Consider the following 72,089-nt stretch of genomic DNA (forward strand, 5'->3'; position numbering starts at 1 on the left):
CCCGCCTCTCCTCGACTAGTTTAGACCAGTTTACAGGCATTGCTGTATTCTGGGCTGTGGTGTAGTTCCTGTGTTGTCCATTACCTTGCTTGGATAGAAGGAAGTTTCTTTGCTCACCAGTGGGAGTGGGGAGCCTTGAGCAGCCTACCTGTCCCTGTAGGAAGTGACCTCAGCACAAGAGCTATAGTAATTGGTTGTTTTGGACCATTTCTAGCTCTTTTGTAGTTCCCTGTTTAAAATCCATCTCTGGGCAGTTTTTTCTGGCTATACTGCTCAGACAAGCTCCTTGTGGTCCTGCAGAGTGGTCCTAGCTACAGAGAACTCAGAAAAGTGACTACTTTCTGGATTTAAGTATCTTTGCTGTTTTTTACTTGGAATAGCTTCTCTAGCTTACCCTAAACAAGCTTAAACCGTTTTTAGCTGTTTGCTGCATTATTTTAAAATCTGCACTTAAAGTTACTTTTTAGTCGAATTTGATCGAAAGTTTGTTTGTTTGTTTGTTTAATTTAACTGTTGAGGCTGCCCACTAAAGTGTGCTAGCCTGTGTAACTGATTTATCACCGTTTCTGCATTTTCTGTGTGTTTCTATCAAAAAAACAAAAAAATATTCCTTGTTTTCCGGCCTCTCCTTGACTATGTTAGACCAGTTTACAGGCATTGCTGTATTCTTAGCTGTGGTGTAGTTCCTGTGTTGTCCATTACCTTACTTGGATAGAAGGAAGTTTCTTTGCTCACCAGTGGGAGTGGGGAGCCTTGAACAGCCTACCTGTCCCTGTAGGAAGTGACCTCAGCACATGAGCTGTAGTAATTGGTTGTTTTGGACCATTTCTAGCTCTTTTGTAGTTCCCTGTTTAAAATCCGCCTCTGGGCATTTTCTTCTGGCTATACTGCTCAGACAAGCTCCTCGTGGTCCAGAAGAGTGGTCCTAGCTACAGAGACCTCAGAAAAGTGACTACTTTCTGGATTTAAGTATCTTTGCTGTTTTTTTTACTTGGAATAGCTTCTGTAGCTTACCCTGAACAAGCTTAGACTGTTTTTTTAGATGTTTGCTGCATTATTTTAAAATCTGCACTTAAAGTTACTTTTTAGTCGAATTTGATCAAAAGTTTGTTTGTTTGTTTAATTTAACTGTTGAGGCTGCCCACTAAAGTGTGCTAGCCTGTGTAACTGATTTATCACTGTTTCTGCATTTCCTGTGTGTTTCCATCAAAAAAACAAAAAAAAATAATCCTTGTTTTCCGCCTCCTCGACTAGTTTAGACCAGTTTACAGGCATTGCTGTATTCTGGGCTGTGGTGTAGTTCCTGTGTTGTCCATTACCTTGCTTGGATAGAAGGAAGTTTCTTTGCTCACCAGTGGGAGTGGGGAGCCTTGAGCAGCCTACCTGTCCCTGTAGGAAGTGACCTCAGCACAAGAGCTATAGTAATTGGTTGTTTTGGACCATTTCTAGCTCTTTTGTAGTTCCCTGTTTAAAATCCATCTCTGGGCATTTTTTTCTGGCTATACTGCTCAGACAAGCTCCTTGTGGTCCTGCAGAGTGGTCCTAGCTACAGAGAACTCAGAAAAGTGACTACTTTCTGGATTTAAGTATCTTTGCTGTTTTTTTACTTGGAATAGCTTCTGTAGCTTACCCTGAACAAGCTTAAACTGTTTTTAGCTGTTTGCTGCATTATTTTAAAATCTGCACTTAAAGTTACTTTTTAGTCAAATTTGATCGAAAGTTTGTTTGTTTGTTTGTTTAATTTAACTGTTGAGGCTGCCCACTAAAGTGTGCTAGCCTGTGTAACTGATTTATCACTGTTTCTGCATTTTCTGTGTGTTTCTATCAAAAAAATAAAAATAAAAAATAATCCTTGTTTTCCGCCTCCACAACTAGTTTAGACCAGTTTATAGGCATTGCTGTATTCTGGGCTGTATTGTAGTTCCTGTGTTGTCCATTACCTTACTTGGATAGAAGGAAGTTTCTTTGCTCACCAGTGGGAATGGGGAGCCTTGAGCAGCCTACCTGTCCCTGTAGGAAGTGACCTCAGCACAAGAGCTGTAGTAATTGGTTGTTTTGGACCATTTCTAGCTCTTTTGTAGTTCCCTGTTTAAAATCCGCCTCTGGGCCTTTTCTTCTGGCTATACTGCTCAGACAATCTCCTTGTGGTCCTGCAGAGTTGTCCTAGCTACAGAGAACTCAGAAAAGCGACTACTTTCTGGATTTAAGTATCTTTGCTGTTTTTTTACTTGGAATAGCTTCTGTAGCTTACCCTGAACAAGCTTAAACTGTTTTTTAGCTGTTTGCTGCATTTTTTTAAAATCTGCACTTAGAGTTACTTTTAGTCAAATTTCATCAAAAGTTTGTTTGTTTGTTTGTTTAATTTAACTGTTGAGGCTGCCCACTAAAGTGAGTTAGCCTGTGTACCTGATTTATCACTGTTTCTGGATTTTCTGTGTGTTTCTATAACAAAAAACACAAAAAAATAATCCTTGTTTTCCCACCTCTCCTCGACTAGTTTTGACCAGTTTACAGGCATTGCTGTATTCTGGGCTGTGGTGTAGTTCCTGTGTTGTCCATTACCTTACTTGGATAGAAGGAAGTTTCTTTGCTCACCAGTGGGAGTGGGGAGCCTTGAGCAGCCTACCTGTCCCTGTAGGAAGTGACCTCAGCACAAGAACTGTAGTAATTGGTTGTTTTGGACCATTTCTAGCTCTTTTGTAGTTCCCTGTTTAAAACCCATCTCTGGGCGTTTTTTTCTGGCTATACTACTCAGACAAGCTCCTTGTGGTGCTGAAGAGTGGTCCTAGCTACAGAGAACTCAGAAAAGTGACTACTTTCTGGATTTAAGTATCTTTGCTGTTTTTTTACTTGGAATAGCTTCTGTAGCTTACCCTGAACAAGTTTAGACTGTTTTTTTAGCTGTTTGCTGCATTATTTTAAAATCTGCACTTAAAGTTACTTTTTAGTCGAATTTGATCAAAAGTTTGTTTGTTTGTTTGTTTAATTTAACTGTTGAGGCTGCCCACTGAAGTGTGCTAGCCTGTGTAACTGATTTATGACTGTTTCTGCATTTCCTGTGTGTTTCCATCAAAAAACAAAAAAAATAATCCTTGTTTTCCGCCTCCTCGACTAGTTTAGACCAGTTTACAGGCATTGCTGTATTCTGGGCTGTGGTGTAGTTCCTGTGTTGTCCATTACCTTGCTTGGATAGAAGGAAGTTTCTTTGCTCACCAGTGGGAGTGGGGAGCCTTGAGCAGCCTACCTGTCCCTGTAGGAAGTGACCTCAGCACAAGAGCTATAGTAATTGGTTGTTTTGGACCATTTCTAGCTCTTTTGTAGTTCCCTGTTTAAAATCCATCTCTGGGCATTTTTTTCTGGCTATACTGCTCAGACAAGCTCCTTGTGGTCCTGCAGAGTGGTCCTAGCTACAGAGAACTCAGAAAAGTGACTACTTTCTGGATTTAAGTATCTTTGCTGTTTTTTTACTTGGAATAGCTTCTGTAACTTACCCTGAACAAGCTTAAACAGTTTTTTAGCTGTTTGCTGCATTATTTTAAAATCTGCACTTAAAGTTACTTTTTAGTCGAATTTGATCGAAAGTTTGTTTGTTTGTTTGTTTAATTTAACTGTTGAGGCTGCCCACTAAAGTGTGCTAGCCTGTGTAACTGATTTATCACTGTTTCTGCATTTTCTGTGTGTTTCTATCAAAAAAACAAAAAACTAATCCTTGTTTTCCCGCCTCTCCTTGACTAGTTTAGACCAGTTTACAGGCATTGCTGTATTCTTAGCTGTGGTGTAGTTCCTGTGTTGTCCATTACCTTACTTGGATAGAAGGAAGTTTCTTTGCTCACCAGTGGGAGTGGGGAGCCTTGAACAGCCTACCTGTCCCTGTAGGAAGTGACCTCAGCACATGAGCTGTAGTAATTGGTTGTTTTGGACCATTTCTAGCTCTTTTGTAGTTCCCTGTTTAAAATCCGCCTCTGGGCATTTTATTCTGGCTATACTGCTCAGACAAGCTCCTTGTGGTCCTGCAGAGTGGTCCTAGCTACAGAGACCTCAAAAAAGTGACTACTTTCTGGATTTAAGTATCTTTGCTGTTTTTTTTTACTTGGAATAGCTTCTGTAGCTTACCCTGAACAAGCTTAGACTGTTTTTTTAGATGTTTGCTGCATTATTTTAAAATCTGCACTTAAAGTTACTTTTTAGTCGAATTTGATCAAAAGTTTGTTTGTTTGTTTGTTTAATTTAACTGTTGAGGCTGCCCACTAAAGTGTGCTAGCCTGTGTAACTGATTTATCACTGTTTCTGCATTTCCTGTGTGTTTCCATCAAAAAAACAAAAAAATAAAAAAATAATCCTTGTTTTCCCGCCTCTCCTCGACTAGTTTAAACCAGTTTACAGGCATTGCTGTATTCTGGGCTGTGGTGTAGTTCTTGTGTTGTCCATTACCTTGCTTGGATAGAAGGAAGTTTCTTTGCTCACCAGTGGGAGTGGGGAGCCTTGAGCAGCCTACCTGTCCCTGTAGGAAGTGACCTCAGCACAAGAGCTTTAGTAATTGGTTGTTTTGGACCATTTCTAGCTCTTTTGTAGTTCCCTGTTTAAAATCCATCTCTGGGCATTTTTTTCTGGCTATACTGCTCAGACAAGCTCCTTGTGGTCCTGCAGAGTGGTCCTAGCTACAGAGAACTCAGAAAAGTGACTACTTTCTGGATTTAAGTATCTTTGCTGTTTTTTTACTTGGAATAGCTTCTGTAGCTTACCCTGAACAAGCTTAAACTGTTTTTTTAGCTGTTTGCTGCATTATTTTAAAATCTGCACTTAAAGTTACTTTTTAGTCAAATTTGATCGAAAGTTTGTTTGTTTGTTTGTTTAATTTAACTGTTGAGGCTGCCCACTAAAGTGTGCTAGCCTGTGTAACTGATTTATCACTGTTTCTGCATTTTCTGTGTGTTTCTATCAAAAAAATAAAAAAACAAAAAAAATAATCCTTGTTTTCCCGCCTCTCCACAACTAGTTTAGACCAGTTTACAGGCATTGCTGTATTCTGGGCTGTGGTGTAGTTCCTGTGTTGTCCATTACCTTACTTGGATAGAAGGAAGTTTCTTTGCTCACCAGTGGGAATGGGGAGCCTTGAGCAGCCTACCTGTCCCTGTAGGAAGTGACCTCAGCACAAGAACTGTAGTAATTGGTTGTTTTGGACCATTTCTAGCTCTTTTGTAGTTCCCTGTTTAAAATCCGCCTCTGGGCATTTTCTTCTGGCTATACTGCTCAGACAAGCTCCTCGTGGTCCAGAAGAGTGGTCCTAGCTACAGAGACCTCAGAAAAGTGACTACTTTCTGGATTTAAGTATCTTTGCTGTTTTTTTTACTTGGAATAGCTTCTGTAGCTTACCCTGAACAAGCTTAGACTGTTTTTTTATATGTTTGCTGCATTATTGAAAAATCTGCACTTAAAGTTACTTTTTAGTCGAATTTGATCAAAAGTTTGTTTGTTTGTTTGTTTAATTTAACTGTTGAGGCTGCCCACTAAAGTGTGCTAGCCTGTGTAACTGATTTATCACTGTTTCTGCATTTCCTGTGTGTTTCCATCAAAAAACAAAAAAATAAAAAAATAATCCTTGTTTTCCCGCCTCTCCTCGACTAGTTTAGACCAGTTTACAGGCATTGCTGTATTCTGGGCTGTGGTGTAGTTCCTGTGTTGTCCATTACCTTGCTTGGATAGAAGGAAGTTTCTTTGCTCACCAGTGGGAGTGGGGAGCCTTGAGCAGCCTACCTGTCCCTGTAGGAAGTGACCTCAGCACAAGAGCTATAGTAATTGGTTGTTTTGGACCATTTCTAGCTCTTTTGTAGTTCCCTGTTTAAAATCCATCTCTGGGCATTTTTTTCTGGCTATACTGCTCAGACAAGCTCCTTGTGGTCCTGCAGAGTGGTCCTAGCTACAGAGAACTCAGAAAAGTGACTACTTTCTGGATTTAAGTATCTTTGCTGTTTTTTTACTTGGAATAGCTTCTGTAACTTACCCTGAACAAGCTTAAACAGTTTTTTAGCTGTTTGCTGCATTATTTTAAAATCTGCACTTAAAGTTACTTTTTAGTCGAATTTGATCGAAAGTTTGTTTGTTTGTTTGTTTAATTTAACTGTTGAGGCTGCCCACTAAAGTGTGCTAGCCTGTGTAACTGATTTATCACTGTTTCTGCATTTTCTGTGTGTTTCTATAAAAAAAAACAAAAAACTAATCCTTGTTTTCCCGCCTCTCCTTGACTAGTTTAGACCAGTTTACAGGCATTGCTGTATTCTTAGCTGTGGTGTAGTTCCTGTGTTGTCCATTACCTTACTTGGATAGAAGGAAGTTTCTTTGCTCACCAGTGGGAGTGGGGAGCCTTGAACAGCCTACCTGTCCCTGTAGGAAGTGACCTCAGCACATGAGCTGTAGTAATTGGTTGTTTTGGACCATTTCTAGCTCTTTTGTAGTTCCCTGTTTAAAATCCGCCTCTGGGCATTTTCTTCTGGCTATACTGCTCAGACAAGCTCCTCGTGGTCCAGAAGAGTGGTCCTAGCTACAGAGACCTCAGAAAAGTGACTACTTTCTGGATTTAAGTATCTTTGCTGTTTTTTTTACTTGGAATAGCTTCTGTAGCTTACCCTGAACAAGCTTAGACTGTTTTTTAGATGTTTGCTGCATTTTTTTAAAAACTGCACCTAAAGTTACTTTTTTGTCGGATTTGATCAAAAGTTTGTTTGTTTAATTTAACTGTTGAGGCTGCCCACTAAAGTGTGCTAGCCTGTGTAACTGATTTATCACTGTTTCTGCATTTCCTGTGTGTTTCCATCAAAAAACAAAAAAAAAATAATCCTTGTTTTCCGCCTCTCCTCGACTAGTTTAGACCAGTTTACAGGCATTGCTGTATTCTGGGCTGTGGTGTAGTTCCTGTGTTGTCCATTACCTTGCTTGGATAGAAGGAAGTTTCTTTGCTCACCAGTGGGAGTGGGGAGCCTTGAGCAGCCTACCTGTTCCTGTAGGAAGTGACCTCAGCACAAGAGCTATAGTAATTGGTTGTTTTGGACCATTTCTAGCTCTTTTGTAGTTCCCTGTTTAAAATCCATCTCTTGGCATTTTTTTCTGGCTATACTGCTCAGACAAGCTCCTTGTGGTCCTGCAGAGTGGTCCTAGCTACAGAGAACTCAGAAAAGTGACTACATTCTGGATTTAAGTATCTTTGCTGTTTTTTTACTTGGAATAGCTTCTGTAACTTACCCTGAATAAGCTTAAACTGTTTTTTTAGCTGTTTGCTGCATTATTTTAAAATCTGCACTTAAAGTTACTTTTTAGTCAAATTTGATCGAAAGTTTGTTTGTTTGTTTGTTTAATTTAACTGTTGAGGCTGCCCACTAAAGTGTGCTAGCCTGTGTAACTGATTTATCACTGTTTCTGCATTTTCTGTGTGTTTCTATCAAAAAAATAAAAAAACAAAAAAAAATAATCCTTGTTTTCCCGCCTCTCCACAACTAGTTTAGACCAGTTTACAGGCATTGCTGTATTCTGGGCTGTGGTGTAGTTCCTGTGTTGTCCATTACCTTACTTGGATAGAAGGAAGTTTCTTTGCTCACCAGTGGGAGTGGGGAGCCTTGAGCAGCCTACCTGTCCCTGTAGGAAGTGACCTCAGCACAAGAACTGTAGTAATTGGTTGTTTTTGGACCATTTCTTGCTCTTTTGTAGTTCCCTGTTTAAAATCCGCCTCTGGGCATTTTATTCTGGCTATACTGCTCAGACAAGCTCCTTGTGGTCCTCCAGAGTGGTCCTAGCTACAGAGACCTCAAAAAAGTGACTACTTTCTGGATTTAAGTATCTTTGCTGTTTTTTTACTTGGAATAGCTTCTGTAGCTTACCCTGAACAAGCTTAAACTGTTTTTTAGCTGTTTGCTGCATCATTTTAAAATCTGCACTTAAAGTTACTTTTTAGTCGAATTTGATCGAAAGTTTGTTTGTTTGTTTAATTTAACTGTTGAGGCTGCCCACTAAAGTGTGCTAGCCTGTGTAACTGATTTATCACTGTTTCTGCATTTTCGGTGTGTTTCTATCAAAAAAACAAAAAGACAAAAAAAAAATCCTTGTTTTCCCACCTCTTCTTGACTAGTTTCTAGCTCTTTTTGTAGTTCCCTGTTTAAAATCTGCATTTGCGCGGCTTTGCGCATTTGTGCGCATAGCGCAGCACCGGTTAAACAAGGTTAAACTTCTTCTGGCTCCGCCAAGTCTGCTCTTCAAATTTTCCCTTAAGGAAGCTCTACTCTCATACTAAGTAAAGCACTACATCCACCTACCACCCCTGTGAATATCCACTTCCCTTAAAGGCACAGCACTCCCTTATACAGTTCTAGCATGTCGAGTGGTAGATTACTGGCATCCTCTACAGTTCAGCTGGTTAATCTGGGTATCTTGAGACAATGCTACAATTGTCTCATGTACACAGACAACCCTCTCCTCCTCCCAACAAACACAAATACATGTGAGAGATGCAACTATATAGCCAAACTGGAGGCTGAACTCTCTCAACTCAGGGCTGGCATGACCAGACAGGAGGAGATGGTAACCACACACACAACAAACCCAGTCCCACATAGACCTACCACAACTGCAAACCAAACACATAGAAACACAAAGACATACTTGGAGGCTCTAATAAAAAACTCTCCAAAACAACAGAGGCTCCCAAAGCAGACATCCAAAAATCCACCACCTCAAAACAAAACACATGCAACACATACTTCAATAAATCAGTGTGTCAGGCCAAACACCATGCCTGATACACTAGCAATAGGTGACTCTATAGTCAGACACACTGATGTCCCGCTTACCAGGCTGAACAAGGAGAGGGTGACTGTGAGCTGCCTATCAGGAGCTAGGATCCGCCACATAACACATGCACTCAGGTCACTCCAAAGCAAGTACAAATATGACTCCATCATTGTCCATGCTGGCGTGAATGACCTGAGACGTACCTCCCTGAACTACATGAAAAGAGACATAGAGGAGGTCTCCAATTATGTAGCCTAGGCTGGTATGACCCTGACCCTGAGCAGCATCTTGCCCTCACCAAGAATGTTGCCACAATACAAAGACAAGATGATCAGCTTTAATAATTGGCTTAAGTACTGGTGTCATTCTAAGGGGATCCAATTTCTGTCTGCCTGGGATGACATGTTGGACAAGCCACGCTGCTTTGCAAGGGATGGCTTACACCTGTCACCACTGGGCTTCCGGATATTGGCTAAGGCTCTTGCCACCCCCATAGTGCCTTTTTTAAGCAAGGCTCAAAAGACAAACCCACCTCCTTAGAAAACAAAAATGGAAAAAAACTAAGGGTAATGCTGCTCAATGCCAGAAGTCTAAATCTCAAGATGCAGGCACTCAATGCACACCTCAGCATGGAGAACATCGACGTCTGTGCAGTAACTGAAACCTGGTTCAAGGCTCCTGAGAGCACCCCAGCACTACCAGGCTATACCTCGTATCATGCTTTTTGGCCCCAAAACCCGGGCTGAACCACAAAGGGAGGGGGAGTGTCCATATTCATCAAGGACACCCACACCTCCAGGTTAGTAGCAACACATGAAGCATCAGAGACCATACAGGTGCAACTAACCATAGGCAAAACTGCTATACAACTGGTAGCATGTTACAGACCACCCCCCAATCTCAGGAACCCCACTCAGCCTTCCTGAAGACATTGGAGGATATGAATGTATCACAAAATACCATCATACTGGGAGACTTCAACTATCCAAACATAGATTGGGTACATTATTCTAGCCCTAGCACCCTAGCCCAAAGGTTCCTGGAATTCATAAATTCAAATGCACTGGAACAACTAGTCACCTCTCCTACTAGGGGAGATAATATACTAGACCTGATCATCACAAACATGGGGACAAAATGCTCCATACCGGAGGTATACCCCTCACTAGTGAGATCTGGCCACAAACTAATCACCCTGGATATACATATCCCACCTCCACCCCCAGCACAAAAGACCACAGTGAAAAACTTCTCAAAAGCAGACTTCACTCTTCTTAAGACTGAGATGGTATCCTTTAAGCCCACTGGGCCAGTGGATACCACATCCCACAATGCCGAATCCTTCACAAATGCTTTCTATGGGCATCTCCAAGAATGCATGGATCATGCAATCCCAAATAAATCCAAGTCCCTCTCCACCAAAGGCAAACGTCCTGTCTGGTGGACCTCAGCCATTAACAAATTGTATAACAAAAGAAGGAAGCTACTGCACGTCAGAGCAAAATCCCATAAAGGGAAGACATCTCTGATCAACATTAGCAGAAAACTATGTTCTCTCATAAAAACTTCCAAGGCCAACTTTGAGAGAAAAATCGCTAAGGACACTAAAGATAACCACAAAGCCTTCTTCAGCTATGTTACAAACCTGGGTGGAAACCCTCAGATATGCTCAGAGTTAGTTCAAAACAACAGAAAATACACTGAACCCACAGATATTGCCAACATTCTGGCTGACAGGTTCAGTGCAAATTTCTCCCCTCCCTCACCCCGAAAAGAAGAAATACTTATCCCAGCTGAATGTAATCTCCCTGTCATCTCAGATGTCCAAGTGAGAACCGCCCTCAACAAAGCTAAAAACACAGCATCAATGGGACCTGACGGTATCCCGGGTTGCGTGCTACGTGAACTCCAAGAGGAGCTAAACCCGCACATAAAAATGCTATTTAACCTTAGCCTTACTACAGGATATGTACCTGAACACTGGCATACAGCAACAGTGGTCCCACTCCACAAAGAGGGTACTTCTATACAGACCCTGGGAACTACCACCCCATAAGCTTAACCAGCCTGGTCTACAAAGCTATGGAAAGAATCATTATGGAACTCATAAACAGAGACATAGGGGACCTACAGACACTTGACCTCACCCAGTTCGGCTTTGTAAAGGGCAGATCCTGCCTTTTGAACCTGGTTGACTTTTTTGAAAAAGTCACTAGAGCCATTGATGAGGGCAAAGCAGTCCATACAGCCTACCTGGACTTGGCTCAGGCCTTCGACACAATACCCCACTCAGGCATCATAGATAAGCTCAACAGCTTAAACGTAAACCCTTATGTTACTAGATGGGTTGCAATCTGGCTAAAGGACAGAACCCATAAAGTTAAAATCACTGGAGCAATGTCAGACTCAAAGCCAGTCACAAGTGGTGTCCCACAGGGATCTGTCCTGGGACCCCTCTTGTTCGGCATTTATTTCTCAGATGTTAAAGCAAACATGGGAGGGTTGTGGCTGACAAAGTTTGCAGATGACTGCAAACTAGGCGCCATAGTCGATACACCAGCGGACACATACATCCTACAAAAAGGCCTCACAGAAATGGACAACTGGTGCCGGAGTCATGACCTTAAACTAAATGCCAAAAATGTATAGTCATCCCTTTGGGAAAAACAAAGTACCCACAAATTATCACATAGACAGCAACCCACTGAGTATGGAAAAAGTAATCAGAGACCTAGGGACCCAAGTCGACAGTGACCTCTCATTTGACACCCACATTGCCAAAGTGGTTAGAAAAACATTCTACCTTGCACACCTCATCATGAAGGGATTCACATCCAGCTCCAAGGATGTCATTGTACCCCTATACTCCTCCCTCATCAGACCCATGATTGAGTACAATGCCCCATTTGGTATGTACCTCACCCGGCATTTGCAACAGCTGGAGAGACCACAAAAGTACCTCACCAAGAGGATCAAGGGTCTCCAACATATGTCTTATTCTGCCAGACTAAAGAAACTTCAGCTCTATTCAGTAGCATACCGCCTGCTCAGAGGTGATCTCTGCCTGACGTACAAGGCCATGTCCAATCAGAATCTGATGGACATGCTCCACCTAAAAAAATTCAAATCCATCATGACCATGAGAGCTAAAGACTTAAACCTCGGCACAAGTATGAATAGGACATGCTGGAGGGATAGATTCATAACCCAGAGGCTTCCCATGCTTTGGAACAAGATCCCAGTTCATATTAGGCAGAGCCCCTCACTGACTCTCTTCAAGAGAAATCTTGATGAGTGGATGGGAGATCGTAAGTTTACCCTAGGGGTCACATCTGTGTCACTGCTAGACAGGGGCACAGTAAACTAATTCTATTATATAAGGGGACCTTCATTGTGTCACTACTAGACAGAGGCACAGTATTCTAAATTTATTCTGTACATTTTTGTACCATTTCATGGGGTGGCAAAAGCCACATCACTATGGCTAGGCTTACAAATGCCCCAGGGCAGATAGCCTAGTACTAAACTATGAAACTATGAAACTTGGAAATGTTACTGGATGTTTTAACTCAGAAATAGATGTGTTTGCTAATGTTCATAACATCTCATCAGTGTCTTTGAATGAAACACAATTCAAATTTCTTAATAAGGGGTTATCTTTTGTTCCGGGTTTTTTTGTTAGTGAATATAGTTTTGTACAGGATGTTTTGACATTCTGTAGATCACTTAATCTGAAATTGTTGTTTTGACATACAGATAACTCACAAAGTTCCACTGGTTTTCGGTTTCATAAATCTTCATTTCAGCCACCAATGGATAAATATGTAGCTATTTTTCAGGAAAAGGTGATCAAAGATTTACATTTTAAACAGGAAGAAACATCTATGTTAATTAATAATTTGTCAGAACTAGAAATGCAGTCCATTGAGAGTTTAAGGACTAACCCAAACATTGTCATTACTTCAGCGGCTAAAGGGGGTGCTGTGGTTATAATGGATTCAGAACAATATATGATTGAGGCATATACTCAACTTAATAATAAAAAACACTACATGTTCATGCATCTAGACCCTACTGATATGTTTAAAAAACAGATTGATGAATTTTTGGAGGAAGCGTCGAGGTAGGGATTATTGATAATAGCACCAAGATGCATTTAACAGTGGTGAATCCAACCAAACAAATCTTTTACTTATCACCAAAAATTCATAAAGATTTATTAAAACCTCCAGACCTATATTTTCAGGTCGAGGATCACTAACAGAACCACTCTCAGAATTTTTGACTTTACATCTTAAACCACTATTGACATTAGTTAGATCTAGATTAAAAGATACTATAGAGTTTTTACAAATAATAACAGACTCCCAATTGGAGCCAAGCTGGCTGATGTGTACACTTGATGTTAAGTCATTATATACTAATATTCCCCATTGGGCCGGGCTGCAGGCTATAGAATATTGGTTGAGATGAAGTGATCTCTATCCATCTGGTCTAAATACCTTAATTATTTGCATGGTGGAGCATGTATTAACAAAAAATGAGTTTTATTTTCACCAACAATGTTATCTACATGTCCAAGGTACAGCTATGGGGGCTTCCTTTGCCCCCATATATGCCGACCTCTTTATGGGATATTTAGAAGAATGTCTTATTTATGACAAATCTCATAATATATATATAGAGGAATTGGACATATGGCGAAGATACCTAGACGACTGTTGGTTTATTTGGAGATGTGATCAAGAATATTTGTTAGAATTTGTACAGTATCTCAATGACAATGTTTGGGGGATTGAATATACTCTCAATGTACAATATCAGCAAATTCAATACTTGGATGTATGTGTGAACAGAAACAATGACCACACTTTAGATTCAAAAATTTATAGAAAACATCCACAATATAATATGGTATTGGAGGCTAGTAGTTTACATCCCCAACATATTTTTAAAAATATCCCTAAGTCTCAATTCCTAAGAATCAAAAGAATTTGTTCTAATAAGGCCAACTATGAATTCTTCCAGGAGGACCTCAGGAAGAGATTTTTGGCAAGGGGTTTATAAGTATGGGGATATAATAGCCTCCAAGTGGGTGCAACAATTTAGCCATGAAGATTTATTGAAATATAAAGAGAGAAACACCTCCACAGTGACTCCCATTAGATTCATCACAACATTTGGTAGAAATATCAATACTATAAAAAGGGTGATAAATAATAATCGGAACATTTTAATGACTAACCCTAGATTAGTTGATATGCTACCTCAAGAATGTTTATTTTCTTATAGAAGAGGCCGTACATTGGGTTCCTACTTTAATTGGTACAAGAAAGGTACAAATCCTAATGCTGGTAAAATACAGCATACATTGTCAGGAGTGGAACTGAGGGGTTGTTTCCCTTGTGGTCATTGTTCTTTTTGTTCTCATATCAAGAAGTCCAAAGAATTTTCAACTAAAAATGTTACCAAAATTTTTGATATTAGATGTTTTGCTACCTGTGGCATCATTTGGGTTATCTATTTGGTTACCTGTTCTTGTTTGACTTTTTATATAGGCCAAACATCCAGACCATTCAGAATTAGGATATCGGAACATTTAATTAATGTTAGAAATAAACATTGTACTAGCACCTTATATAAATATATGTTGACCCACACAAATGCCAAATTTCAATTTCAAGTTATTGATGTCATCAAGGGGGATTATACTAATAAATATTTTTGTCATGATTTATTGAACCAGAAAGAAAAAGCATGGATTATTAGATTAGGTGGATTGTTCTATCTAGGTTTAAATGAACATCTATGAGTTTTTGTATAATTATTACAATAACAATATATAATCTTATATATTGGTTTAATGGGCAGTTCTATAATGGCTTCATACATAGGCATTAATGGGTGAATATATATTAATCTATTTTAAATTTGTACTCTGTCACTTTAAATGGATTCTCACCAACTTGTGAACTAATTAGTTTTTTAACTATATATATAGTCACTGAATAACATGATTTGGTATCACCGAAGAAGGCTATATGCCGAAACCGGTATGATTTTGTCTTCACACTTTATGGTTTAAGAATGAACTGTGTTCTATAGTGCTGGCGTCTTTTTGAAGTATATTGAAGTTATTCTTTGCCGTTGCACTAGTCCTGCGTGCCACGCTTTTTGTGACGTTTCACACTCTTATTTAAACCTGATAAAATAAATGTCTTCATCTTAAAACTGAATAGTTCATCAGACATAACATTTTTTTACTTAAACTCAATTTAAATAGTAATTAATTCCATCACGTCACAGGAAAAATGCATGACCCACAGCATTTAATTATGAACTTACATATTTACATATAGCACTTAAAGATAAGCATTGTGACACTGCCAGCCCAGCTATCTGGAATTTTGTAAATAATTATGTCATTTGTGAATATTGATGTGATTTAAATAGAACTGTATGTTATGTACTGAGCTTCAAGAATGTAACAACAGCATACCCTTCTGGAACATAGTAGATTAACTTACAAAACTTCAAGAAAATAAGTTGAAATTAAGTGCTTTATGATGTGCTTTAAAAGTTAGTTAATACAGCAAGGAGACAGGAAGTCTAGAGCTAGAAGTTTCTTTCTGTTCTTTTGAGAGAAGTAATTACTAAGTCTAAAATGTAAAAAGTTTAATTGTTTTATGACTTCCAAGTTCTGCATACTTCTGAGAGATATGTATTTTCTCACCCAGAGATGTTAAATTTTGTTAAGTTTCTGTTAGCCTGGGAACTGAAGGTAGGTGACAAAGAGTGATGTCATCCAAGCTGATCGAGCAGTAATGTTTGATAGTAATTTAAGTACTCTCTCAGACAAAAAATGTGCATTTTGTATTTGTCTTTGGATCTGACAACATCCTCTCATCATCAGCAGCATCTGCCTTGCTAATAGCAAGTAACTAGGGTACAGTAATTTCTTTTAGATATAGATAGGAATATAGTACAGGTTAGTTTAAATGTTTTCTGTATTTATTTGAGACTGTCCTGCAATGTTGTTTTAAACTATTTCCTGTAATTCTGAACTCTGAAGTAGCTGTGTTTATTTTCTGAGTATTGCCTTGTTATTTTATTATTTATTATTAAATATATTTAAACATATCTTTGTGGCTGATATTTGTGAGACATATATAAGCTCATAGAGTACTTGCATATATATATATATATATTTGGTGACACTGTACAGGCCACTCCTAAATAGCCTTGAAAGTCTTGGTAAACACTACCATTTGGATAATAGTGACATTACACAGAAGGATTGCACACCCTTTGTAATGGCCTTATAGTAGCTGATAAGTAGGGGTTGGTGGCAGTGATAACTACCTTATAGTCTGGGCAGAAGAGGGCATAGCTAGTAAACCTGTGTGAGCCTTCCCCAGGTGTGTGTGTGTGTGTGTGTGCGTGTGCGTGTGTGTGTATTTTTGTATATAAATCAAATCTCAAAGTGTGTGTGTGTGTGTCAGCTACTTAGGCAGGGACACGAACCACTGGTTGGACAGAGCGGGTGACAGAAGTCTTGGGTTGACCCATCAGCTGAGATCTTAACCAGATAGCTGTGCCAGTGGGGAGTCTTACTGGGGATCTGGAGAAAGAGGGAGAAACCAGCCCCAGACTGACTGTGATCTCTGTGCGCTCTTAAGGGAAATTGCACTTTACTGTGTGTGTGTGTGTGTGTGTGTGTGTGTGTGTGTGTGTGTGTGTGTGTGTGTACTTGTCATCCTCCCATTGTGTACATCCCTCACTGTTGCCAGTGGGGAGGATTGAGGCTCCTTGGTTACTGGGCTAATGCAGGGGCGGCATAAACATATTCAAAAATTCTATTAAAATAGCTTAATAATGAATAGCTGTATTAAAACCTGTCAATGCTGGCGCATCTAATTTAATTTTCCAGCTAATTTCTCTATATTTTAGCCCATCACCCCTACTACCTCCTCTAAACTCAGATTTAACCTAGTCAAATACATACAACAAAATTTGTTGTACTCTTTACATACAAGAGTGTGTTTATATAAAATATTTAACACATTTTCTACTTAATAGTGTACATAAGTTCATAAATTCTATTACAAAACATAACATTTTTCTTTCCCATGTAAAAAAGACCCACCTGCCATACACATGACCATATACACAACAATTTCCGAGTTGCAATCAAAATGAAAAAAAAAATGGGCTTCATAGGAAACTTTTATTGGAATACAAAGAAAATTTGGAGCATCTGTCAAATATCTTCATATATTGCAAGATAAACGTAGCTGCACAGCGGCTATTAGCAATGAGTGCTGCTACACATTTATACAAATAAACCTAAAGCAGGTTATTTGTGATAAGAAAATGTGAAGATATTTTGAAAAACATACCTTCTTATGACAAAAGCGTAAAGTACCTGAGGATAAGCATTAAGCATATATGAAGGACTACATGGACGCAGGAGGCTTCATATGTATTTGGCTATTGTGGATGACCGTGGCTACGTGCAGTAACACTTGAAAGATTTAAGGCAAGTGGTGGATGGCACAGGTTTTATTAATAATATTTAAAAAATAAAGAGGATTTGTTGTATTTTATTTAGGGGTATCTTTATTTGTACACTCTGGTGTTTTCATTAAAGAGTGGAAAGTGGGAGACAGGAAGGACTAAAAAAGGGGAGACACAACAAAGAGGAAGATGCAGTAGGAGCACATTATGAGGGTTGTGCTGGAGGAGATGGGAAAGGAAGGGTACTATGTTTTTGCTGGGGATAGACCCCCCCCATTTATTTTTATTTTTTTTTTATAAGAGGGTAGTGTAGGTTGGAAGTAGGTAAGAGGGTGTAGGAGAGAGGATAAGGAGAGGAAGGGGTGATGAGCAGGGGTGCTGATCAGAAGTTCTCAGTCCACAAGGCTTCAAACATTTCCACTGTCAGATGGTGTTGCAGTGGAAGACCCTGACATTGATGGGCCAGGGGCATGTGGTGGCATGGTTATTAGAGCTGAATAGGCAGCAAGTCTTTCACATGCTGAAGAGAAGCCTTGATAAGCTGAAGCTGTCTGCCCATGACCTGCTACCCCAATTCCTCAACCAAGTCCTGAAGCCCCCATTCAGTAAGGCTTGCCAGGCTGCCACCTTACAGGGTGTTTACAGACCTGGTGCCACCACCCTGACCCTGTAGTGAGAATGTCCCTGGATGAGCAGAGGGAGAACATTCCCTAACCTAGGAGGCACGAGGTTGAACTGCTCCTGAGAAATTTGATCTATTAAAAAAAAGAACACAAATGGGGCAGAAAGAAAATAAAGAAGGACAAATGGATGCATAATTAAAAATAAGAAAAAGAAAGAAAAGTGGTGAAGAGACAAAGAAAAAATACACACAATACACTCATGCATAATGCTGCACAGCATTTAATTTCTTATTTTAAAAACATTTATTTTCATAAATCTTTATTGAAGTAAAACAAATGTAGGGAAGTGCTTATGCATACATGGGAACAATGTCATGGGCAGTGCTTATGCATACATGGGAACAATGACATGTGAAGTGCTTATGCATACATGAGAAGAATGAGTTTATTTCTATGCAGTCTAGTATATTAACATAAATCATAATTACATGTCATATTTGTGCCTGATATGCATTTGTTTGCAATATCGTACTGAATCTGTCCTTTATAAATGCTTGTACTTATATATCTAATAAAATCAGTTAAAGACAGACTAATACATTTATACATTTGCATATCTTTTATATTTGGTTACAATAATGCACAGAAAGCAATGTAGGTCTTAATTTAGTATACTGGGGAAGTGTGAGTGGGTGAAGCAGATGTCAGGGAAATAATGGTGAGTTAAACAGATATTAGTGAAATGTGGATGGGTGAGACAGACACTGGGGAGGGTAGGTGAGTGAAACAGATGTTAGCAAAGTGTGGATGAGTGAGACAGACATTAGGGGAGTATGGGTGGGTGAGGCAGATGTTAGGGAGGTAAGGGTGAGTGAGACAGGTGTTAAGGAAGTGTGGATGGGTGAGACAGACATTGGGGAGGGTAGGTGAGAGAAAAAGATGCTAGGAAAGTGTGGGTGGGTAAGCCAGATGTTAGGGAAGTGTGAGTGGATGAGGCAGATGTTAGGGAGGTAAGGATGGGTAAAATAGATGTTAAAGAAGTGTTGATGCATGTTACAGACATTAAGGAGGGTAGGTGAGTGAAACAGCTGTCAGGAAAGTGTGGGTGGGTGATGAGCCAGATGTTAGGGAAGTGTGGGTGGGTGAGACAGATGTTAGGGATGAGTTAGTGGGTGAGACAGACATTAAGGAAGTGAGAGTGGGTGAGGCAGATGTTAGGAAAGTAAGGGTTTGTATGGCAAATGTTAAAGAAGTGTGGATGGGTGAGACAGACAGGGAAGTATGAGTGGGTGAGGCAGATGTTAGGGAGGTAAGGGTGGGTGAGGCAGATGTTAAAGAAGTGTTGATGGGTGAGACAGACAGGGAAATGTGAGTGGGTGAGGCAGATGTTAGGGAGGTAAGGGTGGGTGAGCCAGATGTTAAAGAAGTGTTGATGGGTGAGACAGACATTAAGGAGGGTAGGTGAGTGAAACAGATGTTAGGAAAGTGTGGGTAGGTGATAAGGCATATGTTAGGGAAGTGTGAATGGGTAAGAAAGATGTTAGGGAAGTGTGAATGGATGAGGCAGATGTTAGGGAAGTAGAGGTGGGCGAAGCAGATTTTAGGGAAGTGTGAGTGGCGGTGCATGAAGAGATCATTTTGAGTTTTGGTGAAGCACCATCTTGACAGTCACTTTTTTGACTGAATTGTCTGCATTTTATAAGTTATGGATAAAATGAGTAATGCAGGCTTATCAATAAAGTTTAATTTCTTCATTTCCTTCATCTCCTACAGAGAAGATAGAATTAAAAATCAGTACACAATTTATATACACTTGTCATCCTGACATCTACAGAGCAAGTATAATAATCAAAGTGAAAATATCTTCAGACTAGGGCAGATCTTAGACTATTGGAGTCAATGTTCTGTAACTTACATGTAGTATATATATATATATATATATATATATATATATATATATATATATATATATATATATATATATATTCTCTTGTGTGGTAGATGACTTGTGAATGGAGAGGGTTTAGCAAGATGAAAACTGAGGAAAAAGTGTCAATGAAAAGTAAGGAAACCATGGATTGAGAATGGTGGACAGGAATAAAAGCTTTAAAATAAGAAAAGTGAAAAAGAGGAAACAGTAGAAGAGAAAAGAAAAACACGAGAGGTCATTGATAACCACCCAGATATTGTGATTGTGAGCACAATGAATGTCAACAAAGTGCAAGAACATCATGATTTATGAACATGGAAAGACGTTGCCAACATACATACATACATATTGAAACATTCAAAAAAGAACCGATAAAAACACATCTGTAACTTTTTTCAAATGATGGTAAGTGCTTCCATTTTATACACAGAACTTCATCAGACACCATTGAAACTGCTAAAAACATTTAAATAAAACCTCCAGGTGGTCACATGATTAAAATTTGTCAATTAATTAACCCCTTCCTTCTCAGCACTATTTTTCTCTTATCATTTCATAATTTTCTCTATCATTAAGTTAATTAAGAAAATTGCAGGCATTCAACCTAATTTGCCAACAATATTCCTTCCAGTTCTAACTCTTCATCCAAATCAAATCTTTCTTCATAATCCAGTACCTGTTCTATAACAGAAATTTAAAAAAATATGTTGTCCTTCTCATTTCTGTGGCACTTGTTTACATGTTTAGCTAAAGCATAGCTCAAATCTAAGTTATCCACCGCACATTGATGCTCATAAACCCTCATTTGAAACTCTCTCACAGTTCACCCTATATAAAAGGCAGTGCAAAATCCACACAAAACAATTTAAACCACATACTTAGATCTACAAGTAAACCTATTTTTTTTTTAAACTATATCAAAATTCTTTAACATTACCTGTACTGTTTTCCCCTCTAGCATATACTTATAATAATTACAGCTGGCACATTTAAACATCCCATTCTTGGACACATTAAATAACAGATCACTTGCATTATTATTCTTTCTTATTCTTATTATTCCTGTTATTTGTATAAAGTTAGAGATTTATTTTTATCGGTCTTTTTTTAATGTTTTTATTTGTTTGATTAACAGCTAGTGAAGTTCGTAGAGCATTTGACTTGAGATACATACATATCACTAAAGTAACATCCTGATTCCTGAACTTAAGCAAACTGTAATTACACTGGAAGCATTGAATGTCAACAGACTGTATTGCCATGAAAAACACTGAACATGAATAGGCATCATGGAGATTTAGATCAGTGAACTTAGTGCGGACACTACAGCTGTTGTGCCTAGCTAGGCATCATGGGTACTGGAATAGGTGAACTTAAGCAGTGCTGGTTGTATTAGTCAGCTGCACTGCTATGAAAAACACAAGATCTACTACTATGGCTGTCTGAACTTCGGAACATCATGTGACCATCAGGGTAAAACCATATAAAAGGAACTGAAGATATATTCCAACCAGAGGAGCTACCAAGGAATTCTGCTCATTGCTACCACTGCACTGTCTTTGTAGTCATGGTGGTCATCTTACAGTGGACCCTGAATGATGGTCATGCAGATATGCAAGCTAATGATCTTTGCATAACTCTGGCATAGGCCAGTCTACCTGCCAATGTAATTATAGGTGAACCTCCAGAGCTGAAGAACATACATCATCAGTATTGTGGCTATTAAGCACGTGTTTTGAATTGCACTGAATTCTGATTGTCACAGAGCAACAGCAACACTTTGTAGATGCAGTACTTCTTGACACAAGGGAACCAAAGATAGGCATTGCAATATATGTCTGTTGCCACATCCATCACTACAGAACATCATGAAAGACTGAGCAGAATGTTTAACCTAGCTGGACATCCATATATTTAATTCTGTGCCATCCTGTCACAAGTATGATATGACTAATTCACATAGGATGCCATGTGGCAGGAGGTTTTATAGGAGATGCCAGCCTTATCCGAACTTTATGTGCAAAGCAGGACTGATTGTCTAAAACAGTACTGTGCAACACAGAGTGCCACAGGGGACATTTTAACATGTTTATCTTCAGGACTGTTCTGTAGAGTACACCTGTGTAGTAGGATAAGGATACTTTTCATTCTGTCTTACCCTCTCCTGTGTGTTCTGTGCCATTGATCTCATTATATGTACATGGTATGGGCAAGCATACAAATATGTACAAAACAGTATGCACTACCCTGCCTGTAAACCTTTACATACATAATTTCATAGTAACATTTTCTATACAAAGTGACACTCAGTATGCAGACTTCACAGCATATTTGTTGAGCAAGTGCTCATCTGCTAGATGTCTCTGGAAGAAGGACAGTACTGTACCTGTAGAATATTTACCTGAACTATCTCACATACTTACCATCTCTCTGCTGATCCCTTGGACATTAACTCATTACAGCTGAGTGTCCCTCCAGGTATTTCTGCAGTTACCTCCTACTGCACCTCTTGGTGCCAAATATTACTTGTTCAGTTTTGCATCAATAATTCCAAAACCATGCTACATACAAGGTATCAGAATCATAGTTGGCTTTAGGCACCAGTGAACCCTGCGGTCGCTGGAGGTCCCCTGGTCCTGTGGGGGGCCCCAAACACAGCAAATTATCTTATCTTGATATTTTGTAGCATGTCTGTAAAACTAAGTGGGTAATAATAACTCTTATTTATACCTGCTTTAAAACTCAACAAAATCTCTGGTTATAGTAACAGTGTTTTGTCAATTAACAGGCTTCACAATTCCATCAATATTTTACCACTGACATTGTGCCCCTTGCTTAGTTAAATCCTATTGATGGACATTCTTTCCACTAAAACTAATAACAGAGCCAGGTTTAGGTACCTGTAACACCTACGGCTGCAGGAGGTAGGGGTTGGGAGGCTTAATCATCCTTGACTGTGTAGGGGCCTCACAAAAGCTGCTGCTGACTGGGAAAAAATGAAGAGAAAAAAATGTATTAATGTTCTGATTACGCTCTTTAACCTGAACAGGGCTGTGATTTGACCCTGTTAGGATATAGATGATAATGCGCATGAACTAGGTAAGCACTAGAGAGATTAATACCACAGAGTGACTGACCTCAGTGCATACCTTCGATTTTAAAAATAACTATTGCTTCCAGTTTCAGGGATGGTTTTGGGAGTTTTATAAATACTGACAGAACACCAGATACTATAACTCAACTTCTTTGGTTAAGAATTCTGAGCAAAGCCAAAAATAATACTGACTCAGAATCAGGAACATGTTTTAAATATTACTCTAATTCATTTACAAAGTTAATAGAATAACACAGGCATCTTTTGGACAATAAAAATAATGAAACTATGATCTCTGGATTATTGACTGTCTGTAATCCTGAATGATTTACCAGTAAGTCAAACTTTTTACAAGGGACAGAAAAAATTATGAGGCAAAATCATGGAAAGTCTTTGAAAACAATGACATTGACAGTTATACATTACTCCTCAAAGAGGTAAATAAAAGTGGCTTACCCCTGCTATTTGACGACTGCTAAACAACAGTAACTGATGGAATATGGCAGTACCAGTGTTGTACAATGTATTGCTCTTTGCTGAAAAAAGATAGAGCTAGTATTGCTATGATGTGTGTGTGTGTGTGTGTGTGTGTGTGTGTGTGTGTGTGTGTGTGTGTGTGTGTGTGTGTGTGAAAAAAAATCACTGATTTTTATCTGTGTCGGGACACATACATTAGACTTCTGAATATCAGTAAAAATGCAGTTAACAAGTGATTATATTTCAAAAGTAAGGCATAAAATATATCACAGAACATTCAGACACTTGATTCTTCTAGGAGTCTGGTGGGTTCCACTCCCCAGACTGTATAAATGGGTTTTGACACAGACTTAGTGGTTACTTCTGATCTCATCCTTTCCTGTTGGCACAGAAACACACACACACACAGTACAACACAATTTCTATAAAATTATGTATCACCTTGATATCTGTGTTGGATAGGAAGTTACAGTGAATTAAAACCTCTTCAAATATCTCTAAACCTTCATAGTGGGATATGGCTGAAAATAAAACATTGAAAGTGACAAAAGCCAGGTCCTCCCTGTACCATACATGACTGATACCCCATAATAAAGCTCTTTAACAAACAGGTGGTGTTTTTTTTTTTTTTGTAATGAAGGGTTTCAACGTTCTGTCGATAAAAACAGTCAGGGCATAGGTTTATAAACTTTTGGCTGACACAACTGGACTCTAGGGAGGGTCTGAAGTAGACTTAAGTAATTTTGGTAAACCAGATATCAAGGAGGCTGAGGGTTTGTTAATTGGTAAAAATTCATATAGTTCTTTAGTGACTTTTTTTTGTGTGTGAAAGATGTAGGAAAAATAGTCAATTTTTGTATCTGCAATGTTGATCTTGTTTCTAGAAACTTGCATATATTTGTCAGAGTCGAACAGAATGTTATACATATGCGCTGAATAGTCTTGGCACCCCATTACTACTAGTCCCCTACCATTATTGGGTTTCATAAGTCTAGCTACTGTTGGCTAGCTGATGTGATATGTCAATTTCTTCCAGTGTTAGATTTTTCTATGCATATCGTTTGCAGTATTTCTACATCCCCAAACAGGGCACCTTCCCAGAGTCAACTGTTTCTTGTTATCCTATCTCTGAAAAATGTAGACTGGAATGATGAAATTGCAGCCTTGGTGAGGCCTGACATCCACTTTAACTTATTCTTAATGCCAACAACAGAGACACAGCACTCTTCTAGATACATGGTAAAAAGCAGCCAAAGATTTAAACCACATTCATTTGTAGGACATTCTTCAAGTCATGCCAGGGCAGATGGCAATAAGCCTTCTTCAGATGTACAAAAGGATTGCAGACTGGATTACCATGCTTCTATTCCAAACTCTAGATGTAATGTGCTCTGTTCCTCCTGATAAAGTCATATTGACCAGCAGTGAATGATTTTTGACAGATATAACATTGTAAAACAAAGAATGAGAAAGTTACACAGAAAGAGCAATCAGTAAAAACTAAATGAAAACTCCAGCCAAGCTAGAACTTCCACTGAGTGACCTCTCAAACCTGTTGTAACAGAGGTACTTGGGATATATGCAAATGACCCTTATGAACATCAGGTGTTTCAGCTATATGGAAATTCTGAATGCCCATGACTTACTATAGCAATAACCCATGCATGGGTGTGGGTAATGCTAAATTTACTCACGGTTGGCGTGGTTTGGTCCCGAGGGCGAAGCCCGAGGGACCAAACAAAGCCAACCGTGGGTAAATTTAGCATTACCCACACCCAGAAGTGGGTTATTGCTATTATACCATGACATTATTTAAGAAAAGAAACTATTACTTTTCTTAAATAATGGCATAGTATAATGCCTGTTTGCTGCCCTTCCGCAGATGTCTGGCATCCGCGGCAGTTCTGATGTACTGCGCCTGCGCGGTACATCAGAGTGTGGGCAAAAGCAACGGAGAAAGCAAGATCTCCGATGCTTTTTTTTAGTGTTTCGCTATGTTAAATGAGTTTAACATAGCGAGACAGTTTTAAAATAAGCAACGGAGATGTCCGTTGCTTATTTTAAAAGTGTCACGCTATGTTAAATGAGTTTAACATAGCGAAACACTAAAAAAAAGCAACGGAGATCTTGCTTTCTCCGTTGCTTTTTTTTAAAACACTGTCTCGCTATGTTAAATGGGTTTAACATAGCGAGACAGCTTTAAAATAAGCAACGGAGATCTCCGTTGCTTATTTTAAAGCTGTCTCGCTATGTTAAACCCATTTAACATAGCGAGACAGTGTTTTAAAAAAACGAGTTATACTAATGGAAAAAAGTCCGGGCAACCGGACCTTTTTCCATTAGTATAACTCGATTTACAACGGGCACGCTGGCCAATCAGCGTGCATGTTTTGGGGGGGTCATGGTATAATACTTTTTAAGCCATTTTAATGGACAATTTCAGGCCAATAAAGCCAAACCTCACTAGCTGTGGATATGCATATTTCAGTCTTGTTATGACCTCATCAGCACAGCACAAGCCAAGTGTTTGACTAAGCATAAGAAACACAGGGCTGTTATACCCAGCTGATGTCCAATACCATTAGGGTAACTGCAAAATATCCCAACTAACAAGCTAAAACAAAGAGTGAGATGGTCATAGATAAAAACCAAATGGGAATTCCAGCCAAGCTAGAACTTCCACTGAGTGACCTCTCAAACCTCTTGTAACAGAGGCACATGAAATATCTCCCCCCTGTTATTCATATATACTAACTCTGAGATCTCGCAATGCCAATGAAACAGCATATTTCCTTTCCCTGAGGATTGTGCTTTCATGCACACCTTCTGACCATCTGTGTAGTTGAACAAAATTTTGTTGACTAAACAGTTATTGATCAACAGCAGAATATGAAGTGGACCTACATCTATCTATCTATATATATATATATATATATATATATATATATATATATATATATATACACATACATACATATATATATATATACATATATATATATATATATATACATATATATACATACACACATATATATATATATATATATATATATATATATATATATATATCAGCCTAGATAGCCTTTATTGAAAGTTTTGTAATTTTATGTTCACATGAATTCTGATTATTGTGAGCAGGGTTACAGTTAGGCATATTAAATCTACCCAACTGAATATTTTTCTTCTCTTATATATATTGTGGTTCATAGAACATAAAATACTTATCTCACAAAAAACATCAACGTGTTTATTCATCACTTTACAACGTCACCTGCTGCTGGATGTTGGGCAGGGGTACTGATGTAACACTGCCGATTTTTGCCTGGGTCATAAGGAGGCAGTGCAGGTACTTCCTGAAGGGTCCAGCATTGCTTCTGTATATAGACTTGGCTATATTTGACTCCTGACTGATATGTCTTCATTATATCAATGTGAGATCAAATACTTTTCTTCTGACTATATGTCTATGTACAATTGTGTTAGATTCTGGCAGGAACTGCCTTTGTGGGTTATGTACCTCCCTACTCCCCCCCCACCCCAGACACTGATGTACACATTTGATGAAATGTCTCTAACCAAAGAGATAAAAAGTGTAGCACAGTACAGTGTAATTCAATGGTTATTACTACTGTTTCACCAGGTGTGCCCCCTTAGTTTAATTCTTATCTGTAGAGCCTTCTTTGTGGAGTTTGAATGTTCTACTTAAGGGAGAAAGTTTTTTTTTCCTAGTGTTCGCTGTTTCTTTTCACACTCAAACAATCTGTTGGCAAATATTAGGAATGTATAGTTTTCCCTAGACATGTGTATGAGTTTTGATATGTGAATGTGTGTAGTGAGAATAAACTGGCATTTCCTCTAAGCCTAGATCTTGTTTTATTCTCCCTGTTTGCCAGGACATTTATCCCAAGGAGGTTCTATGGTTTCTTCTTTTGTAGTGAAAGCATTTTACACTGCCTTTGTGGGTTATGTACCTCCCCACCCCAGACACTGATGTACACATTTGAGTTCTGTCCTTTCATCACCTGATTTTGTCTACATATCATAGGAACTACTTAAAATAAGTCCTGAGATCATAGCACATCATTTTTGTACTTATGATCTACTAATCATTAATATCCAACTCATTCTGGACCCAGTAAAGAGCCGTGAATATGATATCTGCAATTAGGGTAACAGAAACTGGGGCTATAGCTACAGACTGCAAATATTACTACATACACACTTCTATTTGTTCTGTAAGGTACTGTGCATATGAAGATACTAATGAGAAGGACCTGGCTGAACACAACACAAACCAAGGACATGGCTAAAGACTGCCCATATTCCATACAATATATGGATATATATATATATATATATATATATATATATATATATAATATGTGTGTGTCTATATGTGTATATATATATATATATATATATGTATGTGTGTGTGTGTATATGTGTATATATATATATATATAAATTTAGTGCAGATACACACACACACGCGGACATACACACAAACTTAATTCAGTTTGTTTTATGGCTAGTTGCAGCTCAGCTACCATAAGAATATGAATTACTAGTTGTTGATAGCAGCCTAGACAGCCTCTGTTGAAATTTTTGTAATTTTATGTTCACATGATTTCTGATTATTGTGAGCAGGGTTACAGCCAGGCATACTAAATCTACCCAATTGCATATTTTTCTTCTCTTATATATATTGTGGCTCATAGAACATAAAATATTTAGAACCGTCAAAAGTAATGCCTACAGCCCCTCTTTTACATAGCATGCTGAGAAATAGGATCGCCCTTCTAAAATAGATTTTCACAATTTTAGCAATAGAAGTTGAAAATGTACAGTATTTTTTAAGTGTGGGGTAATTTTCGGTAAATGCATATATTTTTACAAATTAAGCTATTGGGGAATATAACATTTGAATACAAAACAGAAAGTTCTGGTGAAATTTATTCGTTTTCAAACATGCTGCTAGCAAGAGTTTAGTGACTTACTTGTTAAAGAATTTTTTCCCCCAAACTCTTAAACGTGATTAGTAATTCCAAATGTGTTAAATACCCAAAGTTGACAGTTATCACAGGTAGGTTAGGTTAAGCTCTGATTTCATTTAGTATGTTGTACCTTTCATACCTCACAGGTGATCCCTGTAATGAGCAATTAGCACACAGGGCTACATGTTGTGTTCTGTCTTTATATATAAAGCCTGGGGGGGAACAGAGTCAGGATGTTTTGTTGGCTGTTCTAAGAGGGATGTTAATATAGAGCAAGGTGTATCATAACTAACGTTCAAATGGTTGAAATGTGTTTGGGGCAGTCGTTTCGGAAGGTAAGAATTTAATACAGGGTGTAGACTTTAGGATATGCTGATGTAAGCGATTAGTTATGGTATGTTTGTTAATGTGGGAGAACGGCTTGTTACTGTTTTATGTTTAGACTTTTTAGTTAAGTTTGAGTTGTAACTGAATTGGCTGTTTTTTGTTTGCCATATTCATATCAAAGTTAAATAAAGTAGTACTGTGTAATTATGGAGCTTTGCTCTGAACGAGTCTTCAAGGCTCTCTCCTCACCGAGTATACTTCCCGCCGCGCGGCAGATAGGGCTTCATTTGGAAATATTTTGTCTTGTTTGTGCGAATGAGCGTTTAGGTCGGCCCTTTACGGGATGTAGTGTCCAACAAGTCAGAGGGCTGGAAAACTGTTATTCCCCTTGGTCTGGTTATCCTGTAAAACTGACTTGTGGTATTTAATTTACTGCTTTACACTTTCCAGATATTCGTGTGTTGGAGTTGGGGTGGTATCCTGCTGTGCTGGGGGTTGTCTTTAGGCTGGAAACGACTTGTATAAACCAGTTAGATTGTTCTGGTTAGCTTTATCAGTCCGTGGGGGGATTTGTCTGGAATAAATGTTTTTTCGTAAAAAAAATCTTGAGGTAGCGTAGCGAGCAAATCGCCTCTATAATTACCGTAGGTAAATACATCGAAGGCTGATAATTAAGAGCAAAGAAAAATGTTGAAGTAATTTTTTATGTATGTGAAGCTTATTTGACATACTCGAGTGAATCTTTCCAAGTACTGATTTGGTAATGCTAGATTCTCTAGATGAACAATTTTAATAGCGCCATGGTATTTAATGCATATGTAGTTCGCATAGAGCTTTTAAAAAAAGGCATTAGTCGATGTATAAATTAAGGGCAAGTAGGATTCGACTAAACATAAAATTTGTGGGGGATAATTGGAACGAAGTTTAGATTTGGAGTGACTTGGCGGGGGGGGGGGGCGCACCTTTTCAGACTTGGTATAAAAAAAAAAAATCTAGACAAAACGTCTACTTGGAGAAACGGTATAAAAAATGGACATATTGTAAATAACTTTCTAATCTCAGAGTATCAGACCAGGGTTTGTGTTGGCGTTGCATTGTCTTAAAGTATGAAGTCTGAAAACCAAGTGATTAGCTTCAAATGTTATGAGGAACGGGACAAAATCGGCAGTGTTACAGCAGTACCCCAACACCCACCAGCAGGTGATGTTGTAAAGTGATGAATAAACACGTTGATGTTTTTTGTGAGATGTGCGTTTTGTTTCATGACTGGTACTGAGGCCTCAAACCATACCTCGTGTACCTCATTACGAGGAACGTACCTCATTTGGGGTCTTGGTTCACGTACCTTAGTTCCACATTGAAAGTGAAATCCATTGTAAATAGAAATGAATCATATTAATTCATTAAGAGAACTTCAAGTAAAACCAGTATATTTTAACAATCTTATGACCTTCTTAGTTGAAGTTAGTAATTAGTATGTGCTCCACACTTTGCCCATTTGTTCCACATTGAGACTAGTGTTCCTCATAGGTTAGTATTAGGCTAACTACCCTTGTGGGCTATCTTAAGCCTAGTCAGTTACCCCCTGTGAGACTCAAACCTTGCACCTTGTGTTTGTGAGGTAAACACATTAACCATTATGCTAACCTCCCACCCATGTTGGAGATGGATGGTTGAGACCTATGCCTCAAACAATTTGATTTTGCAGGTGGCTGCACCCCCCCCCCCCACCTTGTTACTTAAATATCCCAATTCCAAGAACACACTACATTGAATAGCTGTCTGACATTTTCTTTTGCATAAATGTTGCAAGGTAGTTGTGGCTAGGGGTTGTTTTCCCACAGTACTACTCGAGTTTTGTCAAATATGTGCAGTAATTTAATTGGTTGTCACATGCTGCTTAGTGTCTGTAGGCTATAGCACATTTTGTAACTGTTAGTAGGTCCTTGCCCTTCTCCATTTTATATATTTGCCTGTGGTTTTGTAATATACTTTTACCTGGTGTACTGATCACTAAACAGACTGCAGTTTAATTAGCAATTGGCTTTGTATACTTCACTGTTCGAGCTAACACTTAGGTAGTCATTTGTCCTCTTTGTAGAAAGTGAAACTTGGACAATGTTTTTATATATTATACTGCTAACTCTGTCAAACTAATTCTGCATATCTATGGTTATATAAAGGAGAAGCTAAATGCGATATTAATCTGTATGCAAATGTGATGTCACCAGTAAATCTGCATGTGAAATCGATCATACGTCATTTGCATGGTACGTCACAGCCACTAGGTATGTCAGTTACTCTGGCCCGTCCATTTCTGCACCAACCATTGTGTGTTTGGGGGGGGGGGGGTACTGTTGTCAAACCCAACTCAAAAATCTGCACACGAGATGTGAGGAGGGTCAATGCATGCACTACCTTACAAGAATGTATGCAAGTCTTGGAACATACTCCCCTAGTATAGTAAATATTGTCTGGTGGCATGTAGTAAATATTGTCTGGTGGCATGTTTTGGACTTGCATTCCCTGATTTTTCAGGTGTCTAAAGTGCTTTTCCAGCCTTTCAGGATGGTGTAGGGGATTCTAGAATTGATGAGGTAAGAGGGTCCTCTTTCAGTGTTTTTAAATCCTGAGTTTATGCAAGGATGGACCATAGGTATGTCCCATGTTACTTTAGTCTCTGCACTTGTTTAATCTCAAAATCTGTTTTCAGTGGAGTCATTGTGAGAGTTTTTGGGAGAGGGGTTAGGAGCTGCGTGAAAGCTCCATGGGCTCTGAAGTAGACAAGCTTTTCTAAGCATGATTGGCTGCAGGTAAAAATGTTGCATTTTAGTATGCTACCTTTTATTTCCCCCAGAGGGGTAGTGTCCAGAGGATGCTCTAGTCCATTATTGGCTTCCAGGTCTCTGTGCATATCCACCTCTTCCATTGATCCCAAATGTGCTGCAGGAAGCCCACAGACTGAAGTGTTCAGTGTTTTGTCATTGCTCCCTTTTGGCCTCCAGTGTGGTTCCCCTTCCTGTGGTCTCATCTCCAGTATCTGCCTTGGATACCGGATACCATTCTGGATCTCCTCTCACCCCTTAGAACAGAAATAGCAACCTTTGATCCCTTTGTATAACTGCATGGTTTCTCCACTGTCCATAACGGTCCAGGCTGTCAGGAAAACTATTCTAGCCATTCAAACTGTCAATTTGCTCAACAGTAAGTGGAAACATTTCTCCTTTCGGGCTGTGGAAAGGAAGCTTTCCATTTCTCAGCATTGGTGTCAAGATATTCTTATCCCTTTTATCAAGAAGGTGCCAGTTTCTCTACCATAACTACAATTGGTGGCCATCTCTAATTTTCTTAATGGGGAACGTACCTTTTCCAGAGAAGGTATTTTCCTTATTAGGCCTCCTGTCCAAGATCCTTCTCCCCTTGGGATCTTCTCCCCTTGGGATCTGATTGTGTCTCAGACCTGAGACTGCATTTGTGTGCGTCTTGAAGACTGCCCTTGTGGCCATAACTTTTGCTAAGAGGGTCTCCATTACAAGCCTTGTCCTCCAAACCACCACATCCTCAAGGACAAGGTGGCCTTGCAAAACAAATCCTACCTTCATGCCCAAGGTAGCCACTGAATATCAATCGGGCTATTCAGTTACCTGTCTTCTAATTTTAACATACAAATATCTCCTACTTTGGGTGTACATAGGCAGTTAATTTTATTTGCACAGGACTAAATCTTTTAGAAACCTGCTTAGTCTGTAGCCTTCTCCTAGATGTGGCCAGGCAGTGTCCAAAATTTCTAAAATGGATTTGGAACTGCATTTCCACTGTTTAAGTACTTTGTTACCTTGTCAGCCTTATCTGTTAATGTCTAGATAACATTTGTGCTGTGTCCACTTGATTTACTTGCACCTTTATAAGTGGATATGGTCTTGGATCCTCTTTTGGTTCCATGGTACTTGGGCACATCTTCCATAAGGCTCCCCAGAATCTTTTGCAGCAGATAATTCTGAGGCTCTCCAGAATCTTTTGCAGCAGAAAATTCTGACAGTCAACTTATCAGAGTAACAGTTATGTACTTTCCATAACTTGGCATCTTATTTTATTTCATTATTACTCTGTTACTGCTGACCTTCACCCAGTCATGTGTTCTGGAGGATCTGAAAATGCTGAAGTCTAGGGCTCCTGTGCTTCTGCTCCTTGGTGTAGAATTGGGATAAATGTGCAAGTATAGATATCTATGTGCATTCTCCAGGGTTTCAATGCCCTCAATCTGATGGAGTAGAAAGGGATTATGGGAGAGGGAGGAGCTTGAATATGAAGTGCCAGATTAGGTTCTGTATCCAATCATGAAGAATAACTTAAATAGAATAACAGATGCCAAGTTATGAACAATGAAATGGTAACTTAATTCCCTTCTAGTGTTGTAAAACTTTCTAATCCCAAGATCTTCAGTTGACCAATCTGTGAAGCCAAAGTGTATTCCACAAAAGGAACAATGTTCCAGTCTTGTGTTTTTTTACCTCACTTTGGTTTTAACCAGACTGGCTTATATAGATCTGCATCATGAAGTTTTATACTGAAATTCAGATAAGTTTGTCCATCTGCAATTAGAGTTCCTGTAATTGCGTGAATATTTCAGTTGTAATAGAACACAACTGCTGTGCAGACTTGTGGCAAAGCAACTTCTTGTTAAAAATTCAGGATTAAGGTGGAACAAATTCACCTGCAGCTTTCACAAGTTAAATACACCCTTTAGTGTTATAACCAAACTTACTGCAAAAAGTATGCTGCCAAGTTGGGATAAATATTCCCATTTTTTGTTCATAATAAACTTGGTTGCATAGCCCAACATAACGAAGCATCTAAATTGAACCACCACAATTCTCCTAAATTGGGCACTTCCCTGAATAAACTTGATATAAATGTAATCGAGTTTAAAGCCTAATGTCCTTGTTATAATTCTCTTATAAAAAGGATGAAAACTAGAACTGGGTTTCCTGCATGCCAGTAGTAATTCTTAAATGTGCATGTATATGAAGTTCAACTCTATACATGCTGCAGAAACTCCCCATTTTGCCATGACTTGAGTTATGAAACTAGGCAAACAAAGTTTATATTGGTGCATATTGAGGGACCACCAGCCATTGTGTCTAGACAAGTTAGTGCATTAAACTTAGTATAATGTGCAAATTTGAAGCTACTAGTGTACAGTTGAGTAGATAACCAGTCCTAATGTGTTTTTTGAGACCTGGATACCAAGCAATTCACCTTAAGAGGTGAATCTTGCCATCCATGCCTAACACCTAATAGATTAGATTAGGATTGGTGACTCTCATAAAGCTCCGCACTAAATTTTATACCAAGTGTTGCTGGGTTTAAAAGCCATAACTCCTTCCATACTCCTATATTTAGTTCCTTAGTCTGTTTTGTACAAGTGCAGGACTGAATTCAGAGATACCTGTCCCAAGACGGGTAAATGTGCATCTTCTAGTAACATGTTCATAACGAAGTAAAGGACAAATTAGAATAAACAATGCAGATGAACTTAATTCTGCCCGTCACTTGCCCCCTACTGGTAGATTACTACCCAACCCAAGACCTGATTTAAACAGGGAGTGGTTTAAAATTTAAAGGTCTGGTTTCACAACTCTAGCACTTCTGATTTGCCTTTTTATGGATATCTCAGCATAACTACACTACGTGCACTACAATGCTGTTATGCAGTTTGGGTACAACAGTGTTCAAGTATGCAATGGCATGCCAGGGTGTCTCAGTATGTGAAATAAACTTTCTTAACCACTGAAATACAATTGTCTGATGGCTATGCTACCATTACTCGACACAAGACCATTCTGTAATGCTTAGTTCATACCTCTCTACCTCAGTGCAAGAAATCTAGACAAAGCCTGACTAAGGGGGAACAAGGGCCCAAAAATAGGGACTCATTTTAAATATTACTCTTTATAAACTTAAAGTTGCTAAAGTAACAGGGTTTTTTCTACATTTTCTTAACTCAAATATGTCATTTAGTAACTTCAGTCCACACATCACCCCAATAATTTGCCAGAAAAACACAGACCAAAAATATAAGCCAAAATTCTGGACAGTTGAGAGGTATGGCTTAGCTTCTTCATACTTTGCTGTTGGTGCAGAGTTATCCCCTGTACCTTGGTAAGGAGTCCTTGCAACCAGTTAGTTTCTAGGGCAGCCCATTTGAATCGCAGTACTGCTGTCTATTCAGAAACTCATTTGTGGACCCCTGTATTTGCTGTGTCTCTCTTTAGGGACCAGATGCTTTTCTGAAACCTGCAGCAGAACCTCCTTGATGTTTTTCTGCATACCTTGGGCTTTCTTTTGGAACAGTGCCATCTTAAGCATGCATGCTTGAGTTTTCAGTTTTATTGTTGTGGACTAGTAAAATTGAATACTGTTGCTGAATATTCAGTTTCATAAGAATACTGTTGCTGAATATTCAGTTTCATAAGAATACTGTTGCTGAATATTCAGTTTCATAAGAATACTGTTGCTGAATATTCAGTTTCATAAGAATACTGTTGCTGAATATTCAGTTTCATAAGAATACTGTTGCTGAATATTCAGTTTCATAAGAATACTGTTGCTGAATATTCAGTTTCATAAGAATACTGTTGCTGAATATTCAGTTTCATAAGAATACTGTTGCTGAATATTCAGTTTCATAAGAATACTGTTGCTGAATATTCAGTTTCATAAGAATACTGTTGCTGAATATTCAGTTTCATAAGAATAAGAATACTGTTGCTGAATATATTCAGTTTCATAAGAATAAGAATACTGTTGCTGAATATATTCAGTTTCATAAGAATAAGAATACTGTTGCTGAATATATTCAGTTTCATAAGAATAAGAATACTGTTGCTGAATATGTTCAGTTTCATAAGACTTTGCATCAAATCAAAAACTGTCCAATGAATTTACATGTTTCCAGACTAGTGAATGACTAGGATTTTCCTAGTTTTTATAACACCGCTCTAAATTTGTATTAGTTGGATAAAGGCACAAGTTGAAAGCAGGCAGTTAAGTGCAGTGATTTTGATTACTAAAAAATCAATTTGGCACTGAAAGACCTGTTCACATTCAGAGTATAATGGTTGCAAATGAGTTCAGTACACAATATTCAGCTGCAGGTGGTATCCAGTAGACAAACTTGTAGTGAGCTTGCAACATTCTAACTTTTGACGCTAGTGTCCTAATACTAGGATAATCTCACTTTCTCCCTTGTGCCCCATAATGCTCCCCATTCAGGGAGTACCACTTGACTGTCCAGAGCCGTACAATTAACTTGTGCCTGTTGTGGTTGGGGCTCTTCTCATGAAAATGCTTTAAAGTTCAGCATTAAAGGAGTTGGCCAAAATCCATTTGTCATTCCATTAGCATGTCCCTAGTAGGCATTGTGGACTTTGCAATTGCACAAGACAAGGCTCCATCTACATCCATCTTAAACTCCATTAAAGGATACAATGACCCTTGTCAAGGAGGGATGATCCCTGCTGTTTGAGACAAATTATCAGAGTAAGGATGACTTTCAGGGTCCCACCTGAAGAGGCCACTGGCCTAGGAGTGCATCTGGAGTTATATGTGGTGGGTCTTGTCACTTTCTATTGTGTCAACTCCCTTTAGGGTGACCTTGTTTCAATCTGAACTATCCACACCAGTCTGGCTCAATATGAGCTATCTGACACTGATGCAAAGTTGGGGTTCCATTTGTCCAGAATGGACAAGCTGTCATTGGTTTGAGACTTTTTCACAAGTTCCTGTGCTGCTAGTCCCTGTGGGGTGTATCTACCTTTTTAGAGCAAGGAATTTGGACAAAGCCATACATTAGAGGCTCAAATAGGGATGCATTTTAAATATTCCTCTTACAAACTTAAAGCTGCTAGAACAGGGGTTTGCATTAGCATGAGTTGTCTGAAAAGTGTAACGTTTCAAACTTGGATCATTCTGACTTCAGTCCACATTAATTTCCCCAGAAACCACAATTGAACAGACCAAAATGAGACATCTGGACAGTTGAAGTAATGCCCACGGGTTATCTGGTTCAAATGGCTTGCTCCCTTTAAGCAGTTTTATAGTGGTGAGAATTCAGTATTGATAATCCTGATCCCACCTCAATGGGACAAACCTACCATGTTTTCTAAGTGGTGATTCTTGCCCCTGTAAGCTATCTAAGGCTGCCTCTAAGTCTACCATACAGGTGGTACCCCTCTCCTCTATCTAGAAAGACTGTTGCACTAATTTTAATATATAAATATCATCCTTGGATAGCCATAAGGTAGAACTACAGCTATCCATTTCATTCAGTATAGAATTGCATCATTTCTGGCAAATTAACTCTACTTAAGTCCGTCTTTGGCCTGATCCCACTGCATGCCTGTACTAAAGGCCTAGACTATTCAATAGTTTAAAATTCAAACAAATATTTTCACTCAGTTCCACAAACTCACCACATCTAGAGGATGAAGTGAAATGCCTTGTCCATTATGATACAGGTTTAAAGCTACATTATAAGACCATCTCAAACCCACATGGTTATTCTATCCTACCACGTACCGTGACATTCCAGTTTTAGGCATGCAGTTGGATCATTCACAGTTAACAGTGGGTCTGCTGCTTTACCTGAAGTGCAGGTTCTTGTTTGGTTAGATATTGGGTCTATACGCAAAACTGCTAAAGCTACTGAAAGTCGCTCAATGCCAACATACCTCAATTTGTGTTTATTGTAAAATTCCTTGTTTATTTCTTCAGGGTATATTACTGTTGAGCAACTTTCTAATTTGATCTGTAACATCTGGTAACTACTGAATTGACACCTGCTCCTATCTGAACCCAGCCCCCTTACCTGTACAACACTTCTGCTTGGGTTGTCTCCTATTCTGTGTGCTCTAACCAGTCTAACTTTGTCAAGGACCTTTCCACCCATTGCAGAGCTGCCCATGAGCTTTGGTTAAATTTGCAGTAAAACTCGAAACGTGTTTTGCAATAATGGTACAAGTAAAACCCACCAGCACTAAACATTAATTTTTAACTGAATCTGACCTTACACCAGCTCCACTGGTCTATCTCTTGAGATTAGAATGATAATGGAGCCTTGCATTTAGAATACGACATCCCAGTTGCAGATGTGTAGACCACATGCAAGGCTTGCATTTGGTACGTTTGTCCTTATAGTTTTTGCTTGGGGAGACTATGCATGCAATCACCATGCAGCAGTAAAGTCTTTAACAAGGCTGTAGCCATAATGCACAATGTTAAGTACAAGTAATCCTGGAAGCAGTGGGTGTTAGCAAGTTGGACACCATTAACTAATTCGGCATACAAGGAAGACCCGTGCACATGGGTGGTACACGGACATGTTTCAGTCAAACCATGCCACAATTGTTTTTGCTCCTTATTTTTCATTTGAATATGAAATAAGATGGCTCAAATATTAACATGCAGTATGATGCTGCATTTATTATGCAGTCATTGGTTCATAGGTAGGTACTAGGCTATTGGCCCTAGGGCCTATATAAACCTAGCCAAAAAGGTACCTTGGATTTCACCACCCAAGAACATTTTTCCAGTGCCCCTGTCGGCAATGTAACTACCCCCCCTTCACAGAACAAAAGGGACAGTATTGGCTTTCTACCGTCTGGCCCCAGGTGCCTCTAGTTTATCTGCATAGTCAGTTTCTGATGCTTTATCTATGAAATACTGGGATGTTGCATCATATCCCAAAATCTGAAATGGAAGCTGTTTGGCTAGATCTAATGCTACAAGGAGGCACACCTTCCCATTTTAGAGGGTGAAGGGGGGAGCAAAGCCCTCTACTTCCAAAATTGTTAAATCTGTAAATTTCAGATTACTGCTGTTAACCATACCGATTTTCACAATGTCCAGATTTTTGCCTCTTATTTAGTGTTCCTCCTAAAAATCTGTACTTGTTTTCTGGCATATCGCTAAAGATTGAAGTCATTAAATGACAAAATTTTGAGTGACTCTGCATCCTTCAGAAAATTCATGCTAATCTATTCTATCAATTTTCTAAGTCTGTAAGAGCAATATTTAAAATATGCCCCCCCCCCCCAATCATGTTAATCTTTGTCCAGGTTTTCTGCTCTAAGAGCTTGAGAGGTATGTATGTAACCTGGTCTGAAGATGCTGTTTTGGGTGAGCCTGTGATAAGGGGCAATTTTCTATATATCCAAACGTTTGCTTCAGTGACCAGACACTGAGTCAACACCGTCTTCAATATACACTTGCTGTGGCCTCTATGTGCAGAAGACTTGACTTTGTCTTGCTACCCATGTGACCTAGCGCCTGCCTAGATAATGCAACCTAGCCGTTTTTTAATAAACATGTAGTACCTTCAGCTGGAAAGGAAACTTTTCAGAATTGTGCTCACAACCAGCTTTCCACTTATGCCAGTACCTAGACACCCACTGGATCGCAAGGTTTGAAACCCAAAGATTGAGTTATAGGTTGAAGTCTCTCACATTTCGTTCTGTGATAATGATATGATCTGCTGCTTTTGTTGCTGTTACTGTTTGTAGGTCTTTCCAAATTGTCAGTAATCATGTTCACACTTTCATAATGCTGGAAATGAATACATCTTGCTGCAATAAGAAACTACGAAAGATAGGCTACCAGGTCACAAAGGAATTGGGATATGCAGTTGTTGCAAAATTAACATGGCTTGCAATGTTGAATAAAGCAGACTGATTCCCAATTTACCCTTTTGGCTTACTAATTACCATAGCTAAATCTATACGCATTCCTGGCTATTGCACAACAGCAATGTTTCTATTTTCCCAGATAACTGCCTTCCTCCTGATGTGGAGCATTTACTTCTACATAGCTGCTGGTAGTATAACTTTACAGTAAGTGGAGTTGATTATAAGAAGATAGCAGAAAGGAATGAGCAGCAGTTTCTTTTACTCTAAAAATTGAGTTATCACTTAACTGTGTAATTTCTCCTCCATTTCTTTCCAGAGACTTACTGGTCTGCAAGCAATAAAAGGGTCCTGGGGTTGAAGACTTCAAAGGTAGGAGATGATTTTCTTTTGGTTCTTGTGAAGCCATCACCATGCATTTTAAGATTGTTATTGTGCTGCGACAGGCATTTATCACTTTGGAATGGACAAACTTGGAAGTTCTGAGTTGCTAGTGCATTTGGCTAGATGAAGTGCTGAGTTGCTAGTGCATTTGGCTAGATGAAGTGCTGAGTTGCTAGTGCATTTGGCTAGATGAAGTGCTGAGTTGCTAGTGCATTTGGCTAGATGAAGTGCTGAGTTGCTAGTGCATTTGGCTAGATGAAGTGCTGAGTTGCTAGTGCATTTGGCTAGATGAAGTGCTGAGTTGCTAGTGCATTTGGCTAGATGAAGTGCTGAGTTGCTAGTGCATTTGGCTAGATGAAGTGCTGAGTTGCTAGTGCATTTGGCTAGATGGAGTGCTGAGTTGCTAGTGCATTTGGCTAGATGGAAGTGCTGAGTTGCTAGTGCATTTGGCTAGATTTTCTTTGGCTGCGACAGGCATTTATCACATTGGAATGGACAAACTTATAGTGCTGAGTTGCTAGTGCATTTGGCTAGATAGAAGTGCTGAGTTGCTAGTGCAGTTGCGATTTCTTAATGTGTACTGTGAAGATTGTCTACATGAGCAACTTCAAATCTCCAAGGCTGACGCATGGACAGTCCCTCTTCTGGCTGTGACCCCAGGATTGAAGATCACCAAAGGTAGGAAACTTAAATTGTACAGTAAGCTCAGATTCTGAACTGTTTTTTTCTGCAGGTGAAAGAATTCTGGGGTTGAAGATCTTCTAAAGGTAAGGAACATTTCATACTTTTTGCCAATTCACTGCTTATACTAAAGTGACATTGTCAGAGCATTTACTAGAGGATCACTTCAGGAACAGAAATGGATGTAACTTTCAGTGTATTTGTCCAAGCTGTAGCCTTGTCATGCTGTTTAATCCTGATAATGGACTTGAATCTGCACCGTTAAGGCTGCTTTTAATTTCAAATATCATTTGACTTGGTATGCGTTTCACTGTAGCTGAAAATGTGCATTTTTATGCAGACTCTAAGATTGGCAAATTCTGTGACGTGTACAACTAAATAGGGAATTGCTGGCTCTTGGTTTTATTTGGATAGGGTAAGTTTCTGGAGGTAGGTAGCTGCAATTGAATTAGACTAACAAGTCAAACATTTGTTTAGCTTGGAATATGCTGATAATGGTTTATCACTAAGGAATGGCACCTTCAGGAAGTCACATGACTGCTCACTAGCTTATAAATTTCATGGTACCTTCGTCGTATTTGATCTCTTATGATCAGGACTAAAAGAGCTTATAACAGTTCATTCCGTGTGCATCCATGTAGGATTTTATTCTGTTTCTGTGTCTGACCTAGAGGCTGGCATGCATCTCATCTGTAGTTGTATGGTGATGGATACAGCAAAACTGAATTTGACTTGGGGTGGTGGCATTTTACAGGATGTTTCTGTAACTAATCTTTTACATAAATGGCAGCAAGAGGACCCCAGGACTGAAGGCAAAATCTGTCAAAGGAGAAGTACCAAAGGTAGGTAACTCTTATTTAATATATGCATCCTTGTTTCCTGCTCTGAAGGAATGTTTAAATGTGGCAATGTATTGTGATTTTATCGTAGCTAATCTTTAAGCTAGCACTCAATCTGAGCATGGTTAGCATGTCAGGCTTGTTACTTTAGTTCTGTTTGGTATACATAGCCATAATTGAAATACCTAGACTCTGGCAGGCTGCATCAATGACCAAGTTTGAGTGCGCTTATTCTATGAAATTGACTTCAGCTGAAGTCAGTTTTATAGGGTGAAGGTGCTCAGTAAGTGATGTGGCAGTTAATTTTATGTTAATTGACAGTAATGTAGAGCTGCAATGTTTGCATCTTAATGTCTCCCTTGGGAGTGGCCTGTCCAAATGGTGCTGTTTTGGTCTAGAAATTTCTAGTAGCTGGTATGTTTGTGGCATTTGTTAGCAAATCTTTGAGTGCATGTAAGGAACCAACTGCTGCTGGTTATAGACTTTTTTAGCAGGCTTAATACTATCCTGTAAAACCATTCCATAATTTTATTACTGTATCTACCTATCTGTACTTGGTATTCAATTGTGTGCTTTTTTATTTTCATGTAAGTTTGTCTTGACGGTTGTGTCACATTTGGAGCTTTTCTCCCCAGGCCTCTGCTGAAAATGGGTTCCTGACCCAGTCGGACTTTCCCAATAAATGTTCAGTTCTGGCATATTTCTTCCCCTCGTAAATGGCATGACGGTTGTGTGTCATTTGGAGCTTTTCTCCCCAGGCCTCTGCTGAAAATGGGTTCCTGACCCAGTCGGACTTTCCCAATAAATGTTCAGTTCTGGCATATTTCTTCCCCTCGTAAATGGCATCACAGGTAGCCATGATTTCTGGTGAGCTGGCAAACTAAAAAATGTTTCTAACATCAGAAGTAACATTTTTGCAGTGAGCAAACTCAAAGCCTCTTAAACTTGTGTATATCATCTTGGCCGATTTTTAGTTAAGTGATCTCCTCTTCATGTTCATCAAAATTACTTTAAATTACCATCACTGTTCCCATAAACCAAGGCAGTAAGCATTAAACCTCTCCTGATAGAATACATTTACCTTTTAGGAAGATGCAGTAGAAACCTTTCAGTTGAATGCACAGTTTTATCTTCGTTAAGCACTTTTTAGTAAAGTATAACCAGATATCCTATTTGCTACAGGGATGCACATCTCTATAGTATAAGGTTGTGATGGGCTAGAGCTTCACAGGTGCACAGCCAGTAGTAGGCAATATCTTCAATGATCACATAATAGGTTGGATGGGGTAGAGTGAAAGGGCCTTGTAGAACAAATGAGCGGAAATGGCATTTTGCTAGTTGTATTTATCTAGGAGTAGGGGTGATGGTGAATACACTGGACTTGACTGAAGGCTAAATGGCATGACCCAGAATCCATGAGGGATTTGGGTCATACCATCCTATATAAGGGATGAGGGATTTTCTTTCTGTCCATTTAACAACCCTTACTGCAGTTATGTTCAGTTGTAAAATGAATTTCCCTGTAAAAATTGTGTGGTTAAGTACTACATTTTGTTCCATGCTGCTTATACTGTTAGTAATTTTTGCAGAGTTGCCTTGATACTGTGAATAAAGTTTGTGAACCACTGTGAATAAAGTTTGTGAACCACTGTGAATAAAGTTTGTGAACCACTGTTGAATAAAGTTTGTGAACCACTGTTGAATAAAGTTTGTGAACCACTGTTGAATAAAGTTTGTGAACCACTGTTGAATAACCACTGTTGAATAAAGTTTGTGAACCACTGTTGAATAAAGTTTGTGAACCACTGTGAATAAAGCTTGTGAACCACTGTGAATAAAGCTTGTGAACCACTGTGAATAAAGCTTGTGAACCACTGTGAATAAAGCTTGTGAACCACTGTGAATAAAGCTTGTGAACCACTGTGAATAAAGCTGGTCTTCTCTTGATTTGGCTTTTAGTTTTATAGGACCTACTTCTAAATCAAATGGACTAATGGACTGTGACTCCATATAATCACTTGCCCCATAAATTGTTGCTTAAATTGGATATACCTAAGAGTACTTCTAAAGTATGCCTTTAGTGATTGTGTATTTATGTAAGACTTGCCATTTTCAAAACTAGGTTCATGACTATATATAAATGCTCTTTCATTAGGTAAATGTTGCCTAAACCTGAAAATTTGGAAATATCTGTTGTAGCATTCTGTGTAGTGATCCATCTACATAATATACTAATACTACACATGGCATTACCACTAATGACCAGTTAAGTATTTCATGTGCAACACTACTTCGTGGAATTGATATGTTGACTATTGACGGTCTTTGGGGGTAGATGCATTTCAACCTTTAATATTGGCTTTGCAAGCTGTAATGGTCTGGTTTCTAGACTTGTTTACTTGGTGGTGCACTGATCAGTTTTTGGCTAATTTCTGGATCAGCCTTGGTAAAATACACTACTGTAGTGAAACAAGTGCCATATACAGTTTCTAACCTGGGCCAATCTTCAGGACATGATAGGGTCACAGACTGTGCTGCGAAGCAAGAGCGTTTGGCTTGTGCCTTTTTGCTGCACTTTCCCATAAAGTTATCTTAACATGGGGAACTTGTGTATATCTGAGCATGTGCAGTGCTATGGAGTTCACATTTTTGTGGGTAATGGTGTGGCTTGTCTTGAGCAAGTTTTTCCATTGTGCACCTCAACACACTGTTCTAGACAAGTTTGTAGGTACATCTGTTAGCCATTTGGCTTTTTCTAGGGTGGTGATTGGAATTTGTAGTTTGCAGATGCTGGTGGTCTGTAGTGCAGCAATAGGATTGGAGGCAGAATCGAGCTCTAACTTTAAAGTTGAGCTGTGTTTCCAATGGTTGATCTGAAAGTCTGGCACCAGAAGGAGTTTTGACCATGGCAAGTTGTTTGGTTACTGAAGTCCTAGATAAGATGTAGATTGTGTATGATACTGCTGTAATTGCAATGTGACTGTAGTTGGCATGAGTTGGTGAGTGACCTGTGACTTTGCTTAAGCATACTGGCTGTAGAACATGGGTGGGGTAACTTAATATGGAGAAGAGGGCCATGAATGAATCCTTGCTGTATCTGTAGATGTGGAAATTGAGTAACCTTTTCCTCTTGGTGGGGCATGCAAAATTTCTCTTCTGCTTCACTGGACTTTTTCTTTAGACTGCAAAGAATATGCAATTTACTCTAGCTTTACTTCAGTGGATAGCTATTCATTTTGGTTAGCTTGTGGGATGTGTGCTTAAAGTTTAGGCTGAAGGGTTGAATGTCTGCTACTCTGGCTTCTTGGGGGTTTTAACTGTTGGATAGTTATAAAGGTGGCTGGATTGTGGTATCTTGGTGATGGTGGTAGAATGTTGAAGGTCATTATGTTAGTGTGGGATTAAGGCCAGCTCATGGGTTGACCTAGGTCTGCTAGGAAAGGGACCCTGTCAGAGGGCCAAGATTAAGACCAAGTTACCTAGAATATTTTTGGGATTGTTTATAGACTACTTGCAATGATATTTCCTATAGGTGTAAAGGAGTGAGTTTAATAACCCAACCTGTACACCAGTAAATCTTGTGGTGTGTAGCTGGTCTCCTTTTTTGAAGTTGTCAAGCTATTGAGGTCTGCCAGTGATCTCAAGCAGAGTCCGGTTCTACTTTTGAGGAACCAAACTTTAGGAATGTTGGCTACCAGAGTCATTGTGTAAACCTATGAAACTACAAGGCCCTGTTTATCACCTTCAGTCATCTTGGTCCCAAGGGTAGAGGGAGAACAACCTCTTGTCAAAGGTTTTCATCCACCCCATTGCTTAAGGTCCCATTTTACTTGATGCAGCTAAAATGGTTAGAAAAACAAAATTGAGTCTTTGTATAGTGAGATCTAAACAGCATGCAGTAATGTTACCTTTTAAAAGGTAATTAAGTTGCAAAGAAGCTAGTAGGCAAATACATAGCTATTATCTTTAGCCTGTCCCCTTTCATTATGTGCCAATAGTTCCCCAAATGATTGGAAGAGTATGGGGGAAGTGGATTTTGTGACCAGTCATGTTTGGGGAACCACCACCCACTTTTGGTGAATAGCAAGCTCTTCCATGCAAGTAATGTGGTACTTTAAACTGACAAGTTGCCACTTCAGTGTAATTGGATCTGGGCTTGAAAATGGAATTTGCACCAAGCTAACACCATGTTCAGCCCTACATGCTAAAATACAATTCACTAAATAGTGACTTAATCACATTTGCAGTGTAAAGGAAATGGGCTAGTTTACTGGTGCTTTAATGTCACATTCGTCCAAATGACTTGGGCAGCAGAAGATATTTAACCATGTCCTGCTTAGATTTTCTGTCACCAGAGCTCTTCAGTGGGCTTTCAAGGCTGCCAAACCACTCCATTGCTAGGCAGGTAAATTCACTTTGGAGAAAAAACTTCCATGCAAGTTTAAATACTTTCCTACACAGAAGTACTTAAAGCTAGATGTATGCATTTTTGACAATTGGACAACTTTGTCATCTTAAAATTGATGCAAGTGTTTTTTGGTGGAGAAACTGCTTAAATGGGTTGGGAGAAGAGATAAAGGGAATTTTACTAGCTTGCTTCCTCTGAACCCTTGTCTTTTGGCTACAAACTGCCTCTACTACAGTCGGCTAGCAATTTCAGCTGCCGGTGTATGATTCTGCTTCAGCCAAAGTGGACTTCAGACAACTCATTTCCCTAGATTTCTGCTACACACACTGCTACTGAATTGGGGGGGGGGGTGTGTTGGCCAGGTACTCTGATGCTGTTGTTATTTAAGTGAGAAGGGGAGAGTTGCCTTGTGTTGGGGGAGGGGCAGTGGGAGAGTTGCCTTGTGTTGGGGGAGGGGCAGTGAAGGTACCCCTTCTTACTCAGAATAGTGCCCATCCCTGGGGGATGCACCTAATGCTGCATTAGCTTCACTGAACAAATCTGGCTTATATAGGCTATTTTATCAACTGGCTTCAAATGAGAGGATTGTGTTCATATTGATCACTGCTTAATTAGCATTAGCCATATGGCTACATCTGCAAAAGATGATAGTCTTCCAAAGTTTCATTGTACCTTGCATACAAGCCATCAAGCTTGTGGTGTAGGTGATTATTTCAGAGCAAAGACCATCAAGTTTTCCTGCCATTGAAGCCTGCTGTGTCAGTTTGAGGACTGGCTTGCAGAGGTAAACTCTCTGCATGTACACATTTTTCAGTTCTGTTCAGGAAGTTACTAAAGGGAGTTTGTGGGGAGACTTTAAAGCTTCAACTTTTGTACAGGAATTTATTTTTTATTGTCACCCAATTTTAGTGTAGTCTATTCTTTCCCCCCTTCCCTAGGAAAAGTACTGATCCCTGTCCTTCCAGTCAAAAGGTAATTTTCCACTGCAGGCAGGTGATCCCCTCAAACACATTAAAGGGTGATTGAATTATCCCCTTTGGAAGAGAAATTGGTCAAGTACAAAATGGCCCACAAGGGCAACTAGCCTATGAAAACATTGACCATTTTGTGCCCATCCCAGGGAAGCTGTTGCCATTTTTCCTGTCAAAACAAAGCATTAATCTACTCTATTCTCAATGTTGGGATGAGATTACCTGTATTATTCTCAATGTTGGGATGAGATTACCTGTATGGTCACAGTTTGACAGGGGATTACAAGAATCTGGGAATTCCCATGAGTGACTCTGTTCCTTCTTCCCACCATGGTAAGCCCCACCCTTTTTTCTTTCAGAAGTTTTTAAACTTTTCTCTGACAGAATTTTAGACAAATAGGACCTGAAGCTCAAGGTTACAGATACGTAGGAGGCAGTTGATACTTTCCTCCTATTCCAGATCAGACTTGTTTCCGGGAGTGATGGAACCAGTTCCCTCTTCCCAGATGGGAGAGTAGTTTTTATCCATGATGCTTTTAGTGAACAAATCTTGCAGACCAGTTCTGTATCTTTCCTAAACCGATAGTGGGAAAATTCAAATATCCTTTCACAACCTGTTATCAAGTTCTCATTTAAGCTTCATTAATATCTTATCCAGACATTCAGTCTGGGTCACATTCATTTCTCTGCCTTCCTGTTTGGACTAGCTCTAGTTATAGTTGCAGAGGTATCCATGGTTTTAGATAACTTATCTGTACAGTGAAAAGTGTAAGGCAATCTCTCTTAACTGAGATTCCAAAAAAAAATAACTGATTCCTCAGGATTGTTTTTGGGATGTCTGCTTTTCTTCCATGAGAAAGATCCAGGGTTTTTGGGTCTTATTGCTTCTATGATTCTCATGATACTCTTGCTAGATTCTGGTACAGTGGTATGTGAAGTATATTTGGTACCACCACCAGCCTTTCGTCTTTACAAATCCCAGTACTGGATTTTGTCGAGATCACTTGGAGAAATTCCCTAAACAAGGTCTCCCATTCTCCCAGTCAATCACTACAGAGTCCTCTGATTTTTGCTTGGAGAGCAGTTTTTGGAGGGGTGACCGTGCAAGGTGGGTGGGACACCAAGGACAGACAAGCACATTGGGAGATGCTTGCCCTGATCAAGGCAGAGTCCATTACCTTTGGTTCTTGGGACCAGACAATACCACAACTACCTGATGCATCAAGTAGCAAGGGGGACTCCAGCTGTACCCCCTTTATGTTCACCTGGGGTATTGCTTCACAAGACAGTTATTCTATAGGTATCCTATATTCTGACAGCCAAGCTGTGCAGGTTGATTAGACACAGCACCAGAAACTGGATCAGGATTTTCCAAGAGTTGACTAATCTGTGGGGAGGTCCTCGAACCTATTTGCCGCCTTTCTAAACAATTGGGTGATGAGATTCTGTTCAAGGACTCTGCACTAATGTTGGATGCCTTTTCTTTGGACAGGAATGCTCCTGTTATGCTTTTCTATCCTTTCCAGTAATATCCAGGATACTTCTGAAGGCATCCCCAAAAAATCATTGTGCTGACCCAGGCAACAGTGGTATTTTTTAGAAATAACCAGGAATAGTGAACTTAATCCTCAGAATGGATCTTATTACAATATCAGAGGTGTTGCACCCTGACCCCAACTTCAACTGCCTGGGTGATAGCATCTTGATTTCCTTCAGGCAGCCATCTACTGAGGATGTTCAGCAGGTACTAACAGACGCAAGAAAATCTTATTAGCAAATGGAAAAGGCTTTCTAGTTGGTGCCAGCAACATAACCAGCACCTATTTCAGGCTAGTTGACCTATGGCCTTGCTTCTCCAAGACTCCTCAGTCATTTCAGCATGTCTGGTTATGAACCTCATTTGAACGTATTTCAAAATGTTTTTGATAGCCTCTTTTTCATAAGAGGTCTCCAAGAAGACTGGTCAAACCTACCTTGAAATCTTTAGTATTTGAGAAGTTAACACTTCATCCGAACCAGCTAATCTGGCTACATTCTATGCAAAATAGTTTTTTTAAATTCTGCAAGAAGACTGAGTTGCAAGCTCTTCTAGTGAGTCAACCCTATCTAATTTTCCACAGGGACAGTTTATTTTATGCCTAAAGTAGTATCTGTTTACTTTAAGCCAAACAATCCATTTCCCTGCTTGTCTTGAAAGTTTCTCCATAAGCAACTTGGGTATCATCTTTACAGAATCCTTCAGTTTTGTACAAGTAAGGGACATTTCCAAATGGACATCTCAGGTTATTACCTTTTGCTCACCACAACAAAACTGTTCTAGGTAGGTCAAAGCGCTCTTAGCATCCTTTACAGTTTTTTGGGAGTGAATGGATTCTTGGAGTATTCTAGAAGTCATAACGGTCATCTACATATACATTTAGAAGGCATTAGAACCTAGCTTCCTTCTCTAGGTATAGATCAAGCTTTGCTAGGACTGTCCTTCATGGATTCTCTCACACCTCAAATGTTGTCCGCTAGGGTAGTCTACTATAGGTACAGCTGTATAAGGAAACTTACCACAAGTCTCTGAATAATCCCAGCTGCAATAACCACTTCCTCCCTTCCCATTGTTTCCTGGTGTGTTCATGCCAGGATCTAAATGCTTTTTTTTTGGTCCTAGCCTCCCTTTTTCTTGGCATAAAAAGCTCTGGAGGGCTTAGTGACCAAACCTGTATTTACTCTGGTCAACTCAAGCTGACTGGTTAGGGCATGGGGAAGTTGCCCTGATGGTTTGGAAGGTAGCTAACTGCTATATCCTTGGGAAGATATAACCCAGGCTCCTGCAACTGTGATTATTTGAAAAAAAAAAAAAAAAATTACTCATCTGTACTTTACTTGGATTCATGAAACCATGTGAGGGGGGGGGAAAGATGCAGGTTTTCTCTGAATTCTGATTCCAACAGAGGAGCGTATCTTATCTGAATCTCCATGTCTGGGATTCCTTGAGAGTATTTCCAAAATGTGCCACTGTGTTCTGTGATAACACTGTGGTTCCTTAGAAAATATGAAATGTTAACTGGAATTTCCAGAACCACGTCCCATCTCCCACACTGTTGCCAGCATTGAAGGATGTTAGTCTGTGGTGTCCCTGGTAGCCAGTCTGTTTCACCTAAGAAAGCAGGATTTGGTGTTAATCAGTCTTTCAAATTTCAACAGTTATAGCTTTAACCAGTCCAGGTGCCACTGCCAAGAATTTAACTCTTAATTGTTCCCTTTATGATGAGGGTGGCAAAACATTTGATATGCCTGGAGAAGTGTATGCTTCCACAGCTTTAGTTTTTAGAATTTTGAATTGTAAAGCTCCATCACAAATAGCTAGAATTTGAATAGGAATGTTTGAGCTGCTGCTCTTTCCTGTGAGGGAAACTCTTGTAGGCTTCTGTTTTTCAGGTTAATTAGTGTTTGTGACACTGCAGATACTACATTAAGGGATTTTGCTACTGTTGACGTTGCCTGGCTGCTTTCTCAAGTCATCCCAGAAGTTGTAAATGAGATTTTAAATTTGTATATATTTAATTTCTCAACACTATTGTACAGGTTATCAAAACATACAAAAGGGGTAAGCTAATAAAGGGAATCTGCAGATATTTCATCCCTCTTCGTCTTTTGGCAAGAAACAGTCTAAGCAAAATGCAGGTAAGCAGACATTTAAATTGTAGAGCGGTTCCAAAAATAAAAGTAGAAACTCTCCAAAACTGTTTGACTATGTAAGGGACATTTCCTTTCACTTCTCCACAGGCAGCCCCTTATTCTTCCAGAATGTCTGAATTCTTTCTTTGGCAGCAATTGTTTAGAGGTTCTGAGACTGATTCAACAGCGAAGCAGATGGCGGTGGTAAAAATTCTTCCTTTTCAAAGAATTTGACATCCAGCCCCCCCCACACACACACACTCTTTCTGACCTGCAGCACTTTTTCTCAAAGGGTAAAAGCAGCAGTTTCTACTTTCCAGTGGGCAAGACATTTTTATCCATGAATGTTTCTGGTGTTCAAGAAAATGCTTGGAGGCAATTTCTGGACCATTCTTTCATAAACCAGTTTGAGATCATGCCCAAGTTCAAAATGCTTTCACTGCACAATCTCTTTTCTTCCTCATTTGAGTTATTTTGGGTAACATTTAAAAGATGCTCATCACATTCCTGTCAGTGCAGACGTTTTATGGTCTGGTTCACATCAGTTCTGTCTTGCCCTTTGGGCTATCCACTTCTCAAAGAGTGTTCTGTGTAACTACAATTATAGCACATTTCCTCTATTTAGATTACTTATTGTTGCAGTCTGCGTCAGGAATTTCCACTTGGGTGAGCTCCTCTCGAGAATGGGAATTTAAGAGAACAGTGAAGTCTTTTTGTTACACACAGGATTGTATTCAGGGGGTATCTGCTAGACACTGCAGTACAGAGAAATGTTCTAACATAAGGAAACTGGATCGGTATTTAGATCTATTCCAGGGGCTTTCCACTCAGATTTCTGTCACTGTAAGGGAGTACCTCATTGTTCTATGATACTTCTGGCAAGACTGTACATGAGAAAGATACAGTGGTATCTGAAATGTGTTTGGTTTTACCACCAAGGCCCATTATCTTTTGAAATTCCAATTCAGGGATTTGACAGCATTTTGGTCCCTAGGGACACTTCAAGGTGTAACTTACAGTACCGTAGTGATTATGGGTAAACTAGCCATGTTGGCATAGGCTATAGCTTTACAATACTGGCTCACTCTACAGCTGTCCTACATTCTGTAAGCACAAACGTTTGTGGCAGACAAGCTGAAAAGGACTAAGGTAGACCCTTTTGAATGAGAACTAAATTCAGGGGTCTTCCAAGATGTGACACATCTGTGGAGATTACTCAGGTAGACCTTTTGCCTCCTGAATAATCTGTCAAAATTTGCTCCAGGACTCCATGTAAGAAAGCCTGGAAAGCAAATGTCTTTTGTTTTCTTTAGAAATTGTTTTATGCTTTTTCTTCATTTCCACAGATATCTAGGGTACTTATGAAGATTTAGAAGTCCTCCCTCAAGAATTGTGCTCATTCCTTTTTGGCCCAGGCAACAGTGGATGTCCTCCCATATCACTGTTGCTGTATTCTTTATGCAAGTGATATCCCAAGGATAGCCCAACATCAGACAAGTCTACAGGTCACACAGTATACACACAAGGAGTAGGTCATAAAGGTGATGTACAGATGCAAGCATTCGGAACTACTTTGCTCTGCCAAACTTCATTATTGAATATCTGTCTGAATGCCCTTTTCTTATGCTTGTTACTAAGCTATATTCAGATAAGTGCCCAGTTGAGGTTTCTGTGCCTTTTTCATTTTAATAGTGTATTTCACTTCATGTCATCCAAGAAGGGAAAATATTACTGCAAGAGGCAGATTCCCCATCACTAAACGTGTCTCTTGCTTAGGTGTGACCCATGACTATATGCAGTACTCTGTCAACATCCAATTTAGTTATTTATCTTCCTTACCCATTTACTTTGAGAGCCAGTGAATTAAATTGTTGGCTCATCTTGCTGTGTTGTAATCCTCCCATCCCAAGGGCCAGTCCTATGCCAAGAAGGCCAAATAAGAGACAGCCTGATCTGGTTGGTGTCCAGATCCCCCTGCCAGACATCTCTGTGGAAGCTAGTGGAGGTCCTGAAGAGTCTAGTGCTTGATGCAGATTCCTCTGCTGTGACACCATTGGGGGCCCAGCATGGATCTGAATTTTTGCATCATCTTTGGCTTTTTCAGTGTCTGTTTTGGACATTGAGGGGAGCCTGGCTGATATCTGAGGGACTGAATGGGATTTCTCAGATCTTAGTGAGGGAAGAGATTCTTATGACTACTGAATACAGCCAAAGGTCTGAACCAGAGAGTTAGATAACTTACTCAAGAAAAAAAAAGCAAAAACCAAACATATTACTCCTGTTAAAGATCCCCAGTGTGAATGGCAGGATTTTATGTGGGGTTCTATAATTTTTCAATGGCAAGCTAGCCTGCATTTGAACCCAGGGGAAGTGATGGTAAGCCCTGCAGAGGGTCACTTCAGTTAAATTGCAGTAACTAACATTTGCACGTATGTATAAATCCTAAACAGAAGTATTCCAGTTTATGCAGCTTGCAGTAGTAAAGTTTTTTAGACGTCTAAAATATGGAGTGAGACTAGTTCAAGAAAGTCACAGTGCCATAAATTCTCCAAGAAAAGGTGAATGTCCACTTGTACAGCAGTCCGCTGCCTGTTGTGCTTCACCAGCTTTAAATTTCCAGCCATCTGCAACAATAGCCTGATCACCTGTTTTCTTGCTCACTGGTAAGACTTTTTTTTCTACGTCACATTTTCTAGTATGGATGCTATTCGACAGTTTGGATATTAGACAATATGGATATTTTCAGACATAATTCAAGCAAATGTAAACCAAGCTTTAGTAAATTGCAATGTTGGTATACACAGCACATTAGTAACATTATGCAAATGTATTACAATATTTAACTGGTATCTCGAGAAAACCATGTGAAATATGACAAATGTTTATTGTGTGCTTCAACAAAAACTGCATTTTGTGTATTATGCCATAAAGTATTGCATTATATTGCTAAAAAAAATAGATTGTAAAGACAGATCTGTTCATGATAAAGAATTAACTAAGGGTAAAGTGTTTCTATTGTATTCAGATGTTGAACAGTTATGTCCTGTCACCACAGGTGAGTCAAATCAGTTACTGATAAAACCTCTAGTACATTTTGTTACAAAAGAATGTAGTAAACTTCTAAAAGACAGACACAATGAGTTCAGGAAGTTTAGACAAGTTATACATACATCTTTTCAAAAGTGCATAGGAGTTTCAAATTCAGCAGAACAGCTTACTAAAAAAAATGTCAAAGACCATGCAATATTACAGGAGACTCTTAAACAACAGTTACAAGATGAAGAAAATAAGATTAGCTGAAGTGACAGACTTCCTACATACATTGGGGAAAAAGTAGGAAACTACAGCTGATCTGTACAAAAGAGAGATATTTTATAATAGGTTTTGAAAATGGTTAAGCTTACATGGTAGGATCTGACAATTCATTCTCAAATGTTTAAAAATTCCATTCAATTAAAGCAATGTATTTATAAGTACTACAAGAGCATATGACTGCCATTCTTAGCTTAGTCAAAAGGTAAACAAAAATAAGAGTAAAAAGTTAGTCATAAGACTGACATGCTTGTATAAAGATATACAGATACAAGACAGACATGCATGTATGTTATTTTCATCTAGAGTACATTTGTTTACAATGCACAAAAGCAAAAGGCAGACAACAGCAAATATAAATAATTTAAATACAAACATATGTTAAGCTAATATCTATTTTGTTTTGTACAATTTTTTTTTTATAATTATATAGTAACACCAAACATTTAAAGTTCTGAATCTTAAATAAAATCACAGATGGTATTAAACAGTTTTTGCAAAATTAATGGTACAACAGTTAAATTACTGAAATCCATTTAAGCTAATTGTAAAAGAATGTCTGTTTATGTAGATAGTTTTGCAAATCACAATCACATTAAAGGAAAAAATGCCAAAAAAATTAACTATAGTTTACATAGTATGAAATGTGAGCTCAGACTTTCCTAGACTGAATGAATAGTTACAGGAAATGTTGAGCAGATAAGATAAAGAAACAAGACTGCCAAACAAGTGGCTTGTTTTTCTAAAATGCTCACCTGCAACACTATTTGGTTATTATAATAAAATATCACAATTGTGCATATAAAAAAACCTTAGTTACATCAAGTATAGCCAGCAGATGGGTTATAGTATACATACAGTTTAAATAAAGTAGACAGGAGGGTACAAATAACTACAACTAGTAGAAGTAGGCAGCAAAGGCAACAGAAAAGATGATCAAATCAGACAAAGGTCTATAGTTTAATAAGCTAATAAAGCAAATGTATAACCGAAGTGTTGGGCTGACTGACACATTATAAAGCAAATAAACATTAGTGCAATACTACAGGGGTACTTTCTAATTTTTACACTGACTGTATAAGCAGTACTGCACAAGGGTCTGAAATAAAGCTACAGAAAAAAAATAAACAACACGGGTCTGAAATAAAGCTACAGAAAAAATAAGGGTCTAAATAAAGCTACAGAAAAAATAAACAAGGGTCTGAAATAAAGCCGCAGAAAAAATAAACAAGGGTCAGAAATAAAGCTACAAGAAAAAAATATTTCATTCCTTCTTGACAATACTCTTTTAGGGGGGAAGGAAAAACAAGTATTAGACATACTGGTAAACTGGATTAAACCTTACAGAATAAGATATTTTAAAAGTTAATAGCTGTCATAATGGTTATTGTATTGTTTAGTATTAAATTGTATTTACAACCTGTTAAACTGTAAAGTTGTACAAGAGATGGCTTAAAATTGATAACAGCTATACAAGACAGAGTAAAGATATGTAAAAGACTGAACAAGATTGGTCACTATTTTTAATATGTTTTTGGCAAAACAATGTTGGTATAAAAAAGCATGAATATTTTTAATTGCTGAGTAAGTAGTTTAAAATAACAGGACATATGCATTTGGTGTAAATTCCACTAAATACTTCTAAAGAGACATAAGAATTTTCCAAGATTTTGCTTAATATTAATGTTATTAAATTTGTAAGATTAGACTAAATGTACTTTATAGTCTTTGTATGTACAAATGTAGAAAAATTCAGTACAAATGATAGTCTTTGTATGTACAAATGAGATTGTCTAGTAATGAATATGTGTAAAAAAACAAGTTTAAAAAAAAAATGGGTCCAAGGTACCTACTAGATTAAAATGCATGAACAGCAAACAGTCTGTGTAAATACATGCTGTACAGGATACATTGTAATAAGTTTAAAAGTAATTTGTCAAGTTGTAATATCACTGGTTTTACCACAGTTAGAGGAAAATTACATTAAAATATTGTACTCTTATACAGCTAATGGACTAATATGTACATAGCATTCTTTATGCCCAGTTCAGTATTTTACCAATATGTTAATGAGCAGTCCAGAGGCAAACACTATGTTATGGTTAAAATGACATTGAAACTGTATATTTTCAGTAGTGTATAAATGCTTGCAGTAGCACATGGTTTTTGTGTCTCATATAAAATAATCAATAAAAGTAAAGATTTAATTCAACAAGTTGTAAAGAGTTAATAAAAGAGTACCAAGTCATAAATTAAATTCTGTAATTGCAAAATCAAGTTCAACTAAAGCAGACACAGCTCATAACTGATAAAATAATTTCACAGAATGGTCTGCAAAAGAAAACGTTGTTAAATACATTCAGTTTGGTAGTAATACTTTAATATAATTGTATTAACTATGTAAAATTGCATTTTGATTTGTTGTATCAAAAGAAGACTAAAGGTTTGTTTCTTGTGTTCTGTATATAATGTGATCAAAAAATACGTATCTGTATAAAATGTTTTGAGTATGTTTAAAAACAGAGGGAATTGTTAGATATTATGAATATAAGGCTGAAATTAATTCTGTTGTAAATATGCTGAAAGAAAAAGCTTGCTTAAATACAGAAACAAAGTTTAGTAATATGTGATCAGCAACCATACTAAATGACTGTGGCTTAAAAAAATAAGGAACTTGCTTATGAGTGTATTACACACACATCAAGAAAGCTGACTTCTTACAGAAATGACAAGCTTTTAATGGGCAAGACATGTTTTTCTAAGAAAGTTAATCCACAAGGCATTTCCTTGAAGACAGTTTACTTATCAGCATTTGCACAAGAACAGATGTGTTAGCATTTGCGTCATCAAAGCAGTATCTTTCCAAAACCAAGAGGGTGTGTGTTTAAATAAAAAATATATAAAGTCTGTATTAAATCCAGTTATGTTAGGGACACATTTGTTGTCCTGAGGTAATTGTTATATCTCTCACATCATCTGTACTATATGAGAAGTAAAGTTGGAACAGTACTTTAAGCTGCAACATTACTCCGTTTGGTTTATTATAAAAAGTTATTTGTTATTGCTCTAAAGTTGATGCAAAGTATATTCTATCATCAGTGTATATTATGCAAGTTTCTGTATGCAACAGACTGTGAATGCAACTATAACCAGACTTTGATTCCAGTCAGCAAGACTGAGCGTCTTAAGAAGACTTCAAATCCCACAGCAAGCAGCAAGAAAGCAGATCCATATAATTTTTCAGTTCTATTCAGTGCTTTGATACTTGAAGCCTGCTCAAGTCATGTCTTTCTCTAATCTTCCACTTTTGTTAAGAGGCCTAGGGAGTTGGATTCCTCAGATGAGGACTTGGTTTCTGGGGAGGAATCCCTAGCTTACTTCTGTCATATTCCTTCCCCTCTGAACTGTGGTTTAGAGTTGGAAGGTTCTTTGAGCCCAGATTCCCCTTGGAGGAATTGTCCTTTGGGGATACCATTGCTCATATAATGGAGTATTTCAAGTGGGATTGCTTCCAGAACTCAGATATTAAAAATAAATAAATAAAAACAATACGAGCTTTTACAGATGGAATCTCTTAAGCTGTCCCACATGTTTTGACAGTCCTTTCAGATACCATTTCTGCTGTCTCTGTCACTTCTGATTTTCAGCTCTAGCTCCAAAGAAACCTGATAGGTTCTACGAGGTATCTCAGGATGGTGAACATTTGGTTTTGTGATGAGATATTCTTGGCTATGTCTGCAGACTTTACTTGATATCAAAGAAATGTTTTTGAATGCTCCTCTGGATAAACAGCTGCTGTTGAACTGTTAAGTCCCTCCTGGATAAGGGTGTAAGGCCTTGCAGGAACTCAAACATATTTTGGTTTCCCCTATTCACAGATTTCAGATGAATTACCCATCTAAGTTTGTCTTTGTCCGTAACCAGACTTGCCCACCTCCTAAGGGTAAAAGGGGGGGGGGTCAAGACATGTTCCCCCTGATAAATCCACTCAGACTCCATTTCAGAAGCTGCCTTTTCTCTCTCCATTTGACAGTTGGCCATCTCTTCCCCTTTGACTAGGTCTTCCTGTCTGTCCCACATTGGCATCAGATCACCTCTTACTCTTTGGTGCTATTATTCATCAAGATTATTTCATGGTCTGGAAATCCCTTCCCTTCAGGCATTCCACAACCTCTTTTGGAAAAGTTTTCTCATTTCCCAGAGGTTTTGCAGTCCCTTTTGAACAGTGCACTATTCAGTTTGTCCCCGCTTCCCAAGTGGGAAAGTGGTTTTACTCCAAAATGTTTTTAGTTCCTTTTAAGGAAGGTAACTTAGGGATCAATTCTGGATCTTACTCTACTCGACACCTTTTTCAGGGCCCTTTCTTTTCAGATCCTATCTCTTCAGATTTAGTTTCCTTCTCTTCCCCAGGCCTTTACATGCCCATTCACTATCTATTCACTTCTTTGCTTTACTCTTTGGCATTATTCACCATGTTTCTCACTCCTGTCATTGCTTTTGGAGGCTTCAGGGGATACAGATTTCCCTTATCTTGATGACATGCTTATTCAGGCTACTTCAACCAGCAGTCTGTTGCAGGATCTCCAGTTTACCACTTCTCTTTTGTAAAGTCTGTGGTTTACCATAAATCTCAAGGAATCAGTTCTGACACCCTCCCAGGATCAATATTTTTCTGGGGTGCAGGCTTTAGACTGTTCCCATGTCATCTTCTCTTCCTGCTCCGAAGGTTTTGTCTATGACAACCTTTTTCCATTCTCGCCTTCTATCCTTTCTTATGGCCAAGGGATTTCTCAGGATTCTGGGGTTTATGGCCTCCAGTATTCCCATGCTTCCTCAAACCAGGTTCCATATGAGGAAGCTACAGCGGTATTAGAAACCCAAACGATTTGGAGAGATTAAAAAAATGACAAAATCATACAAAGATTGCAAGCTTAGTTTGCACTGTAGTAAAATATGATGGATTTTTCCTCTTATGATATACTTTTTGTACATATCATTGCTATTACTAACTAATATCTTGTGGAAGGCTGTCACCTGAAGTGTTATTACATTAAAGACAGAAAAATGCGCTATTACTGCTTGTGTAAAATGGAGTACATTGGAAATATTACTCGCTGTTTACCAATAATTACAAAGACAAAGTAGTTCCATGTTTATATTAATACTGCCCAAATCAAGTAATTTACAATCTTTTTACAGGGTAAGGGCAATCATAGAAATGCAAGATTGCACAACAAACAGAAACAGACCTAAGAGAATGCTACATAACATAGACATAACAGGGATGGCCAAACAGTCATACACACAGACAACAGGAACACAGCACAATCTTGTGCCTAATTCACCATCTGCAGAAGTTATGGCGGAAATGTTTCAAAGGACCATATCAAGATTAAAGCAATGGTCAAACATCTGACAGTTTAGAATATATGCAAACTAATATAATGTAACCCATCTGCTGAATGTAAAGGATATAGGCACAATAGGGTGGTGTGTGTATTGTCATCTTCTAGCAATTACCACTTTTACAGTCCATATGATACAGACAAAAATTATAGCTCATAACTGAACAGTGAATTTACAGTTTAGTTGATACTGAGTGTTGATTATCTTGTTAATTATTTAAGTAGGTATCATGTTCATATTTCTGTAAGTATCTGAAAAACAAACACCCAGAAAGGAGTTGTTAGAAATCATAAAAAAAAGTTCTTATACCAATTCCAAAATAAGGAACATCATGAAAATGCAATGCATATTAACAAACTGATTATTATGTTTGCAGTAAAAGACTCATTGAACTGCAGTGCTGCTGTTTGTACTTTTTCAGAGCATTTCATGTATGCAAGATACTTTTGTTTGACCTTTTCTGAAAAGGATGAGGATTCAGAGCTTAGGGTATATCCACGGATATATATCTGTTCATTTCAAGCACAACTTAGATTTACAGATAGGAAACAGAAAATTTACCCTAGGACTGCTGCGAGTACTACTAATGGATAGAAGACATTTCTGAATGCTTTTTTCCATGCATAGGTCCCCTCAAATTATGTATGGTATGATCCCTGTTATTCTTATTAGGGGTAATATATAATTATCAACCATGGGATGTGTAAGACCAATCTATAATCAAATGGATAGGTTATTTTTAGCATAAAAAGGGAAACTGGCTAATACTAATATATATATATATATATATATATATATATATATATACATACACACACACATATATATCTCGACCATTTATGACCGACTAAACAGCTGGTTGACAGATATCTGAGAGCAAAACATTCCTGGGGTTGGGCAAATATGCCTCTACCTCATGTTTGTGTGATCCAGAGTTAGTATATATAATTATCAGGGGCATGGGGGGGGGGGGTGCAGAGACCTTGTCTCTGAAAAAAGTGGTTTTATTTGTTTATGTTTGCAAGTGCTGAGCCTGTTTCTCAGCTCATGCACAATTGGTTGTTGACGTATATGGTTTCAGCATAAAGAAGTTGACATTTAGCGAGTCAGCAATGGGTGTATTTGATGTATAGAAATACACCCATATATGTGTGTGTATATATATCCTTCTTGGTGTTAAGTCCACAGCTGCTATGGCATAAATTAATTATTCTTTAGGCTGTGTGAGCAACTCTTGGCCTCTGTTGTTTACATGATTCAGAAGTACCATATGTGGCTGGATCCCAATTTCAGTCTATGCCTGTCCATTGTCTATACAGGAATGTATTACTTGCCTCTGTGTCCTTTTCTTGGTTCCCTGTATTCCGCAACACAGCCATTACAAATTCAACCACTGTGTATTCCACATGACAGCCATCATGGGTCAGACCTTCATTTGTTATTCTTACTGTGACGATTTGTACACATATATTTTCTGTTTTTACCATTGTTGATTCCTTGCACAGACCATTGCCTGCCCCTGGTATGTTTGTGCAGACTGTTTTTCTCGGGATCACAGTGTTTTTTTTATGTTCTACATATGTATAAACCCTTGGTGCATGTAACATAGGATGTGGCTCTTCTACTGTAGCAGACGCTTTCTTGACAGAGTGCAGAACAGGCAAGAGTTCTAAACCTTTTGAGACATAATACCTGCCAGAGTATATTAAGGAATGTGTACCTCTGCAAGACATTGTTTTCACAAGTGTCTGTACCAGGAGCTGAAGTCTCTGCAATATCTGGTCTTGGTCCACAGCAACCTTCCTAATAACCTAGTATTTTACCCCTTTTTGCCCAACTCCATGCCACAGTGCCAGCAGGGTTACTATAGGCAGAGGTCATGACTGCCTTAGCTGCTGCACTTAGAATACATAACCAATGAGTCACAGACGGCTATACGCATCACTTACATGCCTTATATTCTTTTGGTGGTGACGGTAAAGGAACAATAATTCAAATTCATACACCCAGGGCCAGATTTCAAAAGAGTTGCTGTCAGTATAAGTCTGCACTGATTCCAAAAGACTTGCTCACTCTGAAAGTGACTTTTTTCAGTGTAAGTCTTGCCTATAAACAGATGGAACCAGAGTCCAAATGATGTGCCCTTAACATAAGTGGTCACTTTTACTGAGAGCAAGTCTCTTGGAATTGGGCACATGGAGACATGTGCAAGCAAGCTAAATACATCGTTTTTTTATGTATACAGAACACTGTGCAGTTAAGGTACAGTAGCCTGGCATGAGCAGGTAGAAATCATGCAAAACTGAATACAGAGATGTGTAATAGTTTGAAAAGTATTTCTGGTAAAAGTGCTAGGCTGAATTGTCAGTAAACTCTATAAGGGTAAGCAAGAGATAGACGCTGCGGAAGGTAGAGAGAAACATAGAACAGTTAGCATAAAAAGGTAGATAAAAACAGCAGTTTTGCCCTCAAAATATTGGAAAGTATGAAGTGAGTCAGGGACATATACTAGAAGCCATGCTGTCTAATTGGATGCATATTCAGACAGGCAGAAGGAATAAAAGTGCTGGATTCATTGAAACAAATCAGTGCATGATAGACTAAGTTAATCACATACCTATCAACCTGCAGAAATTGAAAACAGTAATGAAGGCCTTTGAAAAATAGAAACGTCTAGACATCTAATTATCATAAAATTTGAATACCAAATAGCACATAACTCTTCCCACTTCCAACTGGAATGTGAGATACTATTCAGAAACATGTTTAAAAACAGAGTGTGACAAAAAATTATGGATAAAATGTAATCATATTATCAAAGAGAAAGTGGAAGAATTTTTTTTTTAATTCTTGGTGCCTTTAGTGTGTTGGAAAGGGATTGTGGTTTCTGTGTACTAGACAGTTTTGAAAATCAAACATGGCCAAGGTGATTCCGAAAATTGTGTGAAGGGGTAAATCATGCCAGAATACAGGGAAGAACCTCCAAAAACAGGAACATCCTACACAGTGATAAATCAGGCCTGGAAATAGGAATGTTCCTTCAAAACTGGATTGTTGAGAGCTCTGTTAATCTGAAATATAGAGATGAAAGATGTAAGAAGAGAAAAGGCAAGACATCTAGTGTAAGTGAACCTGGAAAGATCAACAAATAAGGCTATACAAAAAGAACAGGTTAATTATGAGAGAGCAGGCCGACACCGAAGGCAGAGATTGAGTAAAAAGGGAAAAAATATACCAGGTAAGGGATGCAGTAACACAAATTTAAAATAATGAAAATATATCATTAATTCCTTGCCCAGCTCCATAACACTGATGGATGAAGCCATGACTATGAGCTGTGCAACATGTTTTGAGTGGCTCACACTACCTTGCCCATCATAATATGTGTATGAAGAGGGGGGTCTGCTCATTGTATTAGTGAGGCATACCAAGGGATAGACAGTCCCTTAAGGAAGCAGCCATGCAGACCTCTGCATGGAGGTGACCACTGGATCAGAGGGAGTAAGAGTAGCAGTAGCTTGCATGTCTTTCCCCTGAGTTGTAGCTATGAGGCTGCAAGCTCTAAATGGTGGAGGACATATGATGGCCTCTGTGGAACTATACAGACAACCTCATCAACTACTGCCTTATTTTCATCTTATAAGGAAAGCACATTGCATGATTATGTTCTCCAGACAGGAAACAAATGGGCTGTCTGTCTCTTGCCCTTTCTGAAGATGCCTGGTTCTCACCCAAATAACAAAAGAAGAAATGACCCTATAGGCACATCCAGTGCAAGAAGCGGAAGGGGGAAATATATAAGAAAATCCTTCATACTTGGTTAATGTATTCTTTAGTTCATATTTTGTACAGCTGTCTTAGATGATGATCCAATTTCAGCAGACCAAATTTATAATTGACTGAATTTTGTCTGTCTGCAAGAAAGACAGTGAAGGGTCAATTTAATTTATATATTTGTTTTTGCAGATCTTGTACTTCCATTTATAGTTTTATAGCTAAGTATGGCATCCTGTTAACTTGGAATCAGTATATAATGCTTAAGTAGATGGTGCTAAAGTCCTACAGTCAGAAATGCAATGCAAAACTGTTTCCACCCCACCTCCCAAGTACATGTCTGTGACAGCATTTTGTTGATTTTCTTCGTATTGATCACTTCTGCAAAGGATATAACAGTGGGCTAGCTCTGAATGTTTCAGGGCATCTTCCATGCACCCATTAGACAGATTGAACTGAGCTGACTAAAGACAGGTTTGGGCACAAAGCTCTTCAGTGCTCTCCTACAGATGAAGATAGTGCAACGCACCACTGTGAGCTTTTAAGGATCAACCATCAACTTGTTACTATTTGGGGAAAAACGTTCCCCATATTATTTAAAATCATAAAATATATAAGCCATGAACCAGCTCCACAAAACACACCTATTTTGTTTGATTAAAGGTGTGCTTTGAGGAGCTGGTTCCCAGCTTTTATTTGACATTTTTAGTTCTTTTATGGTTTGAGTTCCACGTATTATTTTGTTACTTATTACTTATTTTTGTTTTGTTATTTAAACTTACTTTGCTCTGTAGGGAATATATTTTAAGCTAGGAATGTGTGTTTTAGTGGCTGTTAAATGACTGCTGTACTTTTAAATGGAAGCACAGTTTTGTGTCTGACAGTTTTACAGTTTGTTTAAACATTCTAATTGTATTTTCTGTGGACAAGCTGTGTTTAAATTTTTTTTTTGTAGCTGATAAAGTGTATTAGAGTGCTTGGTAATAGGCTTTAACTACAAAGGTTACTTAGAAGTACCCTTTTTAAATTTTACTGGCTTGTGCTTAGTTTCTCTGGGAAAGAAATACTATTTTTAGCTTGACCATGGAACAAACTAACAGTCCCATGGTCTGTCCTCCTTCCAGTCACTTAAAGAAAAGCTTAACTAAACATTCATTTCCACCACAGCAGGCTAGCAATTTTCCTCAGCAGCAGGTCAGTGACTCTTCTCTGGCTAAAGATGGTTCCACAGACCACTCCTCTTTTTCTCCATATCTCTCTGGTGTTGTCCATACAGCCACTATGGACCAGGGATTAGCCACATCCTCTGAGGCTGTTGAAATCCCCTCAGTATGCAAGGAAGAAACAATCTTGTCTGTCTTGGGAGATGGGGCAGGAAAGTTGGTCCTGCTTAGCCAGAATGCTGTACCCATACCTGGGAAAGCTGTTTCTGTGACCAGTAAACCTAGTTGCTCCAATGTTCTTGTCAGAGAAAAACAGAAGATTAAACATTATCTTCTCCTGCACCAATTCCACTGGACAGGAGAAGTTTATTAGGTCTGTCTCAGGGTCTTGTACAGGCTATTGACCCTTCCTACATGGTAGGTTTTGGAAGATAAAGGGAGTTTTTGCTTCCTGAAGACATTCAAGAAATTAAATTTGTAGAGGAATATGATGGGACAGGTATAGGTTTTTCTCCTCAGATTTCTGAATCAGACTCAGAGGAGAGTATTGCATCTGAATTTCCCTTTAACAAATTATCTTTTTCTGAGACCATTTCAAGAATGTGGCAGTGGTTTCAGTGGGAGAACACTGAGATTTAGCAGTCTGTCAGAAAATACTATGAATTGTTACAACTGGAATTCCCAGAACTTCCTCCCGTCCCCAGTGTTAGCATTGGAGGATGTGCTTGCCACAGCCCATGGTTTCCTTGACAGCCAGCCTACTTATTGCACCCATGAAAGCGGATGGAGTGTAGAAAGTTCCTCAGTCTTTTAAATTTGTATGCACTCTTCCCAGATCTGACCCAGTAGCTATAGTTTTAGTTAATACAGCTTCTTCAAAACATTTGTTAATTCTAATCCTTCTCCTTCAGACAAGGCTAGGAAAATATTTGATAAGTTTGGGGAAAAGTGTATGTTTTCACAACATTAATTTTTATAATTTTAAATTGTCTGGCTCATATATTAAAGTTTATCCTGACTAATTGTGAAACTATGAGGAATGTTTTATCCAAAGTTCCCACCTGTGAGAAAAAAATCTGCCTTGTGTGGATTGTTTTCTTTCACTTGTTTGGTTACTACGCATTTTTAATGTGTATGTATATATATATATATATATATATATATATATATATATATATATATATATATATATATGACACTGTTAATATGGCACCCATGGCTTTTGTGTTGAGGTTTGCCTGATTGTGTTCTCAGAATCACCCAGAAGATGTAAAAAATTATATTTAAATTCTCCCTTGGATAGAAATTTAGTTTTTGAGGTTATCAAGAAATGTGATAGATTTTTCACCCCTCTATTTTAAAATTAAAATTTTCACAGGGATTTTTTGCTCCATCTAATTTTGCCATAAAACAAAATGAACAGTCCTGGCATACTGGCAAACAGACATTTAAAAAACAATAATAAAGCAGGACCCTCCCAGAAGAAAAGGTAGTCAAATAACACATTATGACTGTATAGGGGACCTTGTTTCCCCTCCCACCCTGGCAGTTCCTTATCTTTTCCAGAAAATTTGAATCACAATTACTCTCTTTGGTAACATATTGCTTCAGACAAATGAGTTATGAGGTTCATTTAGCAAGGTTACAGATGACAGTGGGAAGAAATATTCCATTTCAGGGAATTATTCCATACCCACCAGAGCAACTCCCTTTGTTTTATCCTGTTCTGCAGTACATGCCATCTCAGGGGGTAATAGAAACTGTTCCTCCTTTGTAGTTAGAAAAAGGTTTTTACTCAGGATTTTTTTTGGTGCCAATGAAAGAAAGTGCCTGGAGACTAGTTCTGAACCTTTCATTCCCAAACGAGTATGTGATAATTCCAAGTTCAAAATGCTTTCACTTCACAGCCTGTTACCCCTTCATCCTCATTTGTGTTTTTTGTTAACTTTATATTTAAAAGATTCTTACCCTCACATTCCCACTAATCAATATTTCAGGTATTTGTTAAGGTTGTGTGTATCTCAATCACATTATCAGTTCTCTGCCTTACCTTTTGGACTCTCCACGGCTCCTGGTAGAGTGTGCCTCCATGAGTACTCTGTGTCTAGCTCCTGTTATAGCCCATTGCAGGCTACAAAGTATCCACATTTCCCATATTTAGATGACTGACTTATCTATGTGAAGTTTTTTCAAAGGGTCAGGAGTCTTGCACTTTGGTGAGAAATCTCAGACACAGGCTGGACTTCCAAGAAAACATTTAAGTCTTTTTTTTTTACTCCAACTTATGTGACTATATTGCTGTGATGTCTGCTAGACACCTCTGTACAAAGAGTTTTTCTTTCACAGAAAAAAATATATTTATATACATCTATTTCAGGGGTTTTCTATTCGTTCATCACTATAAGGGAATACCTCAGGATTCTGGATCTCATGGCATCTATGATTTCCATGATACCCCTAACAAGACTACACACGAGAAGGATACAGCTGTATTTGAAGTCTCTTTGGTTCTAGTATCAGCAACCATTATCTTTTTAGATCCCATTCCTGGGACATGGATAAGGGAAATTTCTTAGTGGAGACATCAAATATACCTGAATATAGGTTTCCCCCTTCTCCTCTTCTGCTCCAAAGCAGCCAGTCAACATAGACATCTTGGACTTTGCTTGGGGAGTGGTGTCAAGTACAATAAAAGTGCAAGGAATATAGGACAACAAAGACAGATGCAAGCACATATACATATGAGAGATGCTTGCCCTAATTAGGCACTCTCTGATTCACCTTTGGTGCCCCGGATGACTTCAAGTTGTTACAGACAAGAGCACAGTGATGTACATAAATAAGAAAGGGGAAACCAGATCCTACCCAACTATGAAAAAAAAGCAAGCCAAGTTCCCATGGAATATAGCCTTACAGCCCAATTTCACTGCACAGGCAATCCTACATTCTGTCTGAATAAAACTGCATGGCAGACAAGATGAGAAGGACAAAGGCAGACCCTCAAGAATGAAAAATAGATCAGGTGGTCTTCCATGATTTCAACCATCTGTGGAGCGTTCCTCAAGTAGACATGTTGCCTCCACTCTGAACAATCTGCTTTCAAAATTGTGCTCCAGGACTCTATACAAGAAGGCCTGGGAGACAGATGCCTTTTCTTTTCCTTATGTTCCTGTATGCTTTTCCACCTTTTCCATAGATATCCAGGGTATGTCTGAAGATGCAGATGTCATCCCCCAAGATCATTATGGTGACAGGCCCACAGCAGTGGTTCTTCATTGTTTTGAAATTGCCAGGGGCAATTACCATAAGCTTTCTCACAGACAGGATATGCTCACACACGAATAGGGGCGTTTGATGCATCCTGATCCCAAACAACTTCATCTGACTGCATGGATAACAGGGTATCAATACCTCTTAGGCACCTGTTTACTGAGAACGTATAGCAGGCATTAATCGAGGTATGAAAGCCTGGTACTAGAAAATCATATATAAGCAAATGGAAACGATTATCTAGTTGGTGCCAACAAAATAATCAGCACCAATTCAGGGCTAGTGTTCCTCTGGTTTTGGTTGTCTTATTCCTCTATAAAGGTTAATTTGTTGGCTATTTCAGCATGTCTACTAATGGATTCCCCTCTCTTGATGCATACTCATGACAAAATGTTTTTGAAAGGGATACTACATCAGAGTCCTGCAAGCAGGGCTGGCCTTAGCTGAAATGGTGACCTAGGCGAAGTAGTGCTCTGGCACCCCTTAAGTCCCACCCACACCATAGTCATGAAACACCCCTATTTGAGCCACACCCGCAGGGTCACTCCCCAAGAAAGCCACTCCAGTCATTTCCTTAAATTATTTAAATGATTAGGAAGAATAACTACATTACAAGGTATCTTTAACTGCAACTACCTCTGTATAGTATTTTCTACTTTAAATACCAGAGCTTGATCATGGTCAAATAGGGCCCAAGGCAGGGTAATAGAATGCCCCCCCAGAGCAGCCCCTCCTGTAGCAACCCCCTCCCCCCAGCAGCAGCCCCCTCCTCAGCCATTCCAGTGTTCCATTATTTTGTTACTTCTCACCAGTTACCATGCAGACTGTTCTCTTATTTGCTTCTACAGTGATTACAGATATTAAAATAAAATAGCACAAACACAGGTAGCCATTTGCTAAACAATGAACAAAAAAGCTTGAGGCAGGATAACAAAAGACGATGAGTCCTTAGGTATGGATATGAAAATAGTTTACAAAACAGGATTTAATATCAAGAAATTATTAGAAAGGTCAAAAGGAACATCAGTAAGAGCTAACAAACATACAACAAAATGTGGACATTGCAATCAATGCCAATTTATTAAAGTGTGTAAAGGTACTAGGTTACATAATATTAATTCTACATTCTTACCAAGTATAAGTGGCAACTGCAGCTCCACATATGTGATATATGTAGCTACCTGTGTAGCATGCTATGCATTCTACATAGGTAAGACAGAAAGATTGTTTAAAAGACGTATATATGAGCATCAGTATGCTATAAGTAAAAAAGATAGTAGAAATGCCTTATACCGACATATGGTTAATACAAATGACAGTCATACATTTATGTTTTACATTATAGATAAGGCTGAACAAACACCATATGGAGGTAATATAAAAACATTACTGGGACTTAAAGAAAGCAGATGGCAGATTATTTTGGATGCAACAAATTTTCCAGGTATTAATGACAACATTAGCATTAAACCATTTTTAAATTTGAGAAATTAAGTTGGTTAGAATTGTTGTCATATTAGGTATTATTGTTGTGAAGCTTTTTGTACAGTTTTAACAAATTGTCATATTTACATATGTACTATTCATCATATGTTATATTTGTGCAGTATTATTAACAGTTTATATATTTGCATCAGCATTTTCATAGTTGTTTAGACAAATGAACTTAGGAAAGCATGCATCATTTAGTACTGAGGGAGAGTAGTAGCATTTTAGTATTTTAACATTTATATTTATATTTATTTTTATATACTACTTTGCCTTATTCAATTGATAACAGCACTGCAGGAATATATGTAATTTATTGTGTATTTATGTTTTGGCGCCAAATTTGAGTCAGATGACTTCTATTTAAGCAATTAGAGAACTCAGTAGTACGTTCTGAAGAAGTCTGGTTTCAGATGAAAGCGCTTAACGTACTGTTTCATTTGTGTTTGGAATAAACTCTGTGTGTCCAAGCCGAGGACTCATCGTCTTTTGTTATCCTGCCTCAAGCTTTTTTGTTCACTGTTTTAAGTAGTTGCCAGCTGTTGGAGAGTATTTGCTAAACAATACAGTCTTGCAATGAAAACAGACTTAGCATAAGCAGTAATCTTCTCTGCCCTTGAAACTCACATTCATTGAAATGGAAAAACTCATTCACGGCATGAAAACCCACAGTCATAGAAAATGCATTTGGCCATTGAAGAATTAAGTTTACCTTTGGGCTGTTTTCAAAACAGACTCCTTTCACACATTTTTTTAGGGCCATGCATATGTATGTGTATTTGTTCTTTGATTCACCTTCCTGATTGCATTGAATTATATTCCTTGTATAATACAGCACCACCCGTTAGAAAGTGTTTTAAATTTGTAGTTTTAAACATTCTTTTAATAAGCAATGAAAGAAAATGTATGAACCGATAACTATCCTTTTCAGAAAATTTCAACCATAAAAGACCACTCAAGACGTCTGTCATTGCAATCCACCAATATTACTCCATACACACAATCTCTGCAGAAGTAAAATCATCTGAATTCCACATTAAAGAGATCTGTAACTAATGAAGAGGTTGCTACGGGCAAAACAACTTCATATATCAATGTTTTATCTACAAATTCAGTGCCTACTGCACTTGAAGAATTAATTGCCTATATTACATTAAAAAATTGGTAAGTTGGTAATATTGCAATAGGAAATGATTAACAAACCAGCAAGTTCATAGTCACTAGGCATCTCATACAAAGGACATACTCAGGAGTGTAGAACCCCTACCCCCCTTATAATGCACCAAATAATTAACAATGATATGGGCACTGCAATACCTGCACTCCATCTACATGGTGTGGGAGTATAATCCACAGCCTTCTGCACCAAAGGCAATTATGCTACTAACATGCTTTCAGATTTTAAAACAGTGTGCCATTTGATAAACAAAAATGGCTAGTTGCACATAGAAACATTTACACTTGTTGGAGTGTGTTTTAAATTTGTAGTTTTGAACATTTTTCCAGTAAGCAATGAAACAAAATGCATGAACCAATAATGACAAAACTACCTATTTCAGAATATTTTAACCATAAAAGGCCTCTCAAACATCTGTCATTACAACCCACCACTATCAGTCAATAAGGACAATATCTGCAGAAGTAAAATTCATCCGAATAATTCTACATTAAAGAGATCTGTAACTAATGAAGAGGCTGTTACTGGCAAACAACTTTACATTTCAGTGGTTCATCTACAAATTCAGTGCCTACTGCCCTTGAAGAATTAATTGCCTACATTACATTAAGGAAAAAAATTGGTAAGCTGGTAATATTGCAAAAGAGGATGACTGAGAAACCAACAAGTTCATAGTTACTAGGTATCCTAAACAAAGGAGGGCACACTATGGAATGCAGAATCCCTATCCCCCTTAAAATGCACCAAATAATCAGCAACTAGGGCACTACATACCATGCTTCCATACCTCTCAACCTCTTGGCACAAAAAATCTGAGCAAAGGCTAAAATTATGGGGGGGACAAAGGCCCCCAAACGGGCAGATTATAAATATTGCTCTTATAGACCTACAAAGTTGCTACAATAACAGCATTTCTTAGCATGAGTTTTCTGAAGGAAATGAAGGGTGAAACTCAAATGTATGACATTTAGTTATTTAAATCCTCAATGATTTGCCAGAAAACCACAAATTTTATGAGGAATAGGCCAAAATTATGAGACAAAAATCTGGACAGTTGAGAGGTATGCATACCTGTCAACCTCTTAGTGCAAAAAATCTGGACAAAGCCTAACAATGTGGATGCAATGGCTGAAAAATAGGGATAGATTTTAAATATTGCACTTTTTAACTTTGAAAGTTGCTAGAACTGGATTTGTGTGAAAATTAACCAAGAGTAAATGGGAACTTAAGAGGAGGACTAAAGGATTTTACAAAAGACTAAGGGGGAGGACTATAGGATTTTACAGAAGACTAAGGGGGAATAATAAAGGGAAAGTTAAGTTTAAACGGTTTGGGGTTTTGCAAGGGGGGAATATATAAGGGGTTGAGGGGATGACTGAAAAGACAGATGTTATAAGGTATGATTAATGTAAACGAGCAAACATGATACCAGTTATATTCTATTTTTTCTAATTTTTGCAAAACAAAATGTAATGGAGCCAGTATGCAGTGTTAACGTGATTTGTTTTTATGGTCTTGATTCTTTCAGTTTCTTTGTTAGCCAACCAGTAGTCCTTCCTAGCTTGGTCAGTCTTTTCAATCTCCCACTTCATCCTGCACTCCTCCTTTCTTTTGATTACTTCCTGCACTTCTGCATTCTACCACCAGCTTTCCTTATGTACCTTATTTCCATACCTGGCTCAACCACATATCTTTTCTGTAGTCCTAACACATGCTGTTTTTAGGCGCTGCCACTCTTCTTCAGCTCCACCTATTTCCTCCTCTTCTTGGGGTGCTACAGCCCTGAGTATTTCCTTGGCACTCTATCAGCTTCTGGAAAGTGATTCAGAAAGGGGCACAAAGAAACTATACCAGGTTGCAAGGCAAAGACAGAAAGATAAAGAAGACAGTCAGACACCCTTCATGAGGGATTCCAGCAACAACCTGCTTACCAGCCCACAGGACATCAAAGGCAGATGGAAGGAGTATTTCCAGCAGCTTCTGAATGAAGAAAACCCCACAGAAGCAGTACTGCCCCAGAAACAGCCTACAATTTGAGTAGAAGAGGAGCCCAGCTTAGAAGAAGTAAGAGCAGCACTAAGGAAAATGAAGTCAGGGAAAGCAGCAGGCTCAGATGAGGTCACAG

At 38.6% G+C, this 72,089-nt stretch overlaps 1 long non-coding RNA gene across 1 annotated transcript; it reads left to right on the plus strand.

Moving 5' to 3' along the window:
• Positions 1 to 28,669: 28,669 nt before the first annotated feature.
• On the plus strand, positions 28,670 to 43,057 carry LOC122790293. Its single transcript, XR_006362982.1, has 2 exons — positions 28,670 to 28,748; positions 39,742 to 43,057. It is a non-coding gene; the product is annotated as an uncharacterized LOC122790293 (long non-coding RNA).
• Positions 43,058 to 72,089: the final 29,032 nt, after the last annotated feature.

This window comes from Protopterus annectens, chromosome 16.part0 (assembly GCF_019279795.1).
Source record: "Protopterus annectens isolate FY-2018-M chromosome 16.part0, PAN1.0, whole genome shotgun sequence".
Lineage (NCBI taxonomy): Eukaryota > Metazoa > Chordata > Ceratodontiformes > Protopteridae > Protopterus > Protopterus annectens.